The sequence below is a fragment of the Cryptomeria japonica genome, chromosome 9, assembly GCF_030272615.1.
Source record: "Cryptomeria japonica chromosome 9, Sugi_1.0, whole genome shotgun sequence".
NCBI classification, from domain to species: Eukaryota; Viridiplantae; Streptophyta; class Pinopsida; order Cupressales; family Cupressaceae; genus Cryptomeria; species Cryptomeria japonica.
The window spans coordinates 502,784,377-502,856,465 of record NC_081413.1 but is presented as its reverse complement, the minus strand read 5'-3'; the positions used below and the strand labels follow the sequence as shown (position 1 = coordinate 502,856,465).

Here is a 72,089-nt window from a genome sequence, read left to right as displayed (position 1 = left end):
TGATTAATTTGTTCACAAGAAGAGTTTTTAAAGCTGATTGCAATGGTTCACCAATGTTGGTAATTTTTTTGCGTATTTTGGGAAAGAATGATTTTGGTTTTAGCATTCTTGCCTTGATTGCTCATTGGTGTTCTACTTGAAAAATTTAAAATAGGTTGTTGTGGTTTAACATTATTGTCACCTACTCCATCATTCTTCAAATTTTTGTTTCTTATCCAAAAATTTGGTTTATCATTTTTGTTATTGTTGTTGTTGTTATTATGGAAGGAGTTGGAGGAATTATTTCCATCTTTATAGAGTTTCAATTCTCCTTTCTTAACCATAGCATCCTCAATTTTGAGGCTATTTTCAATCATCTTTGCAAAACTAGGAGGACATTGTAATTTGAGCCTATAACTCATTTCACTTGTGAGATTATCGATGAATATGTCCATATTTTCTTGATCAAGCACTGGTATAGGATATCTACTGAATAAACGTCTGCATCTCTGTAAGAAGGTCATGAAAGACTCTCCACTCTTTTGTTTAATATTGCACAAATCCAACATTGTTATCTCATGTTGTATGTTGTAAGAGTATTGTGAAATGAATTTGTTTACCAACTCTTCAAATGATCTAATCCCAAGTGGTAATTTAGAAAACCATTCCATCAATTGTCCACTCAAACTTCTAGGGAATAGCCGCATGAGATATGTTTCATTGTAAGTGAGTTCCATGCTCATTGTGCAAAATTCTCTGATGTGATCTTGTGGATTAGTTTTCCCATCGTATTTATCATATTTTGGTATCTCACAATGTTGTGGAAATGGTACCATGTTCAAACTCCTATCAAAAGGATATGGACAAATGTCTTCTAAAGAATATCTTTTGGCACTTGTTCCATTTTACATATCCTGAACCTGTTGTTGTAGAGTTTGCATTTGTTGAGTGATATTTAAAAGAGGATCATCAACACGATTTTTCCTCATATCATCATGAGTTATTCTTGTATCATCACAAATCTTTCTTGTGTCACCACTAGTTCTCTGTATGTCCTCATGAGTTCTTGTGTCATCATGAGTTCTTCATGTGTCCTCAGGAGTTCTTGTGTCATCCTTCATGTGATTGAGATTTTGCTCATTTTGCTCATTGTAATCGTAAGTGTCACTTGATCCTTCATTTTGTCTTAAGTTGTTTATGTCAAAATCTTGGGGAAGTTTAGCACCAAATTTTTCTAACATTAAGAAGTATTTTTCTTTTTCGCCCTCCAATATTTTCTCCATGAATTTATCAAATTTAGAATCTTGTTGGATTTCTCTGATGTATTGATCAGTTATCTCTTCTTCTATTTCATTTCCTTGTGCCATATCCTCGTGATCTTCTTCCATTTCAAGTGTTTCTATTTATGTGTCTTTGATTTTTCATCTCTGAGCCCTGGTTAAAATGGACATATACGTGTTTTGAATGCTTTGCGAGGTTTCAATTTTCTACAATGTGTCTCAATAAGTGATCAAGTGTTGAGGTAAATAGGATAAATTGATGCAACCACTTTTATTGAGCAATGAGACAATCTTGATCTTTGTTGTAAGGCTACAGTTCTCAGAGGTTCATTGTCAAACTCGTTTCCATGACCGCAGAGATAATCATGATAGCGGTGTAAGAATACGTGATGTTTCAATAAGAGTTTGTGATTGATGTAGAGAAATCTTCTCCTTTTCAAGATCGGTTTCTGACTAAGCTTCCTCTTTTTCAGATGACGTGAAATGGTCATTCAAGTATTTGCGAGTTTGCAAGTTTTTCGATCCTAGTTTGGAGTGCAAATTTTGTGGTTTTGATATGACCAAGTTCAATAGGAATGATATATCCTATGATAGAGATTGAGGTTAGTTTGATCAAGCGTTGTAGTTTCGTGATAAAGGATGATAGATCTTGATGAGAAACTATCTTTGAGAGATCAATTTATCAAAGAAAATGTGATGATGCACTTTGAGATGTTGGATCTTGAACTTGTTGGAGATGAATACTTGAAAACCTTAGTGTGTCTAGTTTTGAATCTGCTTTTACAGAAGATAACCTGACTGAGTACCCTGAGAAGATGACCTAATCACTATGTTTGACTATCTGAGAAATGGGTTGTTTTTGTTTTCTGATTTTGGTACAATTAACCAGAAACGCTGACAAAATGACTAGAAGTGTTGCTATACTAACCATGAACGCTTCTATACTAACCAAAAACGCTGAGGAATAAACCAAAAACACTAAGGAACAAACCAGGAATGTTGAGGAATAGACCAGGAACTCTGAGATAGAGACCAAAAATGCTATCAGACAGACCAGGAACTCTAAGATAGAGACCAAAAACACTATCAGACAGACCAAGAACTCTAAGACAGAGACCAAAAACGCTATCAAACAAAGACCAAAAATGCTATTCTACAATTTAGTGACTCTAACGTCCCAAAACAGTGAAGTTTAGACTCAAAAAATGGTTCTTTGAACTTAGAAAATTGTTGTTTTGACTCAGACAATTGATGTTTAGAACTAGCAAGTGCAACCTGGGAGATCTAGTTTTGAAACATGAGAAAGTTGACATTCAAACAAAGAGAGTTCTAGTTTAGACCAAGAGAGTTGTCATTTAGGCCAAGAGAGCTAACATTTGGACCAGAATTAGCTAACGTTTGAACCAAGAGAGCTTACGTTTGGACCAGAAGAGCTAAAGTTTGAACCAGGAACTCTGAAGTTTAAAATACTGATGTTGGAACTCAGACTATTGTTGTTTTGACTCCCAAAGTTGATGTGTAGACTCAAACAACTGATGCTTAGACTTAGAAGGCTCGACCTTGGAGATTTAATGTTGAAATATGAAAAAGCTATCTCCACACCAAGAGAGTTAAAGTTTAGACCAAAAGAGTTGACGTATGGACTGAGAGAGCTACCGTTTGGACTGAGAGATCTACTGTTTGGACCAAGAGAGCTAATGTTTAGACTACAAGAGATATTGTTTGGACCGAGAAAGCTACCATTTGGACCGAGAGAGATACTGTTTGGACCTAGAGTGGTACTGTTTAGACTGAGAGGGCTATTGTTTGGACTGAGAGAGCTACTGTTTAGACTGAGAGAGGTACTGTTTGGACCAAAAGAGCTACTGTTTAGACCGAGAGTGCTATTGTTTGGACCGAGAGAGCTATTGTTTGGACCGAAAGAGCTAATATGTTGTAAAATGTGTAAATATGACAGTTTGAAGTTTGAGTTTGCAATTTTTGTTGAGTTTCAATGGATGATATCTTGACGTGATTTACATCCACATAAGTCAGATTGTCTTTTGTCCCAAGGGACACATAAAGTGAATGTTCAAGAAGCTTTAAAGAAAGCCCAAGTTTTCACAGGTTTTGAACAATTGAAAACACACCATTTAGTCTATCCTAAGGAGATTGGCTTCATTATTAGTTCTCAGCCCACTTTTGGTACCCTGTCAGCTCACACAGCCTTGTCACCTCCTAAAGGTCACCCATGTTTTTTCCTTTGTGAGAGCTAGTGGAGTCTTGTTATGAGCCTAGCAATAAGGTCTCAAAAGGGGAGTTTGAACATACTCTCAAGAGGGACATATGGTGAGTGTCTTAAGGAGAGATTCTTCCCCCTCCTTGCACTAAGAATATAATAATATTCGGAGGTAAACCGGGTAGCTTCTAATTTTAATTGGAACTAGTAAGGGATTTTTTCGGCGCATCGAGGTATAAACTCAATTAAGAGGTCTCCCAGCCTTGAAAACCAAGGTTTGATATACCCGAAGGTACGAAAGAGAGCTATTCCTGAGCACTGTCATTGACTTTATTTTCATCAAATCATGTTTATTTTATAGTGGGTTGGAATACTTGGCATTAGCTGTTCCCACTTGGGTCATTCCCCTCTCACTGGCCTTATGGGCTTCTCGGGAGGGCAGGCCCGCTAAAGATATGCACTATTGAAAAGAAAAGATGAGTCTATCTTTCTGATCACCTAAGAAAGGTGAGAGCATACTTGCCTATCATCAAAAACACATAAGACATGTTTGTTCATTTCCATTGTAATTAGTCTAGGTGCCTAATTTATCAAAAACAAGTGCAAAATCTCGCAACTGCAAACAAACTTAGTAGTTATAATATTGCATTCTTTAGCGGCGAAAGGGTTTGTAACTCTAATCTTTTACAGCAAAATGAGTACCTGCGAAATCAAAAAACTACAAATTAGGTTCGGTAAAGTGACAGTCCATATGCAGAAATGAGAAATGCAGAATATTACATTAAATTTATCAATGAAAAACTAAGAACGTTGTCAAATTAACCAAAAACGCCATCAAAATAACCAAAAACACTGCTATGTTGACCAAGAACGCTGCTCTGCACTCTAGAAACGGTGCCAAAATGACAAGAAACACTGCCAAAATGACCAAGAATGCTACCAAAATGACCAGAAACGCTGCCAAAATGACCAGAAACGCTACCAAAATGACCAAGAGCGCTGCCAAAATGACTGTGAACGCTGCAAAACAAACTAAGAACACTAATACATAGACTGAAAATGCTAAAGTACAAAAAAACACAAAATTAGAGTTGAAAAATCTCCCATGAACGCCATTTGAGGTGACGGGACGCTAAAACGGAGACCGAGAACGCGAATCTGGAACCTGAAAGAGCTAATTTGTGTGTCGAAAGAGCTAATCAACCTGTCAATGAGATTTCCTACAAGCAAACTTGTTAAAAATCAAAGGGGCTAGGCCCCATGGTGGGTGCCAATTAATGTGCTCCTAAAATTAGGGTCAATTGTAATAAACATGCACATAGATGAGACAATATAAATGAAATTATGAAGCAAACTGAAAGCTAAATAAAAGCAAACCAAAAGCTCCTTTGAGATGTCCCATCTTCCTTTATTTTTTAGGACCTTGAAGGTGTTGGATTGTTGGCTCTCAGTGGAGCAATGACCACCAAAGTGACAATTCAAAAGTCGAGTAGCTACTTCATGATAATGCAAGTGATTTATTGCATGATTGATTGATGCATGATTTAGCTAAAATGATTATTTAAGCTACATGGTTGATAAATAGAAACTAAATTAACATGCTAAAATCTATTCTAAACATGTTAATATTGATCTAATTGTCAATTATGCTAGATGACTAGAATGTAAAATGCCTATAGTAATGATATTAAAATCTAGGATGCAAGGGATCTTTATTGCTCCAAAATGAGGGGTATTTATAAGAATTCCAAGGCCAGAGCTGAGGTGGTAGGAATCGACGGTCTAGATTCGATCTGAAGATATCAAGGGCCAAGATTATTCAACAATGGCCAAGATTAAGTAAGGTTATACATATTTAAGTAAGGTTATCATTAGTATAAAATAATTTAAGAAAATTATGTTACTTCAAATGGAAGAATTAGTTGGTTTATCAATAATGTGGATATTCTCAAGCTTGTTGATTTTAAAAAAACGCTCAATTTGTCATCAAAATTTTCGATAAAATGTTGTGGATATGAAAAATTGATTTAATATGAAAATTCGATATGAAGTTGGTGTCGATATGAAACTGATATGGAATTGATTTGGAGATTCGATATGATAATGCCCTAGCTATGAAGAATTGATTTCATATGAAAATTCGATATGAAGCTGGTGTCGATATGAAACTGATATGGAATTGATTTGGAGATTCGATATGATAATTCCCCCTTGGGAGATAAATTGAGAAAATTATAATTTTCAAGGCAGTGGCATGATGCGAGACGATTTTCGAAAGTTGGATGATTTGAATTGTTAAATTTTTTGATATTTATCTATCGATAAATTTTTAAAAGGAATATCGAAGAAATGAGGAAGACTAATGGGGGCATAGCGCGTACATGCCCCACACGTCCACCAACGATTGAAGAAATGAGGAAGACTAATGTGGGCATAGCACGTACATGCCCCACACGTCCACCAAATATTGAAGAAATGAGGAAGACTAATATGGGCATAGCACGTACATGCCCCACACGTCCACCAAAGATCGAAGAAATGAGGAAGACTAATGTGGGCATAGCGTGTACATGCCCCACACGTCCACCAAATATTGAAGAAATGAGGAAGACTAATATGGGCATAGCTCGTACATGCCCCACACGTCCACCAAATATTGAAGAAATGAGGAAGACTAATATGGTAATAGTGCGTACATGCCCCACATGTCCACCAAAGATTGAAGAAATGAGGAAGACTAATGTGGGCATAGCACGTACATTCGCCACACGTCCACCAAATATTGAAGAAATGAGGAAGACTAATGTGGGCATAGCATGTACATGCCCCACACATCCACCAAAGATTGAAGAAATGAGGAAGACTAATGTGGGCATAGTGCGTGCATGCCCCACACATCTACCAAAGTCGTGTTGGTATGAATCCTGATTGTCGATATGGGTCAAGTGTTGATATGGGTCTGGATTCGATATGGGTCTTGATTTGATATGGGACTGAATTTCGATATATTGCTTGATTTCGATATGGGACTTGGATTGATTGATTTTCGATATGGTATCCAGGGACTTTGGATATTTATTTGTTCTAACTGACGATTGGTTCTAACTTGTTTTATTGATTTTCCTTTGGATCAGCATGTGGTCACACATGTGCATGATGATATGATATGGATGTAGCTATTTTGATTTTGATGAGCTATATGATATGCTTTTAATCTATATGACTTTTGTAGATGATGATGCAAATGATGTGATGTGTGTGTATTTTTTTTGTTTTTGTTTTTTGTTTTTTTTAATTTGTTTTGTTTTTTGTTTTCTATGATTTGCATGCTTATATGATGTTTGTAATGATATTATATGTTTAGAAGGTGATATGCAGATGATGGTTGGATTTGATGAATGCAGATGTTTCTAACATGTTGTCGATATGATATGCTCATGCCCCCTCAGGAGATCATTTGTGCACTAAAGGCATAAATGATCTCTCGAAAGAAGAAGAATGTTATTTGAAAGATAGAGTGAATAGTTGATGACATGCATGGGTTTGACAAGATTGATTAGATTGATTGGATTGATAAGATTGATCAAATTGAGAATAAGTCTCATTTCAGGAATGACACTGCCTATATAAGACAAAGATGATCAAAGCATCTGGTTTCAGGAATGATATATCCTGAATAAGACTTGATCAAAACGTCTGGTTTTAGGAAAGATACATCTAGTATAAGACATGATATAATGGATCAGATGAAAAGGATAGATAGAATTGATAAGATTGGGATCAAGTCTGGTTTCAGGAATGACACCTACTGTATAAGACAAAGATGATCAAAGCATTTGGTTTCAGGAATGATATATCGTGTATAAGACTTGATCAAAACGTCTGGTTTCAGGAAAGATACATCCTGTATAAGACATGATAGATGAGATAATGTATGGTTTCAAGAAAGATATATCCTGTATAAGACATGATAGATGAGAGAACATCTGGTTTCAAGAAAGATATATCATGTATAAGACATGATAGATGAGAGTTGAATGAATGATGAAGATATGGAAGTAAAGAAAGATTCCATGATGATGTGATATATATGCATGTGATGGATGCAATGATGAATGTGACTAGATAATGATGATGTGATGTATCTTGAAAATGAGATGTATGATATGAGATGTTTATTGAAAATGAGATGTATGATATGAGATGTATGATAATGATAAGGATGACATGACGATGATAATGATAATGAATGATACTAATGCAAGATTAAAATGATATGCAACCTAATGCAAGATTAAGATGATAATGATGTGCAACTAATGCAAAGCTTAATATGCATTCTCATTCTCAATGTTTCCATTTGTTGTGATCAAAGTGTCAGTGCTTCCTTTGTTTTCATCATTGAGCCTTGATTTGTTGAAAGTTGATACAAGCCTTATGGTGTAATTTAACCATAATGACCTGAGTATAACGTACATGGTTTTTGATATTGCAAGATGACATAAGCATCGAGGTATCATTGAACCAAGATGACCTAAGTGTTGCTTGCGTAAACAAACAAGAGTTAACCTTTGTCTCATACAAATCCAAAATGTCTTCAATGATATGTTACCTGATCATGTCATAAGAAAAATTTGCATAATAGAAGGCCTCACTCCTAAACAACAGACAAAGAAAACATCACATTCCTTCCTTGCTTCTCTATTCGTTGAGACATCCTTGAGTCACTTAGGAGATATGATAAGAAAAAATTCACAACCATAAGTAAGCATGCATGCTATTTAGAATGTATTCTTGTCAAATAAAACATCTTGCAAATAGATCTTTTGTTCAGTTGAAATCAGTTCAAGTCTGCGATGTCTAGCCTTCTTGCATTATCGTTTGTCATTTGTTGGTTGTTCTGATCCTTGTTGTCTTGCTACGTGTTTGATCTGATGTTGAAAATCCTTAAGGAAAATGCCCCCAGCAAGGTCAGGATTTTGCCCCTTGTTGTTGATGCTACTTCGATATGGATATGTATATTGATCACCAAGCCATGGTGGGATACGATTTGGATAACTGATTCAAATAAACAAAGGACAGTGACTACGCTAAGTATGTCCTTATTTATAAGCATTTGTGAATTTATGGTGATGTCTCAAATGGGTGGATATGATATGTACAATATGATTTGTGAAACATGTACTGTCATCAATTGATAAAGATAAGGCTAACTAGAACAAAATCCAGCAGTCATACTGATCTATGCCATCATTTTGATTTGTTCAATGATTGATAAGAAAGACTGGTTTCAAAGAGTGAGTACCCCGTATAAGATCGATATGTCTGGTTCTGAGTGTACCTATCCCTGTATAAGACTTGTTGATGTTGATAGATTTTGAGTGATGACTTGATTAACAAGACATGTGATCAGTTTGATTGTAGACTTCGAGAGTTTTCTTCTTGTTGATTTGATTTGATGGATGGGTCATGCGTTCATGCTTTGATTTTTTATTTAATTTTGTCAATTTTATTTTTTTTGGAGCTTTTTGGATTAGAAGAAAGATGAATTTGGTTGCCCCAATGTATAGCAAGATAAGGAACATTATAAATGGATGACTAAACCGTTGAGGTAGAAATGGATAGGAGAAAGACAAAGGTAGCTTATGAGGAGACACGTCAAGAGATTTTTTTGAAATCATGTTTTTGTCCTTAGTTTTGATCAAGATCAAGGATGGAAAAGGGGATATGGATAGAGATAGGATATGGATAGAGATAGGATATGGATAGAACTGGATGATGGAAGCAATGAATAGATAGCACTGGATGATAGAAGCTATGAATAGAGAGGATAGATGGTATGGATAAAGTGAAGAAAGATCATAGATAGCACTGGATGATAGAAGCTATGAATAGATAGGATAGATGGTATGGATAAAGTGAAGCAAGATTGTGGATAGTACTGGATGATAGAAGCAATGAATAGGTAGGATAGGTTGTATGGATAAAGTGAAGCAAAATCATAGATAGCACTAGATGATAGAAGCAATGAATAGATAGGATAAAGGATATGGATGAGGTGTAGCAAGATCGTAGATAGGAGTGGATGATAGAAGCAATGAATAGATAGGATAGGTGGTATCGATAAAGTAATAAAGAATGGGAGCTCTATTTATAGGGAAAATAGGGCAATGGATGGTCAAGATTGGATAATCTTAACAAGGGCCGGGATTGAAAGTTAATCAATCCATGTTTACAATTCTCACCAATGAAATGGTGACAATTATCAACAAGAGACTGCTTGAGAGGAGATGTAAGAAACATTAAATGCTTGAGAAGACATGAAGGTTACCTTAGAAGGTAAGGGTTAAGGTTAGGTTAGGGTCATCCATTGGACAAAGCTTTTATCCAAAGGATAAACTCTTGTGCAAGGGTTAAAGGGATAACCAAGGCTAAAGCCATGAATGCTTGATGAGACCCTTAGGTTAGATGAAGGTTAAGTTAGAGAGAAAGTATCTAACCATGCAAGAAGATTGAGTTAACCATTAATAGTTAGGAAGACTTTGAGGGTTAACTTGTTGAAGACATAAAGCCTTTAATACATTTCAAACACTTTGGAGGCTTTGAGAAGTGACTTCCCTTTGCTTAGGATTGTGACAATAATTATGAGATGGATTAGGCTAAATTGGAAGGGATTGGAAGAATTTAGAAGGGGGTTTAGGAGGCAAGTGGGAGATGTAGAAAAATGCAAGTGGGTGAGGAAAATAGGCAATTTTTGGTAAATAAAAGATTTATTTTAGCCAAATAGGGGATGTAACTTGCATTTGTAGGATTTTGCAAGTGGGGGGATTTTTAAATAAATTTAGATTTAGTTAAATGCAAAGGAGATTTTAATTAAATGTAGATTTAATTAAAATGGGAAAGGGGATAAATTGATTTTTTTAATTAAATGTGAATTTAATTAAAATGGCTAGAGGGGGGTATTTAATTAAATGTGAATTTAATTAAATGGCTTAGATAGAAGAAGGGTATATTAATTAAATCTTAATTTAATTAATAGGTGATTAAAAGAATAGGGATATTAATTAAATCTTAATTTAATTAATAGGAAGAATTAAGAATAATTAAATGAATAAAATTCACTTAATTCATTGTGCAACTTTTAAGTGCCTACAAAGCTTATTATTAATAGTTTTTCCCTTCATCAAGTAAATGTTAAATTCTTTTCCAAAGTCTTGCTATTTAATCAATCAATTTTCTTTCAAGCAATTTAGTAACTTTCAAGTATTAGGATTTATACTTAAAGTATAATGGTCATTTTGATAAGCTATCTCCTATAAGTATCATAGTTTTCAAGCGATTAGTACTTTCATGTATTTAGTTCAAGTTTTAGAATTTCAATTATTATCATAGTTTTCTTCCAAGAAATTACTATTTCCAAAGTGGTTGATTTGTTAGTATGTAATACTTATATCTTAGTTTTTAATTTCAAGCACTAATTCCTTGCAAGTATTAGTTTCTTTTCATAGTTGTTTTAGTGTAATGTTTATTTATAAATTCATGAATTCATAGTTAAATTCTTAGATAGACAACTAAACAATAGGAGTTGAAACCAAAAACCTTAGTAGTGTTCAGTATCTATGATGCCTTTGGGTCATGCTTACGGGTAATGTCGTCGTGTTGAACTACTACACTTAATGCCTAATAAAGTTGCAACAACAGCGTCTATGGCATCGTCCCTCTAAATCGCCAAGGAGAAATAAGGGTCATTTGGAAGTTAAAATCCAAGGGGCGGGTAATCCCCCTTGGATCGATAATCTAAAAAGATTAATTTTAAAATGAATTTACATCCGATCAGTTAAACTTTAGAAAACCCCATTAGGGTTTGGATGTGTGTGATGATTTTGGAATTTATTTTATCTTGATGATTTCAGCGGATGATAATGGATTAAGGGTGGTGTACTTAATAGGAAATAGGACTTAGTTGTTTTAGGCCACAAGCAGAACATCACCTTAAGCATTTTTTTCTATAGAGCTACCATTGTGCGTAGCAACCATGGAGAAACTATCTGGGACAATGACCCTAGAAAGGGTTGCATACCCACCAAATAGTTTACATTAAACCATAGTTAGAAACCAAAACTACATACTTTACGCCTTGATCCCGTGCTGAAACGGGTATGTAGGCAGTCTAGGGACTGAGTTGTCCCTTTTTACTCGGGCATTTGGAGATGGGGATTAAGATTTGGTTAAGGGTGAGTTGTTGTTTTTCGAAGCTCCTTGGTCCTTCAATCAAAGGGTATAGATAATCTAAATGAAAGATTAAAATTAATTCAATGCACACTCGGAAGGAATCTCGTATGGATTCGCTTGACTTCTCGAGGCTTTAGGTCGAATTTCGAGACGAAACTCAAGCTTGTTTATATAATTTTTGGATATACACTCCTAAGGACGACGACTTCGATGCACTCCTAGTAGAGGAGTGTAGTCTTTAGAGAGTAAATTGGGACCTGGGTGGTCCCGATGAGTCTAAAGTCTTTGGCTAGAGAATTTCCTATTCTTATGAATAGATGCCTACTCTATTTGGGTAGACGCCTATCCCGAATTGGATAGATGAAACCTCTTGTCCCATATGGACAGATGCCTAACCCGTATGGTTATATGCCTAACCTATATGGTTAGATACCTAGTCATGTATGGATAGATGCCTAACCCGTATGGTTAGATGCACATCCCGGTTGGATGGATGCCTTTCCTGTTTGGATACATGTACCTGAGTATGTGATTGAATCAAACACAATTAAGAATAAGTTTGTTTTTTGTTTTTTAAATAGAGTCAAAAATTTTGGGTTCCATGGAGTGGGCTATTACATACTAAAAGTATGGCTATGCACATGCATGATCAATTTTACATAGAACTTGTGCTCTCAAACACTACTAACATGATCCAAGATAAGGATATTGCAAAAGCTATGGCAAAGAATTTCAATCAACAAAAATATAGAAAACATACCCTCACAACCATGAATAGTATGCTACCCATAATTAAGCTAGATATCAATGGACTCTATCCTATAGAGGTGATAGAGAAAAACTTTAAATTGTTGGTATAAGGTGACTAATCCTGCTGTCAAGCTTGAATTTTGGTGACTTTTTTAGGTGCATTTCATCCCCAAATCAATTTTGGGGGAGTGTAGGGGGGTACATCCCCTTTGTAGGCCCAGGGGGTTGAACCTCTTAACAAGGGCCCAAGGGTGGATCTCACAGTAGGGGTCTAGGGTATTTCCCACAACCGAAGGCTTGAGGACAACACCCCCAAAGAAAAAATTACCCATTATTTAAAAAGGAATTCAGTATTTTTTTAAACATAAACCACCAAAATCTATGCTTGGTAAGCCTCCCTATGCATGCACAAGGCTAGGTGGTATAGTGGTCAGTCGGTCCAATCATTCATCTCTCTTCTAATCCACCAACTAAAAGTTTTGATAAATAGGGGAGTGTATATTGTATAATATCACCAAATTATAATTTGCTCTTTGTTGGATAATAAAAAGAAAGTGGAGAGTTATTTCTCTGTGGATGTAGTTGATGTTGGCATATGTGCAAAGTTTGATGACATGATGATATTGTATGTTGTCATTCATGTCAATATGCTATAGTATGAACCAGTAGATTGAAGTAAGCAAACTGGCAAGAGAACCGGTATGATGGTATGAAGTGAACCGGTATATGCGAAAAGGTGAACCGGTATGTTGGAATGTGAACCGGTATATGAAAAGTTTGTATCAAGGTTTCATTTGATATGACTACCAGTTGGTAGTCTCAGCTTCAGGGTTTCTGGTTGATGCATTTCAAGTCTGTGTGATTCGACCGATGACAGCCTGTGATGAGTTAGCATTGAAATGAAGATCAGATCATGTTACCATGTCAGCCTTGTGCGCGTGAAGAATCTCCTTGAGGATCTTGCATGAAGAAGATTGATTCTATCTACCTCGGGAATGTGCGAAGTCTCAGTAAACAGGGAGAGCACGTGATGGGTTATCAGCTTCCAAAAGCAATGAAGAACAAACAATGGAGAACGTCTTGAGATTTGTTCAAGATTGTTTTACCATATGTAATGTGATTGAACGGTCAGGATTGGACCGACTGTATTGTTAACCTAGATGCTTAGGGTTTTAGGTTTTGGCTACCGACTTAATTGTTGTCTATAAGGTCGATGATGATTCTCATTTGAAGTTTTTGGCAAATGAATGTGTGTGAAGTGATTCTTGCCAGACCGGTGCAGTGAGGAGATCTGTAGAGTGTGATTGCAAATATAAAGAAACTAAAGTGGATCTACCTTGGCATTGAGTGTTGTTATCATATCAGTGTATTACCTATTGACTTCTAACCATTTCAGCGGTTGGAAAATCCCTTTACCGGGTAGCTTTAACAGGATTTTTGTAAATCCTTTAACAAGGTGACTCAAAATCATTGAGTTCTTTAAATCCTCTGACAAGGTAACCTTTAACAGGGTTTTAACCTCTAACCGAGTATTTAGCCATCCCTTAACCGGGTGATCCTTAGCAGGATTGGTTCCTAGCAGAACCTGTTGTAAAGTCTTTAACCAAACTAGGCTCCTAACGGAGCAGACTTCATAAGAGTTCAAGAACAACCTGTGGGTATTCATCCCCACCGTAGTTTTTCTCAGTTGGGTTTCCACGTGAAAAATTAGTGTGTTATGTGTGATGTTGTTTTCCAGTTAGAGCAGTCTTTGCAGTTTAAGTTGTTGAAGAAGTTTTTGTCTATACTGATTCACCACCCCCCCCCCCTCTCAGTATCTGTTGAATTTTTACTGTTCATCATTATTCATCAATTAACATTGGGTGAAACACATTAAATATATGTTATTGTGGATTATTTATTTTTGTCTTTTATTTTGCATTATATTTAATATTGTGTATTGCTTCAATCTGCTTAAACCCGAAAATTTGGTATTAGAGCTTGTAAAGTGGAAAATTGAACCCTAGTGATTCCCCACCTAGGAGAGAGAAAGGAAATCACTGGGATGGTTTTCACTTGGAAGATGCTTTACATTCAAAAGAGGGGTTGAATCCACTAGATCCAAATCCAAGGGAAACAAGGATGTGAATTCTAAGTGGATTGCAAGTGTTGAAATGTAATTTGCCCTCTTTTGTAAGTAGAAGAGTTGACTTGTTGACTATGCAGAAAAGAGAGATAAAATGGGTGAAATGAGGAGCTACTGATTCGGGATCATGTTGTAACTTCGGATCGGATATATTTAAACTGATACGGATCTGCCCTGCAAATTTGGAGAAAAGCCCTCGGGACCATGTTGAAAGTGCACACGGTCCTCCAAAAAATCCATGAAACGAAAAGGGTTCTTTCATCTCTATAAATGAAGCCCAAACCTGCAATTATAGCTGCGCACCTGCAACCTACACACAAAAAAGAAGAGAAGAAGGGTTGTGGATAGGGGTTTCCCTTAGTCAAACCCCGGTTGAGGAATCAACCTTGAAAGAAAGTAATTGCAAATGCTTAAATGTAAATGATGGATGTGTATACCTTGTAGATCTGCAATTTGTTGATGATGGTTTCTTTGCTTCTTGAATGCAATCACAAGTGTTTCATGAAATGGCATGTAACATGACAAAACCCTAACACACACATATGCTTGCAAAGGAATGTTGTAATGTTGCTCCAATGGATGAATGAAGAAGACACATGAAGAAGAAGACTTGATGGATGCTTGAAGACTTGAGTGCTTGATGAAGACCTTTCGCTTGAATTTTGTCTATCGTGTATTTCCTGTATATGCAAATGAGAGGACCAACTCCCCTTTTATACATGTATCAGAAGATTAATTCATCTCGCCAAAGGCCGACATCGAGGACATTTGGAATCCCGAAATGCAGATAGGACCAGAGGGACCTATCTTGGGGCCACCCTAAGAGGGGGGGATAGGGGCGCCACACCCCTGTCCCGCCCTATCTTAGGGTCCGAACAGGGTCCTGAGGCCATTTCAGGGCTTAAACAAGAAGAGGTTCAAGGTGAAAATACAGAGATAAGTCTCAGTCGGGAAGGAAGATGTTGTCGCCAAGGTGAGGACCTCAAAATGGTTAAAATTGCTAGGGTAGCAATTTTATGACACTACAGAGTTGTATATTTTTTGGTCATTTGGCAAGGGTCTTCATATTCGAGTGGGAGCAATAGTGGAAGAAGGCAAGTTTAAGGTTGAAAAAATCAATTGCCAAAACTATCCCCTGTGGAAGATGCACATGGAAGACTATCTATATCAAAAAGATCTTTTCTTACCATTGGGTGGAAAAGCGAAAAAGTTGACAAATATGATAGCCTAAATGGGAGGTTTTTGATAAAAAGGCACTACGAACAATACCGTTTTATATGGCAATGTTGATGGCTTTCATTATATCAAAAGAAACAACAAAGATGGAATTAATGTCAACATTAGACAAACTGCATGAAAAAGCTATGATTTCCAACAAGGTATTTCTTATGAAACATTTATTTATATTATGTAAGAAGGTGGGTTTGTTGTTGATCATTTAAATGAGTTTAATACGATCATTGTTTAGTTAAATTTTAGAAAAGTAAAATTTGATGATGAGGTTATAGGTCTCTTGATTTTGTGCTCATTCCTAAAAAGTTGGAATAGTTTGGTCGTGGTTGTAATTAATTCTCTCTCTTGTTCAAAAACTTCAAATTTTAATGATGTTGTTGATGTTATCCTTAGTGAGGATTTGCGAAGGAAAAGCACATGTGAGACATCAAGTAATGCTTTGATTGTGCAAAATAGAGGAAGACATAGGGGGAGAGGAAAGAGCCCAACAAATTATGGTAAATCTATGAAAGGAAGATCCAAATCTAGAGTAAGATTAGAGAGTTGGCATTATGGAAAGAAGTGACACTAGAAGAAAAATCATTGGTGATTTTGGACAAGTTTATTTGGGTGATAATAAACCATACAAAATTATTAGAAAGGGCAAGATACAATAAAAATTACCAAATGGGAATGAATGGTTGCTAAAAGAGGTGAGGCATGTTCCTAATTTGAGAAGAAATCTAACTTTAGTTGGACAATTGGAAAGTGAGGATTGCATAGTTATATTTACAAACAAATCATGGAAGGTCACTAAAGGCTCATTAATAATAGCAATAGGAGAAAAGGTAGACACATTGCATTTATGTACTAGTAACTTTACTTTTTATTTTCTTAACTTCCATAGAAATAGATAAATCATTATGGCACAATAGGTTTGGGCACATGAGTGAGAAGGGGATGAGATTTCTCCATTCTTTGAATTTATTGCAAAGTTTGAAGCAAGTTGATTTGGATAAACTATGAAAACTGTGTTTATGGAAAACAAAAGAGAGTCATATTTCTCGAAGTTGGGAAAAAAAGAATGAAAAGCTAGAGTTCATGCATTTTGTTGTTTGGGGAATATCTCAAGTATCATCTCTTAGTTTCTCTTATTATTATGTTACTTTTATTGATGATGCACCTAGTAAATTTGGGTTTATTTCATTCCCAAAAATATCTGATGTATTTGATATCTTTAATAGATAGAAATCTTTTCTTGAGATGAGATAGGAAATAAGTTGAATGTCTTAGATTAGATAATGGAGGTGAACACTACAACAAAGAGTTTGATAGTTACTATCCATACTATGGGATTCCTAGACAAAAGACAATTTCAAGAACACCACAAAAAAATGGTGTCTGAAAGTATGAATAGAACAATCATGGGGCATGCAAGGAGTATGAGATTGCATCAGGAATTGCCATTACAATTTTGGACAAATGTTATGGATACTATTATTTACTTAATAAATATGGGACCTTCAAGTTCCTTAGATGGTGGTATTTTTGAGGAGGCATAAATGAATAAAATGTTAAATTACTCATTTCTAAAAACTTTTGGTTGTGAAGCAATTGTCTATATTGACTTAGAAAATAAAACAAAACTTCAAACTAAATACAAGAAGTGTACTTTTATTGGATATGGAGTTAATGATTTTGGTTATCATTTAAAGGATTATGAAAATCATATAATTATTAGGAGTAAAGATGTCATATTCAATGAGAAGTTCATGTAAAAATATTAGTTGTAAGGAAAGAAATGGGAAAAGGAAAACACATATATACAATGATTGATGAAATCCCAAAAAAAGTAGTTCTAATAGTCCTAGAAAATCAAAATATTCAACAAGCAAAACAACTAGTACCTCAAACCCCTACAAGAATATCTATAGTGATAAGTAGACCACATGAACAATAATCTCCATTATATTATATATTACTGACTGAATCTGGTGAACCAAAAAGTTATGAAGAAGCAATGTAGGTGGAAACCAGAAAGATGAGGGAGTGAAGAATGAAAGAGGAGATGGATTCTTTGATACAAAAGTATACTCGGTAATAAGTTCAGTTTCTTGAAGGTAAAAGAGCATTTTCGAACAAATGGGTTTATAGGCTGAAGGAAGAACATGGAGGCAAGAAAAGGTGTAAGGCTAAACTTACAGTAAAAGGTTTTAGATGGAATAAAGGTATAGATTTTGATGAATTATTTTCTCCTATTATTAAAATGACTTCAATTAGAACTATTCTAAGTCTTGTGGCTACAAAAGTCTTGCATCTCGAACAATTAGATGTAGAAGCAACTTTTCTCCTTGGGGATTCAAAGGAAGAGATTTATATGCAACAACCACAAGGATGTGAGGTCAAAGGTAAGAAAGACTTGGAGTGTAGGTTAAAGAAGAGTTTGTATGGCCTAAAGAAAGCACCCTAGTAATGATATTTGAAATTTGATAGTTTTATGGTTGAACAAGGTTACAACAGATGTCATTTTAATCATTGTGCTTATTTAGAGAGGTTGGATAATGGTAGCTATATTATGCTATTATTATATATTGATGGCATGCTTGTAGCTTGACCTAATATGCACTATATAAATGAGATTAAATAGAAATTAGCAAAGTCATTTGCTTTGAAGGATTTGGGTGCAGCGTGACAAATCATTGGTATAATAATAATATGAAATAGGAAAAAATTGTTCATTAACATTGTCTCAAATTAAGTACATAGAGAAGGCATTGAAAAGATTTTAGATGCAAGATGCAAAATCGGTGAGTAAACATTTACCCAGACATTTTAAATTGACTAAGGAGGTATGTCATACAAATTCCATACTCTTCAACTATTGATAGTTTAATGTATGTTATGGTGTGCACACGACCAGATATTGAACATGTAGTGGGAGTTGTGAGCAAGTGTGTGAACAATCCTACAAAAGAGCATTGGAATGCAGTAAAATGGATTCTCGGGTATTTGAGAGGTACACTACTCAAACATAATGTTTTGGAGGTTCCAATTCTACTCTATAGGAATATGTTGATATAGATTTAGCAGGTGATATTGGCAGTAGGAGGAGCACATCATTGTATGTGTTTATTGTAGGTGGAACACTAATTAGTTGGATTTCACAATTGTAAAAGGTGGTTGTATTTTCAATAACAAAAGTAGAGCATGTTGTTATAGGGGCTAATAAATAGATTATTTGTTTAAAAAGGTTTAAAGCCGAATTGGGAAAACCATAGGAGAATAGCAAGTTGTACAGTGATAGTCAAAGTGTCATACATCTTGCAAATAACTCGGCCCTTCATTCTAAGACTAAACACATACAACTTGGGTACTATTTCATGTGATCTATTTTAAAGGATGGACAGTTGAAGCTAGAAAAGACGCACACTAGCTAGAATCTAGCAAATATCTTGATGAAGGTTGTAAGTCAAGATAAACTAATTTATTTCTCAGTTTTTTTGGGCTTCAAGAATGATAATAGTGGAAATGAGAAACAAGCCAAGTCCAGGTGCATCAATCTAGTGGGAGCTACAGGTGCAACAATATTATTATCGGATCAATCTCCAAGTGGGAGATTTTTGGTATGTGGTGTTTGATCATGTTGTCAAGCTTACATTTGGGTGGCTTTGTTAGCGTGTTTTTCCTCCAAATCAGTTATAGGGGAGTGTAGGGGGGTTTAGCCCCTCCTACAAGGCTCGAGGGCATAGCCCATAGAAGGGGTATAGGGACAACGCCCCTAGTGGGGCTTGATTGGAGCAACACCCCCAAAGAAAAAATTGCCCATTATTTAATAAAGGAGTCGACAATTGTTTTTTTATGTGAACTGACCTTTGTAAACCACCTAAAAGGCTTGAAAAATAAGTGGATGTAGAATGTGAAATATCATTACATTATAGTTTGTTTTTCACTAGATAATAAAAGAGAAGTGGAGAGTTGTCTATTACACAAGTAGACTAGTCCTTTTGTATCAATAATTGAAATCTCTAGTACACAGTGGTACTTTGCATGTACCTCTTTAGTTAACCTTGGACCATAACCTAGCATTCATGGTTTTTTTGTAAATTGTAGCCATACCCCTTTATTAAACTTGGACTATGTCAACAGTCTCAATCTTGCTCTCTTTCCCCATAAATAAGACTCCCAACAGCAAAGTACTAGCTTGGATAATTTAAGTGTTGTGTATGTTTTTTATTAAGAAAGCATCAAAACAAGGGTGTTGACCCTTAATACAACAGCTTGTAGGTGGCAAGAGACAACAAAATAGGAGTGCGAACCCCAAACAAAACAAGGTCAGACAGGCCAAAAGAAAAACCCATCAAACATGCAACAACCCAAAACCCAAATCAAGAATGGGGAGAAACACCCAAACCAAGACAAGGAGGGGTTTGGGAGAGGGGGGAAGACTTCCCCTTCCACTTGTGACAAACCACAGTCCAAGCAATACTGTCATTAGGACCATCGAAAGAAGGATCAAGCGAGGAGGACTTCGTAGGGATTCTATGAGCAATGGAAGCAAGTTGTTGCTGAAGCGGAACAACATTAGGAGCAGATTCATCCAGAATATATTGGAGCTACAAAACAAGAGGAACAAGAGTGGGAGCCTCAGGGACGGAAGAGGCCACAACAATAGCAACAAGAGGGTCGACAATAGCTTCAGCAGCAGTAAGAGGCACAACTTCATCTCAGGAGGAGACATCATCGACCTAAGAGGAACCAACAGAATCAAAATTAGAAGCATTGACGATCAAGTAGTTAGCTGTAGCATCCTTCCACCAAGTAGCAGCACCTTTGTGATGCGGAAAAGAGCAATCTAAAGCCAAATGACCCTTTGAGAAACATTTCCGGTAGCGAAAGGGGGGGCCCTCATAATCTAAAGGTTGAGTCCAAGGCCTATCCCCAACCATAAGAACCACATCCCTAGGGAGGGGTGAAGAGGTGTCAATATCAATTAAAATGCGAGCATAGGTGGAGTGATCCATGGAAAACGTGGCATCATCGACCTTCAAGAAACGGCCAACAAAGTTATCAATGGCCTCATAGCATGAATGCTCCCAGAAATGAAGGGGAAGATTAGGAAGGCAAACCCATACCGGACGCACATTAAGTGGTTCAAAAAAAAGTTTAAAAGAAGTTGTCCAAGGCTTAACAGAGAGAGAGTGAACTCCCCAAGCCCACAACTTGCCCAACACCAAGTCACGATCACAAGAACAAGCAAAGGAAGCAATGAAAAAGCCTTTAGCACAAGGAAAAAGCTCAATGCTATGAGCAACCAAAGGCTTCCAGCAATCACTCACCCAGCGATGGAGGTCTGAGACCAAAGGCCAAAATCCAATAAATTTGCACACCTACGCGCAATGTTGGTAGAAACCAATATTATCCACAACATCTTGTCCACAAACCACAACACGGGAGGACTTGGCACGAGGAATAGGATGAAACACCTTGGGAGGATGAGCAGCAAATCTGGACACACGAGCAAAGTTGCGTCTACCAGCAAAAGCAGAAGGTTCGGGAGGGATCTTAGCACCCACAACAGGGTCCCCATCAGCAGCAGCAGAGGCAAAAGCACCAGCCTAAGCAAGAGCATCACAGATAGGGCACCCACGAGGGCACCCAACCCATACACTGCAGCAGGACAAGAAGTAGCGCCATCCATAGCGGCGCCCACAAGAGGGGGGAGGGGAGCCCAAACCACCCGACATAGAGACTTCGACACCAAGAGCGGCCTGAGAATTCAAATTCTTGCAGGCGGGAGAGCCATTAGTCAAGCAGGCAGAGCGGCGGTCCATTTCAACCATCAGTGTTGTGTATATTATCTACTCAGCATTTATGAACTTTTTGACTATTTAACATGCCTCCGTTGTCAAATCGATTAATGCAATGCCTCGGCATTGATTTTTCTTTAGATATGATTTGAGCCACGTCAACACAACCAAGATAATGAGATTGAACGGATTTTGATGTTGAAAAAAGCTAGCATATTAATTCAGCAGATGCCTTCTGAAACTGTCGTTTCTAAACTTACATAACTACAAATACCTTATTACAGAGTGATTTGATTATCAACATTAAAAGAACAATAACTACTTAACTACAGATTCTTGCCACTCATTAGCTCTTTAAAACAGAGGTATAAACTATGCATTGTTTCCACAGATGAGGTATGCCAACACATCATGCGGTTATAAGCACTCAAGATGGCTAAAATTTTCCTGGCAAGTTATCTTCAACAGAAATCGTTACTTTCCCTGAAAGGTAAAGGAAAGAGCTCAACATCCATACTGAGTATCAAGAAGCAAGTTCTACAAATAACAAAAGGAATACCCTTCTAAAAAATGATATCTCCAAGCTGGTGTAACCATAAAACATTCTCCAATAAAGAATGAACCTGAGCCTCAAACAATTTCAATTTTTATAACAGAATTAATTCCCTCAAGGCCCCCGCATTCTATTCAAACATGAATTCTTCATGTTCTTGGAATTATGCTTGACAAGGGGATTACAAACTGTGGGAAGTGTAAAAATTTCTGAGTTATTCAATTGCAGAAGATGATAATCTATAAACATTTTTTTCACAGCAGGCAAAAGCTGGAAAACAGAAAATAAAAGATGGACCTAAATTACAATTCAGAAACTTGCAGGTTTTTATAGATCAGCAAAACTTGAATTGCTGGGTTAAGCTTCTCATATTGTCAACTCTCAAATAAGGGAATTGATATCACCAGTCTTGAACACAGATGAGATGCCCAATGGAATTCCTTCTTGAGGACTATTTGTATTGGGGTCCACAGGAGGCAGTGCACAAACCTCAGAAAATGTCCCACCATCAAAGGTATATGCGTAAGGCAAGGCAGTGAAGACCTGCACAGTGCAGGTTTATGCTTAAGTTTAGGTAAGAAAATGTATATCTTATACTAAAAATCAAAGTTGTCGGCTAAATTTCTGGCCAGAAAGAAATCAATCCCTAGGTAGCAGCAGAATCAACTATAAGAAGTGAAAATGATTATCTAATAATAGGAGAAACAAACCTGAAGTTGCAACATCTCCATTTCTGTAAGCCCAGCTAGATGAGCAATGATACAGCGTAAAACATTTCCATGTGCCACAACAAGCACATTCCGATGCTCCTCCAGCCTTGGGATCACCGTTGACTTGAAAAATCTAACAGTTCTTGATGCAGTATCCTGGGAGAAACAAATTTTAGTATATCCTGGCTATTGAAAAAGTATATACAAATTCTGTATATCACAAATCTTGGATGTATTTGCAGCCTAAGTAACCAACCTTCAGACTTTCTCCATGGGGAGGCCTTGTGTCATAGCTCCTCCTCCACATCTTCACAGTCTCTTCCCCAAACTCTTTGCTTGCAGCCTCCTTGCTCAAACCCTGCAGATAAAATTTGAAAATGTAATGTTGAGCTGAAACTTAATTCACATCCGGACAGCAAAAGGAATTCAAATGAAGGAAGACTTAGAGTTTGATGGGAAACATCTTCCTTCAGTTAGATCTTGGCTGCTCGGTAAAATTTTGAAAAGTGCTATGACTGGCAGAAGATGTTTAAATGAGATAAAAGACTAAACATGCATGCCATGGATGGGCAGTAGATGAATCTTTGACAATCAGAAAATATTAGGAAGTAATATCCTCACCCATTTCAACCTCATCTCAGAAACATAATAAAGAGTCATATACAGCTAAATGCTTGAAAAGTGAAGGATTAGAGCTAAACCTGGAGATCACCATAGCTACGTTCATTAAGAGCGGGATCTGCGTAAACTGGAACCATATGACAGGAAGCATGCTTTAAGGCCTTAGCAGCTGCATCCCGGAGCCTCAGCCTGTTGGCATCACCAGTCTTCCCTCTGCCATGAAAACCACCTCTTACTATAACTGGTACACGCTTGAATATATTCTGCCTCCAAAAATAAGAAAGAAAGGAACAGATCATCCAAATCCTCAATTACAGAGAAAAAGATACTTGTGCAGCATGACTCACAGTTCAAGTTTGTTTAACTATGGTGTGAACTGAGCCTTAAAGTCATGCATTTATGGCAAAAAAACTGAAAAGATATAGAAGTAGTTAAGACCTGTGTCATTGCAATGAGAGCTGTTTGTTTGGCTCGGACCAATCTGCTGGTGAAGATAATGTCAAAATCAATTTCACTGACAGCACGACCACAGGCTAGAGCATCCATGACTCCCTTTTCTGTAAGGGGTATATCCACATCTCTGAAATAAAGAGAATAAATAATGAACAATTAGCATATTTCAAATGGAGAAAAATGCATGCATATAATAACTTGATAGTGGAAAGCAACTAACCCTGTGAAAAGATTCAAGTGATTCCACATACTCTCCCCTACAGGATTAAAAACAAGTGTTTAGCTAGGCAGTAGAATATAAGCCTAGGATTTCAAAACGTATCCAAATCAATCACTGGAAATATATGTAAAAACTGATTTTTGTCTGAATATACAACAAAAAGAAAATAGTGCATATATATTCTGTGCACAATGCAACTTTCAAAACTCATGGAAATTTTCATGTTTATTTAGGGTATAGAGATATGAGAAACAAGTTGAACATTTCATATAGAGGATACAAGATTCTTGTAAGTATCAAAACAAGTGTGTCCTAAGTTCTAAGACTTAGTTCCAGACAGAGAAGATTGCCAAAGTTGAGGGTTTCTGCTAAGCAAAAAAGGAGAAACCTTATTAGTTTGGAATATTTTATGTTACGATTATTTCTACATTGTAAGGTTAGGCCAATATTGTGAAGATGTTCTAATATGATAGAAACAAATGATATATTAATGTTCCCTATGGACAAAAGCAGGTCAATGGGGCTTGAAAGTATATTCAGTTGCAATAGAAAAGTACTATAGTAAAACAAGGCATAGGAAATAGTATTAAGAAGTATACAGCAAAAAATATAGAAACAGGTCCAAACTGTATTAAAGAATTGAAAGCTTCAAAACGCATCTACACAGCCAACCACTGAGTAGGTATTTCAAACAAGGCTGGATCTCACTGTCTCTCGCATGAAATCCTCATTCACTGGAACAGTCTTTTTGTTGAACACTGAATCGTAGGTCTTCCAAAAGAGTGCCTTGATACTTCTTGTTGTAATGTATTTGAAATTCCAGAAAAACCTTTAGAAACTCTTCATTACCCTTCCTTGCCTCTGGCCAATAGCTAGCAAATTTTATTTCTAACCTGTTGACAATGGTGTGACCAATGCCTTTGAGCTCTTGGGACTTTTCCCTAGATATTTCAAGGGTAGTAGTAACCTGCAATGAAACTACATTGAATATAAAGCTTCCTCTTTCAGCCTTGAAACCATTCTTCATTCCTATACTTCCACAACAGCCAAAGAATTTCATCTAACAAAACAAGCCAGAACCACTGATTTAGCCCTAGAAAGTTTAGCACCTGAAGATTTGCAAAAAATCTCTAATCTGCCCAATAGGTTATCAATTTCTTTTCGTTCAAAGATGTAAACATTGCAGTATCATCTGCGAGTTGTACATGGAGCAGACTACCTTAATTTGGCAAATCAGTACATTGAATCCTAGGTCCCAAACTTGGGCTCCTAATAAAATAATGTATGGCATCAGAAGCTATAACAAAAGAGCAGAAACCAAGGGGCACCCCTGCCTGATGGACCTCTGAAAGGTGAAACGTTCAGATAGAATACCATTTACATCAACTTGGGCCACTACATCTTGGATGAGGGTTTTAACTATCTGACAAAACATAGGAGGAAATCCAAAAGCATCAAGGGTCGTGAGTACAAAGGACCACTCCACTCTATCATAGGCTTTATCAAAGTCTAACACAAACATACCTACTTCTTGATTAGAGTTTCTAGCCAACAACATTTCTTCCTAACTGGTAATTAAGTTTTCGAGTATGTATATTCCCTTAATGAATCCATTTTGGATAATTACTAATGAATGTGAGGAGGATATCAGTCAACCTCAGAGCTAGGACCTTGGCTAGAATTTTATATGAAACACTAAGAAGTGTGATAGGCCTCCAGTTTTTAATTAAGGATTTGTCAGCTTCTTTTGGCAGAAGTTTTAAAATGCCCCTGTTGATGTTGCTACCAAGTGATCCATTCTCAATACCCTCAATATAAAGTTGCAGACGATCCTCGCTAATCCATTCATAGTTCTTGTAGAATTCTGCAGGCAAACCATTTACACCAAGCGATTTCTCAATTTTTAAGGTCAAATAGCTTGGATAGTTTTCTCTTTGAAAATACTCTTATTAAGGTTTTCAGCATCTTCTCTTGTGAGTTTCCTTGGAATGACCCTTCTACAACAATTTCTAGCTTCTACCCACTCATGGCAATTCCCCTAGGAGGAGAAGAGGCCCTTATAGAACAGGAAAAACAGTTTCATGATGTCCTCTGGATCTTTAAACAGCTCAACATCATTCCAAATCCCATCAATTTTCTCCTTGACATTCCTCTATTTAATATAATTAAAGAAAAAACTAGAATCTTTGTCACCACAATTGATCCAGTTCACTCTGGATTTAATTCTTAAGCCTTGAGCTTTCTTGGACTGCAGTATACCCTAAGGCTATGTTTGGTAGAACCACGTCATCATTTAATAACTCATTATCAGGTTCATCATGAAGGGATTTTTCAAGTGAACACGATCTGATCTGCAAATCTAACTCTTTTTTCCTCCCATCCAAAGCCCTCTTCTTTCCAACGGTTTGAAAAATAGTAGTCCCTAACATTCTTTTTCCACCTCTCAACAGCAGAACAATCTTTTATGATAATTTTATTCAATTCCCTAAGTGTAAATAGCATCATTGCAGTCTTCCACATTCAGCAGAGAAGCATTTAACATAAAAAGATTATATTTCTTGACTCCCAATTGCTTGTCCTTAATGTTCAAGATTTTCACCACAATATGATGGTGATCAAGAAGGGGTGTGTGGCAGGACTTTTACTCTACTTCCTTCATCCACTAGGTCAAATGTAAATAGATCTCTATTAGCATAAAACCTATCAAGCCTACAATAGATCCCTTTAGGACCCTTTTGATAATCGCACCCTGTAAACCATATTCACTTACTGTCCTTTTTAAGACCCTCCAAAGGATCAAAAAGGTTAAATTGGTTTTTCATCTTGTACCAAAAGAACTTTTCATTGCCCTTCCACCCCAAATGTAATCCACCTACCTTGTCCTCATTACCCTTCTACCATATTGAAGTCTCCACCAATTTTCCAAGGGACATTAGGCAAAGTGCACATCCATTTCCATAGTTCTATCCCATCATGATAGTGATTAGGGGCATAAATTGAGCAAATTTCTATGTCCTCCTCCTCAACCACCAGGGTGATCCATTGGCTCTGTTACATGAGGAAGAACCAAAATTCCTAACAGAATGAGACCATCTGTTGTTTAGCAACAATGTAGTACCTCCTCTGCCTTTATCATGATTGGTATGTAAGTGTATTGAATCTTTCCATATAAGATTCAAGCTAGTATCAAGAGTTTTCAAGCTAGTATCAAGAGTGAAGCCAACCTTCAATTATTGAAGAAGAACATCAATCTTCCCAAACTGCTTAATCATTATTTTGATGATAAACTCCCTATCAGGGGACTCTAGGCCTCTGATGCTCTAGCTAATGCAGTTCAAGTTCATTTTCAGTTAGAATGGGTGGTCCTTCTTTGGTATTCCTAAACTTGTCAAAACAAATGGGAATTTTATCATCTTTGCCTTTCTATATGTTTTTTGGTTCACTATCACCTCTATTGAGATGTTTCCTCTTTTTCTTTTCCTCTTTCTTTTCAATAGAGGAAATAGTTTTGTCAATCTCTTTCATCATTTCATCTTCACTAGATAATGGAGAGTTATCTAGGGTGGAGTTTACCAACCCTACTATGCAATTCTTATTAACTAAAGAGTCTGAGACCCCTTCTGATTCAACTTGTTCTATTAAATCCTACAAAATTTTCTTTCTGGCCTCATTGATTCTGGATTTTATCTCGTCCAATACTAGTTCCTGGGCATTTTTTTGCTGTCCAATGCTGGAATTGGGCAAATTGTTGGAACAGGCTTGAGTATCATTGGATTTGCTTGTATGGAGCAGAAGAATTTGTATTTTTTTTCCACTAAAGTTTCTTTCTCTTCACTGACTAAGAGAAAACCATCTGTATCAAGGCACAATATGAGCCTTAACAGAAATGTCCATATAGCTCTTAGGGTTCAAAGTAGGATTCTTCAAGGGCCTTAGCTTAAATCTAGGGCATTTTTTCTTTTGGTAACCTTTTTTGCAAAGAAAGCATGAGTTTAGACCATCTAATAGATCAGTCGATCTTACTAGGTCAATACAAATTGCTCTGGAATGTCAATTCTAGGGGAGAGCGCAACCAAGAGCTCAGCATCCATATGAGGCAGGGTGCTTCTAGTCTCTTCCACCTGGAGCACATTGTCCATAGGGGAAAGAAGCTAGGGCAAAAAGGCCCATAAATGTGCAGGCACAGCTTTCACCCATATCCATCTAGGCACAAACACTGCTAAAATCTCTTCATTTACGACATCTAGAGACCACTTGACCACTCTAAATACATAGCTTCCCACATTCCGGAATTGTTTAGCTAGGGCAGGCTCTTGCATAGAGTGTGATTTAAAAATATAACAAAAAGCCCTCTTTGAATCATGCAAGAAACAAACACGAATTCCCAATTTTTTCTCCCAAACACCAGAAAGCCAATCATCTAAAAATCTCCTTGTAAGGAGTTTGCTATTATCCAAAGCAACAAAGAATATAGCAACATTCTAATTCTTTGTTCTTCCTTGCTTAAAGCATCACACATATCCTCATTAGGACTGACTACTATTGTGTTCAAACGGGAAGAGGGGAGCTTACCTTTGTCTCTAACTTCTCTATTACCTCTAAACTCTCCATCTTCCTTGACATTGAACTTTGTAGACTCTAGAACTTTATCCCTTTCTTCTCCCGAACATATCCCTGAATGACCTCCCTTCCATATTAATCCCTTCATTAGTTCTCTGTACCCAGGGGGGTGTCCCCGAGGTACTGTCTCCTGAAGGCATTAATTGTTTTGACCTGCCACCTAAATGAAGAGAATTAATTACCCATTCAAAAGGTTTTAAAAAGAACAAAAAATCACAGCGCCAACACAATAGCTAACAAAGGAATTGCAGATTCCTTCAAGGCTGACTAATGTGGTCAAAGAGAAATCGGCAGGCTAGAGAAAGCACAAATCAGGTCGGTAATGGCAGGTGACTCTTCACCTCCCCAAACCAGAGCACTCACTCCAACCCCTTGTCTGTAATGAGATTATTATGTGAATCCACATGGGAATGGCTATTGCTTATTTGGATTTTAATATGACTGATGTTTATGGATGTCATAATGTTTACAAGTGATTAGGTTATCATGCCTTATGATTTAATGTCAATTTATAGTGACTAATGTTGTGTGGAGGACCTAGACCAAGATTTCTCTTATAAGGGCCTTTCAATTGGTAAATTTATGTTCTAAGATGTATCACACAACTTAATTTTGATTGGAATTGTGTTTTTAGGGCAAAATTTAGGAATATCCCAATAAGGGACATTACAGCAAGAAAAAGTAGCGAGTTGGCCACAAAAGCAAGCTTCTTGTTTTCCAATGTTACAATTGCAATATAGGTTCCCAATGGCACAAATAGAAGTGACATGCAACAATTATTTTAACCATCCCTAATAAAAAGATATAAACTAAATCTAGATAAATCTATGCATGAGAAGAAAATACAACATTTTGGATCGCACTTTATGATCTATCAAGATAAACATATGCTAAGATTCAGAGGTCCTTTTATAAATAACTGAGCCAAAGTTCATTATAAGTTTATGTTACGTCAACTCAACCAAAGGTGAACATTAATTAGATTCAATTTAATTAAATTAAGTCAATATCAATTTGAAATTAACAAAATGAATGTGATATTGCACAGTATCCCATTATAAATTAGCCAGTGTACCACAATATTAAGTTTATTAATGATTAAATGTTCGTTCCAGAATCATTTATTAACTTGAAAACCATTGGTCACCGTGATTCCATGATTGACATTACTTTAGGCCATCATTTATGTTCAACTTGTTTCTATGCTTGAAGATTTTAACTGCTTCCCTCAACTTCCTCTTGTAAAAATGATCTTCCATGGCAATAATATCTAGCAATTCAATTCAAAATTTATGCTTACTACCGTCCAAATGCTCTATTAGAGCTGCATACTCAACCTTCGTCATATATCAGCTGTGCTTTTTGATCCTTGATTAAGTACATTTTTCTAAAGCTTAAGGATGAAGTCCAAGTTGTGGTGTAACCAAAATAGTGAGGCACTTGCAAAAGCATGAACAAACTTCAAATTTTCCCCACCATATTGTTGTGGTGTAACAATTATGGAAATTATTTTGTGGCCCAAGCTTACAAATCTTAAAATATGGTTGAAGCTTGCCCGATACAATGTTCAAGGAAACCCATCAACTCACTCAAAATTTACTAAGGGAACAAAATAGTCTAGCATATGAAATCTATGAAATTGAAGTTTTGAGATTTCCACAAGTAAAATGTTTTCATATTATATATTTGCAATGACCACTGCTTTATTGTCTTTTATTTAATCAACTGTGTTTGATCCTCTTTCATTTCAAAAATATAACCTGTGAAATGCAACAATGATCCTAAGTTTAGCTTTCCAATTCCCATTCTATTTAAAATTTAGGTTTCTTTCCCAAATCTTTTTTGGATCACAATCTGAATGTTTGTACAATTTTATCGAGCTTCTATTAATTTGGACGAATTTAAGCAGTAAATCAATAGGTTTTCATAGCAAACACCCAAGTTCAAATCCTCAAAAACACACTGGTGTAAATTGAGTAACATGATGCATTCAATTCTAGGTAAACATGATTGGGAGCACCTCATGAGTGCATTTTGAAAAAATAGATGTTCCAACCTGTGACCCATATTGGAAAATAATAAATTTATAGTGCTTTTGTCATAATAGGATTTTCCAGACATTGTGTTCTAGCTTCTTATAAATAATTATCTGTATAAAGAGTCATTAATTGTTATTTATTTTCACTATTCATCCTCACTGCAGATTACAAAGGGTGAAACAAAAGATTGTCTACAAATTTTTGGCATACAATTTTTTTTGGAACAGAGTTTTATTTTCAGTTATTATGAAATATAAAACATTAAATATTTTGACTTGGGACCCAGTTTAAATATTTGTCTTCCAGGTCGTTCCTCTTTGTATATCTCCTGTCATATCGAACACAATCTTTAACCTTCTTTCAAAAAAAAAACTTGGGCCCCAGTGTGAAAATAATTAATTCTATTTTAATTTAACTAGGGTTTCCCAAGCCTTGTTTGATTGTAGAGACTTATGATTCATCTATATAGGGAGCTCTTTGTTATGTGATATGATTTTTGGAGCTAAGTTGCATAATTTCAAGTCAGTTTACATTGACTCATGTTTCATGAATAGTGGTTAACAACTACATTAACAAATTAGCTAGATATAGCTGTTAGCGGCAATATTGTAAGCAAATAAAACTAGTTAATTAAGTTGTAAGTTGTAATTGTCTTGGTTAGTGGCAACCGAGGGATGGTAGTTGCGGTGCGACGGTTGGCGCTCGCACCCCTCGGTATCTTTATATACTTCTGAATGTAACTTGTGACACACAATTATGAATGGAATAGCATCTCTTATATTTTATCTGATATCTATGGCATTATTATTCTGCATTACGTGTTTTATCTGTGTACTTTAAGTTATTCACCCGAGAGGGGAAACAATAGCCCCGATTCTAGATATGTTTCTAGATATGCGTCGTACTAGAATCGGGTACCAATCAAAATCACCTATGCAATTGAGAAAGGTTCGGATTTTTTTAACTACTGATATTAACTCTAATCTAAGTCAAATCCAAGTCAGCATCAGCAGATTTTTTAATGTATTTTTTTAATTTGTGACAAACAAAACCCTTGTCCATAAATGAATTATTTTGCATTTGATGTGCTCGAAAATCGCAGGAAAATGCTTTCTCGTGATTTTCCTAGGACAGAATTTACCAAAAACTCATTTATCTTATAGTAACATGTATTGCCAATTTATTTATATACCATGCTAAGTTAAAATTCTCATTTATTTAGGGTAAACTCATGAATATTTGTATACCTACGATAGATATTTTATAGTAATGTGTAATGCCGATTCTAGCATCTCTACTCGTGCTGTAAATTACATTTTTAATATTCTAATTTGATATGGTAATATTTATATACTGTTTTCTATACATATTCTATTTTTTATTTTTTTTATTTATATATTATTTTCTAATATTTACAAAGAAATAAAAGTCTGATATAGATTAATATACTATAGACTTACAAATCTAATAATTGTATGTTATTAAAGTTTAATCATAATGTGCATTTATTATTCTGAATCTATGGTTTTAAAATTAGATATTCAAATGGATTCACTTTCCAAATATTGTTACACTTTTTGAACAATGTAAATTATAAATTTTTCAATTTTTGAATATCTTTCATGACATTTAATTTTGGCAGCTTGATAACGAATTAGTATATTATATTTAAATTTGTACTATGTATGGTAGTTTTGTTTATACTAATTCACATATCACACATCAAGTATATCATATATTAGTATATTATATACTCCATACGTAGTACTCATTCGATATGTGAATTATTATAGTATAAACATAATATTTTTATATCTATAGTATATTATATTTTAAGTTTGTACTAATTCACAGATATACTCCATAGTGTCAAACCCTGCAAATTGAGTTTACAAAGAGGATTACAAGAGCTAAGAAACATTGCATGTTTAAAAAGATCTATTATAGGCATCACATGACTATAGTGGCACTTAAACATGCTTGTCAATCCTTGAATGCTGAAATGAAACAATAAATTCCTTCGCATTCCATGCCCTTACTAGCATAAGATGAATTTGCCACTTTTGCTAAGGAGCATGTATGCTTTCACCACTTTTGCCAAAGTCATTTGTGTTTTTGCCATAATTATGATGCTTTCACTATGGCCAATGACACTTCCATCGCCTATGAAATGCCAAACAGAGAAATTGAAATATACCTCATTTTGATGCCTATCTACCTATCCTTTATCTTCCCCTAGATGCTCTAGATCATAAGTCCACATTTCACAGTTAGGCAAATTTCTTAACCTTTGAAAGCAACAAAAACTTATCTCCATATGAAGAAAAGTCCATATCAGTGACTAATGTCGTATACAAACAATCACTTAATCATGAACATTTTTCATGAATCATACCTCCTCAATAGGGAAAATTTTGGTTCCCAAAAGCCCAAGGACTCGATAAGTGTGGGAACTGCTTCCAAAAACCATTTTGCTTTTCTTGGGAGTTGACTGTTCAGGCTAATCAACCAAATTTCACGAACCCCTCTATGAATTTGTCTTTCCTTCTCTTGGAGAGCCATGTCCTCCTCTAGTTTTTCTATTAATTTAGGAGAAAGATCCTCAACTAGATTAAATCTTCACATATAGTGGCAATCAAGACAAAAAGCATTCTTTCCTATTCGCTCCAAAGCGAGAAATAGACCATAACTCAAAGGTTTCAACTTCCTTGCTTTCCTTTGGAGTCTTTCTTTGCCCAAGTACAACCACACAAAGTCACCTACCTTGAACTTGTCTTCTATTGGAGTTCAAATTTGTGTTGCCCTTTTTCGCTCTAGTTCCCTTCTTTGTGTATGCCTATGCAGCATGATTACTTGTTGATAATTGATCTAAGATAGTCTATGAAGGTCATCATGTTGAAGTCTGCCCTGGCTGTGTGTTCCCCTCCCTTAGCAAATTCCCCAAAACTCAAAAATCCATAAATTGGCTAAGTATAAGATTTGTATCTGCCCTCCACCTTGTAGAACAGCTTAATGGGTATTCGTTTTTCAATTTTGGCAAAGTTTGGAGTTGAAAGGTGCAATTTATGGCTGGTCAAAGGTTTTCCTAGTTTCAGAACCTCTGTCGGTGCTGACAATAGTTCACGGAACCATCGAAACAGTCGACGGGCTCTTGGTTCCTTCCCTATCGCTGATTGCCAACTTCCTCTTCGTGCCTTGGCATATTTAGTCAACATACCAATCGGGAATTTTGCTTGTTGTAGAACCATCAGAACCACCGATTGCTCTTGTTCCCATTCTTGGTGAAATTGCCAGTGGAAGAAGATAAAAAGTGCTAAGTGTTTGTGTCGAAGGTTCTAGTGATTCTAGGAACTTGTTCCCGACCTCCCTTTCCACACCAGTGTTCCTAAAGGGGCTTGAATCGTTGAATTGGGCAAATTGTGTGGCGCGTGCAGTTTTTGAAAGGCTCCATCTGGTAGATCTACTTGTTGGGTGGCCTTGGTTTCTTTTTGGCAATTTTTTGGACAACATCTAAAAATTGATGCTTTGAAGTCTTTGATTATTCCAAGAACCACTAGAATCTCTAACTTGGTTCCTAGTTCCTATGTTTTGCCAATAACCCATTTTTGTGAAGTGGTGAAGTTTTATGTGGGCAAAGTTATGTGTGGGAGTTTCCCATGGTTCTTAGAACCATGGGAACCTTTGATGAGTTCCAAGTTGCCCTTCAATGCCGAGGAAGTAATTAGAGGTTTTGAAGTGTTGCGAATGGCAAGCTTTCAATATTTGGCTTGTCTTCATTCCACTCTTTGGTATGTGTTTTGGAGTTGCTTGAGGGTCAATGCCTAGCAACAATGTATCTTTGCAACGTAGGCAATTCTTGTTTCCTTTTGGCTTGATAGGTATGGTGTTTGAGCTCTAGTTCAAAGCCTAATATCCAATGGAGATTTTGCTTCCTAAGGTTTTTGTGATGGATGTGTTTTCTCCAATGCCCGATATCCAATAGAGATTTTGCTTGTTGGGGATTTTGTGATGGGTGTGTTTTCTCCGATGTCGGATATTCGATGGTAGGTAGTTGGCCCTACATCTGGTCCCTTAGCAGGTTTTTGATGCTTTCCTTTTTGTCTACTGGCTTGACATGAGGTTGAGGGAAAGCCCAATGGTTGATGCCCAATTGTTTTCCTCCTATCATGGTCTTGTGTTGGTTCATGCCTTTGTCTGGGGCTTAATTGGCAAGCAATAGATGTCAGGCCTACGACTCAACCCTCGACAACTCCTCTTGCCAGGGGTCCAAAGATTTTAATGCCTATTATTGCTTTTGGGCCCATTTTGGTGCAATTCGTGTTTTAAGTGTTTTTTGGTGTTCTAGGTACATTGACTCTTTCTTCCCAGCCCATTGTGCCTACTTGCATTTGTGAAGTCCACCTTTCCAACTACCCAAATTTATGGTGGATGGTCCAATCTAATTGCAGATTGGTTTCCTTTGATCTAGAGCATCCTTTTGGGAGCAATTTGTTCCTTGCCATGGATTTGAGCGGTGCTACAGTGTTTCTATTTAGGTTTTGGCACAACATGTTGTGCAAATGTTATCATTTTGAGGAGGTTGGTTCAGCAATGGTTCTCCACATGCCAAGGAAGTTACAAGGCAACCATTGCTGCCAATTTAGTTCATTTTGTCGGTTCAAGCTGCCGAAACCAAAGAAGATTAGTATTGCAAGAGGATTTTATTGTTGAATGCCTCTAAGGCATTGTGTATTCAAGAAGATTTCTTGGTTGCAGCCATGCAATTTCCCTTGCCACATTTGCTGGCATGAGTGTATGATTAGGGTAGATGAATGTAACAGCATTCTGAAAATGTTGCAAGTATTGTAGCAATCTCTCTCATTGTATACATGAATATATGTAGTTGTGTTGTGGATAACTAAGTATGTTTTGTTACAAAATCTCATTATTTTTGTCGTATGCATATACAAGGCTGCATGTTCTTTTATTCCAGTTTGTTCTTTCTCAATGTGTTGTGACTCTATTGCCCAATAGATAGGCACTAGTCTAAGATCATTCGCCAATCTCAAATCATTTAAAATCGAAACACAAACAAGCAGCGTAGGATTACCAGTAGTTTTCTGTACATGCATAAACTAATGATATAACTAAGGATCTTCCTAGAATGAGCTTCAAATGAATGTATTCTATGTGGGTTATGTGTGTGTTCCTATATCAGCTATACAAGGGTTATAGGCAACCACTTGTTCTTAGTTCAGTGACACTCTCTGGGAATAAGACATCAAGTTGAGTTTGGTTGCAGATGTTTATTGATTGTATGTTTTGGTGTGAGTTTAATATTTGCTAAAGAATACCCTTGGGAGCACCCTCTCGAGTTTAAGTTGAACTCAAAGCATAGGTCTACCCTTGGGAGCACCCTCTTGAGTTTAAGTTGAACTCAAAGCATAGGAGATCTAACTCACTCTCATAAAGCTGGCCTTCGACTCTCCATGGTCTATTGTGAGTTGATTTCACTTGCATGACAATAACTGAAGTCTTGTGGGTGAGATTTGATTCTAGGAAGTGGAGCACCGATTTTGGGACCCAACATGTTCAACATGATGTTGATCATGCCTCTTCTTGTGCTTGTCTTGACTCTCCTTCAATCTCTCACTCAATGGGCTTTCCAACCCTTTGTACCCCTGAGTTCCAAGCCTCTTCTCCATGTGACTGCACCACAACAACATTTAAAGAGCGAGGCAGTAAGTAAGAGAAATATGTCTCAAATGATGATAAATTTGTGGAACTATGTACAGCCCTATTATAGGAATGTTGAAAGTAAGCAATGCTCTCATCCCATGTTCTTGGATGTTTTTAATTAGAAACTTTGAGCAGTTGCGCCAAAGTCCTATTAACAACCTCAGTTTCTCAGCCATTTATAAATGGAAAGTGGTGGACCTTTTCAACAAGCTACCCATCTTTTCCCACAAGGCACACTAAAACTTCTCTACAAATCCTGAATCTCTATCTAATACAATGCTTTTAAGCAAACCCAAACATGTACAAAGAATAGCTCAGTTGGATCCTTAACTGAGAGTCTCTTCTTGCATAGACTAAGAAAGCACATATTGCTAAAACAATCAACCACTACAAAAAGATAATCATGTTCCTTCTTTGACATGGGCAACCCACCTACAAAGTCCACAGAAAAAACCTCCCATGGATGAGAAGGCACAAGTATTGGCTGATACAATCCCAACTTCTGGTTGCTTATTTTGCTTCCACTACACAACTTAAAACTCCTAACAAATTTTGAGACATCTGCTGGTGTAAATGGCCAAACACATATCGTTGAAGATTCAAAACACACATACTGTCTCCAAAATGTCCCCCACCTTGAAGGCATGAACCTTCCTCAAGAACCATAACCCCCTTTCTATAGGTACACACAACATCCCTGGTTTGAAAACCAGCTGAATATTTCAAATCAAAATCATTTTACGAGCAAAATTGTCAACTTTATCCTGTTTTGCTTGATGTATAGCTCTCCGAAGTCTTCATCATGCTTACAATCCTCCAAATACATTTCTTTGGCAAAGGGTTCCTGAACAAAAAGTGTGTATCTGCTGTCATCAATAGCAATCTAGACAACACGTCTGCTAGCTTGTTCATAGCACACCTTTTGTACCTTATGACTAAGCTAAATTGCTGCAAAAAGCTCATCCAATTCTAATATGTGCTTGCTAAGTTTGAACTGTGCATGCAAGTATTGGAGTGGTTCATGGTTTATATGAACAATGATCTCTTTCTGCAAGAAGTAGTCTTCCACTTCACCACTCGCACCAATGCAAAAAGCTCCTTGTCATAAGTGTAATATCCAAGGATTGAAACTTGAACCATGGAAAAACTTAGAATGATAACATACAGGCTAAACTATTGCAGAAGGACAGCACCATAGCATTATGACATGCATCCATCACCTCAAATGGTGGTTGCAAAATAGGCAACACTAATATGGGCGCATGGATTATCTTGTGTTTCAACTCTTTAAATGTTTTTGCTGCACTATACCCCATTCGAATGCTTTACCATGGCCCATTATAGGGTTCCTGAAGTATTTAGTTTCCCCAACAAAGCTCATGCTTCGGTTACACTTCCAGATATGGGCCACTTCACTATGACCTTCACCTTTGCTAAATTTATTTTAACCACTCTATCTCCTACATGTCCAAGCTGTACCAATGATTGTTGTGCAAACTCACTTCTTACCATTTGAGAGCGACTTCTTCTCCCTTAAACTTTCCTGCACTTTTGGTCTCATTAAAACTCTCTCACATAAGAAATAAGAACCTCCAATGTAAGAGATGGGAATTTCTTGCATCTAGATAGCTTGTACTTCTTGCTGATCTTCACCACTCACCTAAGACCTTTTGGCATTCTCGTCTCCCAAGAAAAAACACCATTTCTGGCATCACCCCTAATGCATGGGCCTCCTATGCTAGTTCCCTCCATGATGTTCCTGGCCATCCTATTGTCTAACCTCACTCCTCTGCCATCATCCTCTATCTTCTCCACTTCTTCTATCAAGAGAGTTATTTTGAAGCCTTGCACTAGCAAGCAGCTGATTGTGAAAGTCTCCAAGCTGAAATCATAAAATATGGTGTGGATTCCCTTGCCTTTCCCATTGCCACACTCTTTAATGAGGTGATGTGTTCAATTTTTCCACAATCATGAGCCCAACACATCATTTACCCTATTCATAAGTCCAAGGATGTATCCATCCCTAGCAACTACATGACCATTATGATTAGGTATGTCAAACTTTATTGTGTTGGGCGAGCAAATGTCAAGGTAATTGGAATGGAATAATATCAAAGCTATGGGGCAGGCAGCATTCAAGAAGTGCCAGACTATTGACCACATCTTACACTTTGAGATATTATTGAGGACGCTCATCACATGGCTCCTAAAAACTTTTTTTCATCTGTTGACTTCAAAAAGATTTTTGAATCAATTTTGAGACACCTACTTTTCCAAAAGTTGAGAGATATCAGCATCCCAAACTCTCTATTATTACTATCATTTGCAGGCTTTATGAGACAGTTTTTGTGATTCTCATAGTATTTGACTTTGTGAAGAGTACCACAACGGTCAAGCAAGCGCATCGTCTTTCATCGACCCTATTCAGCATTTACATTGATGAGCTAGAGGAATTTATACAATAGCATAACCATTTACATGATAGTTGTATTCTACATGAGGTTGTTATAGCTATCCTTTTGTTTGCCAGCAATGTTGCCCTTCTCCCATACTCTAGTGAGGGGAAATACTACATCTTGATGCCCTTGCTCATTTCTATGAACTTCAATAGGTCGAAGTCAACCTTAGTAAAATTAAGGTCATGATTTGCAATATCTCCAAGCTCTCTCTCTCTCTAGATTATAGTTTTTCTACAAAAGGGAATTTATAGACTTCTAGTGAGCACACCAACCTACAAATACTTGGGGATCCAATTTTCTAGTCCATCCTTTAGTAAGTCTGCCTCTCACTCATGCCTTTACAAGGTGTATGCCTTTCTATCTTGTAAAGTCAATGTTTTTAGATCCACTTCCAAGACATCCCCTCCAAGTTGTGCCCTTTTGATACAATCATCAAGCTTACATTTTTATATGGTTTTTAAGAACTTGACTTGGGAGGCATTGGATGGACTTGTATTAAGCAAAATCTAGACTCTCGTGCTATGGTCCATGATCCATTGCAAACAGAGAATTCCTCAATGCATCATCCAAGCTAGATTTGTTGTGTGGCTATTATGCCTTGAGGTTGTCTTCAAGCTTACTTTCTACATCCACGAACTTTGATCTATAGAGGCATCTACTTCTAGGTGTAAGAGATATCCATTTTATACACCTTGCTCCTTTGAGAAGATGGCTTCATTTGTCCCCACTACTTCCCTAGCCCCTACTAGATGTTGATGTTGTTGTTACTTAGAGACCAAGTAGCTTCTCCTTTCTATTGCCATCTCCTTGGATGGCCCCCAACTCCTTCCCATGAAGGATTTCATCACTAGAACTACTGAAGAGGACATCTATCAATGATATATTCAAATCACCTAGGTCTCCCCTCTTGAGCTGCTCAACCCCAAGCTAACTTTCCATGTTGAGTATTTCTTATAGATGGTGGATGGCTTTATTCATTGCCCTCATATCTCAAGTGTCACTAGTCCTGCGTCTTGAGGTTTCCCCTTGGCTAATTTGGAGTGTGCTTTCACCAATTACGAGTTGAAACCGATTATCAAAACTCTGTCAAGACCAAATCTATCTTCTTTGCTTCCTCCAAGACGTGGAGTCCAAAGACACTTCATTTTCATATGCCCATTTACTATGAGATTCAATGAAGATTTTACTACCTCTACAAAAACTTACGCAACAATCTATCTACTTTCTTTGGATGTTCAAACCAATAGTACCTAGGTTTCTTTTTGTGAGGTCATCAATCATCACCTTCCTACGCAAATCCCTATAGGAAGAAGTCTAAAAGTTGTAGACCTCCCATGCTTATCATGTCTTTTTTTTCAACCCATCCAAGGAACAAGCAACATATAACAGCCTTTGGGTAACAAAACAAACTTCACATATCAAAGCTGACAAATTAGTTAGTCAAAACTTCTCTCAACACAACATTACTAGTACGCCGACTCCCTAGCCTACTCTCCTTCGACATCATGGCTTTACTCATTTCTCTTGGCATGACCCAACCCCATTGTAGCAATATGGATCTACTAATTACCAATCTCCCCTGACCACAAGAGAAAACTCATTATAAGCTTCTCTTCTACCACAAGAGCTACACATGAATTGGATATTAAGTGAGCTTCAAAAGGAAGAGCTTTGATTCCTCCTATACTATCCCAGCACAGCCTCTCAACGATGAATGCTCCCTAATGAACATTAAATCTCTCAATGATTAATTGGACTTTTCCTTGTTTCATGTATAGCTTCAGCTCATTGACTGTAGTTTAAGAAATATTAAGTTTGTTGTTGAACAAGTGTCAAATTGGGCTTCTATCTACTATCCCTTGAGCTGAAGCTATACATGAAACAACTTGGCCATTTTTTTCTCCTCTTGAGCATCGTTACTACCCACACATGCGCTTTTCCTCATAGTGGCATTATAAAAACAATCATCAAAAACAGATGTGCAGTCAATTTCCTTCACTTTCTTGCTACTACTAGCACCCTTATTCTTCTTGTACTTCTTGAAAGAGTGCAGTTCCAGATGTAGCTTCCAACAAAACCCTTCATTATATCCTTCTTTGTCACAATGTTTGCCAAAAAATTCTCTTTGTTGTCGTTGTATTTGGTTTTCATGGTAGTGTTCGCATTTTTATTACCCTATGCTTGAGTCTCCGCCTTGCTAGTCATCATTCTTCCCTTGATATTTTGCTTGACAGAGGAGTACTTCGTGTCTACTTCAATGTAGTGGACTTATGCACAAGTCTCATCCATGTTTTGAAATTTTTCCATCAAAACATCCCTTCTTAGATGTTGAAACGGTCCACTCACATATTTCATTGGCACTTCTCTATTTATCACATCTTTGCCAAGCTGAGCCACCTTCTTCTGGAACTCAAAGGTGTATACTTGCACACTTTGACCTTGTTTTTATGAGAGAATTGTCATTGGATGGACCTCTCCCTTTTATAACAAATGGAATAGAATTGCCTCTTCAACAAATCTCCAAACTCCTCCAATTTGGAGATCGGTGAGTCTCCTTTCATTTGCAAAGAGGTAGAATTAGCATTACAAAGTGAGTGCATGAGTGAAGAGCTTCAAATGAGGAAAAGAGATTGACTTTTGTGCATTCAACACGTGCAAGCTGAAATAGACTTCCCTTTGATCTCCTTAATGGTCTAATTTCTCTACATTAACCTCTCCATCACCTCAGCCTTGATAGGATTGAATCTATCTTCACATCAGCCTTGATAGGAACAATGCTACAATGCTTCCACTTGTATATGACTCTCCACGTTCATATTCAAACCTCTTGGGCTCCTGCTCACATTCCAGCTCTCTTTCAATACTCAACTTTTCAGTAACGGTATGTAGAACACTTTCAAATATTACAATCTTGCCGAAAAACCTGGAAATGAATGCAACATCCTCTTCCAACTTCCTAAATCACTCCTCTCCATCATCCATATCTCTCTTTCCCTGTCTGGCCTTTCTTCTTTGAGCTCTCACCCACTATCTAGTACCAATCTCAGATTTAAATGCACTTAGTACACCACTCCCACTTGTAACAGGCATAACATGTGAACTTCACTAACTAATATCAAGTAATTTTGACCTACTTTGATACCAACTTGCTCTGTGAACAGAGAGGATAGTCCTCACATCGGTCATCAACTAAGGATTCCTCCTAAAAGCTCTTCAAATAAACCTCTAAAATCATGTATTGTAGCATCATTTGCACTAAATTAACATCAGAAAAACATGAAACAGCAAAAGGAAACATACGCAAACACACACAGACCGAGAACACCAGTATTAACCTGAAAAAAACTCCCCAAGCCACTATGATGCTCCTCAAGCCACTATGATTACAGTCTAGTACATCATGATTCAGTCTAGTACATCGTGATTCAGTCTAGTACACTATGATTTCTAATTACAGTAAGAGTGAGCAAGATGCTCCCCAAGCCACTATGATTCAGTCTAGTACATCGTACTAAATAGACATCACATCTACACAAGCCATCAACATATTTACATGGCTTACAGATCGTACAATGGTGCCTTCTTCCGCTAAAACCTTGTTCCACAGTGTCAAACCTACAGATTAGACTTACAAGAAGATACATGAGCTAAAAAAAATTGCACATGTTGAACAAGCGTCTATTATAGTTTTCCATTATAATGGCACTCCAACACACTTCCCAATGCTTGGAAGCTGAAATGAATTAAAAAAATCCTTCACATTCCATGACCTATCTAGCATATGACAAATTTGCCATTTCTGCCAGGGTATGTTGGTGTTTCTGCCTCTTTTGTCACAGGGCATTTGTGTCTTTGTTGTAGGTATGGCACTTTCACTGCAAGTGATAAAGCTTTTGCTGCATATGGATGCCTGCACAATCTTTTGTCTTCCTCACGATGCTCTGGATCATCCTAAGTCCACATTTGACTTAAATGTGAGCTCCTTAACCTTTGAAATCTACAAATGTCAAAAACCAATCTCCATGTAAGTACTAAAACACTTCTCTCCAACTGATGTTGTCTATAATTGATCACTTGATTGTGAAATTGACCAACTTACAAAATGTGATGTCCCCAAACTGAACCTCATCAAGTATTGTTGACATTGAGAAAGCTCCTTGTATTGTCTTTATAGATGAAGTGGATGACTACATTAATCTAGATTGAGATTATATTAATATGAAAGACATGTTTGAGAGCAGTGATTCTACCAATAAAGGATTAATATATTACACAGTAATTACATCAATTATATTATAACAAAGACTATATTGAAGACATATAAAATGTCAAGGATATTAAATTCCTTTTGATCAGTGATTATGGAAATGGAAGGCTATTGACGATGTTGGTTATCTTCACCTAACTTAGTCAACTTGACTCCTATCTTGAACACATGGACAGCGGGTTGGAGAAGGATTGGCTGCCATTTCATGCTTCTCGTGCACAATGGACAAATCATGAGGAAATATTAGTATATCTCACCTGGGCCAACAAACATTGTGATGATGGACTGAACATATCATGAATTAGCATGGACTATTCAAACACGGTGGAAAGTGGTTCGGAGGGCCAGATACTTCTGCGATATAGGGAACATCAACCTTGAAGCAAACATGATCAGCGTTATGATCATTAGAGACAAGCAATTGTACAATAAGCAACAGCGATCAGGACTAATAGGAAACTGAAGTTAAAAATTACAAGAAATTAATATTATCAAAGAAATTGTTATACGCTTACTAAGAAATATAACATAAAGATGAATGTGATGATTCAAAATAAGCGATCAAGATAAATATAAAGAACTGCTATTTATGAAGGTAAAGGAATATATACCAAGAATCGATGAAGGTGACTCAGCAGTCAAAACCATAACCTTTGACTTATTAATTCATGGCAAGTAGAATGATCGCCAATCTTAATGCCCAATACAATATTTAATAAACATTTAGGTACCGATTAAGATAATCGAGTCAGCAAGGGATTAATTGAGTTACTTGCATAATTAAGTCAATAAATGCAATCTATTTGGAAGCATCGCTTCTCTTGGAGAGGGCATGTCTTTTAGGGAGAACCATATATATGAACATGAACATGCCGACTGGAAGAAATATAAAGGGATAATATTCAGACATCTATGGAAAAGCAAGTAATCGGAAGAAAGCAATCACTACAGGTAGCAAAGTAGTGGCCAGCAATATTGCTCAGCAATAAAAGGAGATAAAAGTCAAAATAAAGCAATGGCATCGGCATTAATAAGAGCAGCGATTATATTAACCTAGCAGTGATAAAGGCTTATGGTATGGACGGCAAAAAAGAAAGAAATTAATTAAGCTTATGCTTTGTTGATAAGACAAACAACTATATTAATAATAGTGGTGACTTGTTAACAAGCAGTGGTGATGACAAAGACAGGCGGGATTTAAGTTAGTATAATGAATTAAGGAAAAGGACCATATTCATAATGATACGTTTGTTAAACATTAGACAAACCATTCACCGTTAAGAATGAGATAGGATTTGTTTTAAAAGTTTATTTGTAAGGATGCTGTGTATTAAGGGGATTATTTGCAGATCTATAAATAATTTGGAGAAGACATATGAGGTATATGTAAGTAGTCTCTTCAAGGATTGAACAAGCTAATACAACAATTCTTGAAGAGTAGATGTGTGTAGAAGAAATACAGATATGTAAGTTAAGTATGTTGAATAAGGAATAAAATCATCATATACCAGCATTAAATTGGTTTGAAGAAGAATGTATAAGAAATAGAAGTGAATTATATATATAAAGAATATTTTGCATTCAAGGAAATATTTAAAATGAAGAAGTCATAAAAGGTAGATTTGAGTAAAAAAATGTATATGGGTGAAAGAAGATCTTGAGCAAAAATCAAAGGGAGTATGTGATCAGAATTAAAGAGGAAGTATGAGCAGACTTTGGAAATATTTACAGAAGGATTATAAAGAAGAATGTTGGAGTATAGCAGAATTCATCAATACATAGTCCCATTGCCAAATTAGAGAAGGCCATCAAGATAAGTTCTATTTTCAGAACTAGTCTTAGAACTTTAAATGAAATGTCTTCAGATTTAATGAAATTATATAATTACAATTCTCATTTTGATTCGGAATTGTTGTCTCAGGACTAAATTAGGTAAACCTCCAAACGGGACATTACACAAAAAGCAGGGCAAAAACTGGTTGCAGTATCATGTCAAATGTGCAAGATAGATATAGGAGGAACAAAGTATTCATCTTCCATGTCACATCCAATGATGGCACAATCTTTCTAAATATAAGGATGCAGCAAATATCGTGAAATCAATGTGTATACTATTTGAACTATTTGATAAAGTGATCATTGAGGTAAGGTCACAAAATGGAGTCCAATTGATTATGGACAATGTTGTTGCTAGTGTTACTGTTAGGAGAATTCTTCTGGAGAGGTATCCCACCATGTTTTGCAGTCCATGTCCATCACACTATCTTGGTCTAATCCTAGAAGACATTGGCAAACTTGAATAAATTTAAGCACATATTGGAGAGGGACCACATAATTACCAAAGTTATATACAATCGCACAAGAGTGTTGAGCATGATGTGCAGCTTCACAGAGGGCAAGGAACTTGTTCAACTAAGAGTGACAAGATTTTCCACCCAATTCCTTGCATTTCAAACCCTTTGTTAGTAAACGTAAAACAAATGTTTGTTTCAAATCAATGTGTTGAGTTTTGCAATGTCAGCCATATGAGTGGTAGAACCATGGCGAACTACTTTTTTTGAAGTGTTTTTGGACAAAGACATTCCAAATTGTCAAGTTTTCAAAGACTCCAGTCAAAGTTTAGGGACTAGTTGATGGGTATAAATGCCTTGTGGGCTATTTGTATGAGGCCATGGACAGGGACAAGAAGCCTATCAAGAGCACGATGGAGAATTAAAACAACAGTTATGTGCTGTTATAGGAAGTCATTAATCACAGATGGAATTGATAGATGCATTCCTCCCTCCACATCATTGGGTACTATCTAAATCCGTCATTGTTCCATTGTGCCTCATTCCGAGACAATGAAAGGTCATAAAGGGCCTCTTCAAATGCATGGAGGAAATGTTCCCTAGTTCAAACAATTTACATGCTGCTATGGCAGAGTTGCCCATATATAAGTAATCCAAGGGTTTTTCCTCTAATGTTTCTATCATATAAGACAAGGCTACCTTCAAACTAGGTAATTGCAAATACTTTTGATGATTTCTCTTGACTAAATCATACATTATATTATCTTGATAAAATTTGTGTTTTTTCAGTGTAGTGGTGGGATTTGTTTGGCAAGGAAGCCAAAGATCTTCCTTAGCTGACAATCCGTATTTTCAGATAGCCATGCAGTTTGTTCACTCTTGAGCATACTTGGAGTGTGTTTGAACACACACATTCTAAGAAACAGTCATTTGACTCAATAGTGTATGAACGATTTGGTGTTTTCTCACCACAACCTCTACCTTAAGCTGAAGAAAATTCAAAGTTAAAAGAAAAACATGCAATTGTAATTCAAAGTTCTAATTAGTGTTTTGTTTCATTTTCCAAAGCTAATTTATATTTTCTAAAACTTATTTCATCTACTTCAGTAACTTATACATTCAATTTGAAAATATCAAATATTGACAATAAAGACCAGCCAAACCTTGATGAAATTGAGCTAGATTTTGAATGGAACACAAATGATGAGGATCCACTTTTTTTATGAGGACGAGATTTTTATCTTAGGGGACATCGAGAATGCTGCTAACGAAATTGATCAAATTAGGAAAGGCATGGACCCTTGAGTTTCATCATCACAATCTGCCCCCTAGTATGGTGTGTACTTTGTAGCAAGATGTTATTGGCTCCCTCCAGTTTTTGTTACTTTGTACTTCGTAGGTTGGCTTTGTATAGAGTAGATTGTAATTGATTCAGGCTCTCAAAGACAAACTATGTAGTAATGTATTATGCTGTGTGCAAAGTAGTCACTTATCTGAAAATTAATGAAACCCATATTCCAAAATTCGTGCTGTAAACTCTCATTTATGTTCACTCTATCTATCTCTATGCAATTAAATTGCATCTAAATGTAAAAAGCGGCTGTAATTTTTTTCTCTTTTTTTCCAAGTTATTCTACATGTTTTTGAATTCCAATTGAATGATTACTTGAAAAATCTTATCTTTTGGTTTGCCAGTTTATTGCCTAGAAAGATTTTGCTACTATGGATTGTTACACGCTGCAGCTGTGGTTAAAAAGGGATATTTTGCCTTAATGGTGATCATAAAAGTATAACCCAAAACTTTGTTAGATAAAATATAATAGGCACAGAATTTAATCAAAGAAAATTATTACACAAAAAATGGTAATTCATTAAAACAAAACATAAGGAGATCCAAACCGGTGATCATTTCACATATTCATCTTGATGACAGATGGCGGTCTACTTTTAAACAGATACATCCAAAAATATTTGTGTGTATCATAGACTGCAGAAACCTCAAATCTCCTGACTAAAAAATTTCCTTGAAATTAAGAGACAAGAATATTAAACAAAAGCGGTATTTGGCATTTGCCAATACTTGTTACTAAAGAATATCTAAATTAAATTAAAAAAAAAAATCTCTCTTTGTAGTTTTTCAGAAAACCTATGGGGGCTTGAGGTGTATAAGTAGCAATCTCTATCCATATTGGGGAAGGTCCTCAATTTGATCCCCATGGTGACCTCCTTCTACACAGATTGTTCGAAACATAAGTAAGCACTCAGTTACAGTGCAGAGAAAGCACTCGGATACACTCTTAACCGGCGGAAGAAGTGAAAGGATTGTAATGCTACTCTATAACAGTAAGTTTAACTCCCTCCTCTTCACCAATATCAAAAAATTCTGGAGAGCTTTCTCTACGCATTATGGATCGCAGAAGCCTGAAGTCTCAAATACAATAAATGAATTTTGCAATCCTTTCTAAGTAATTTTTCCGGAAGCCCTTTTATAAAAATTATTGATTGGAAATGTTTTTTAAGTCTTAAATCCAAAAATCGAAAATTATCTCTACTTAATTTTCTCAGAAACCTTTCTCTAAAAATTTTGGAAAATAGAAACTTAAATTCTCAAATAAAATAAACTAATAATAATTGCATGCAACTTTTCCAGAAACAATAAATTAATGAAATTTTAAAAAATTCAAATTATGCACTTTTCCAAAATCCCTCGAATTTCCATACATATGCTTGTTTTCCTATGACTCGTCAAATTGGGATTTGATTTTTGAAGTTCTAAAATAAAAATCAGCTTCCATTAAGTAACAAGCATACCGTGGCGCAGGAGAACAAGGTGGTTTTTTGTGTTCTGCGCAGATATTTTGGAAGTAGAGGTCCCGTGTTCGATTCTGGTGGAGGCCAATGTCAAATGTACAGACCTCTTTGCTGATTGCTTTAACTTAGAGGGAGGACTGAAAAACCATTTTGGCAAAAATGAGGAAGATAATTCCATAGTCGTTAGAAAAAGTTTTTAGGGACTCAGAATGAATCGCTGAATATTGCTGCAATCAGATGTCTTTTCAAAACAAACTTATGGTTTGGAATTTCCTTTTCCCCGTTATCTACGGGTAAAACAATTTGACATGTTATATTAGGTCTTGTTTTGAAAAGCGGGTGCCCTTGATATCGAAAGCGACTTTTTTAGAAGGTGAAATCTTCGAGGCAGGATTTCTGTTTTCCTTTGGGGATTGACACCATTATTCCGAACAGGTTAGAAGTATGGATAATTCCCCTTGGTTTTGTAGCTTTCGCAATGAGGTCGAAAGATTCTAACTGTGTCGTGAATCGGTTGAGATTAATCAATGGCGGCTTTCAGGAGGAGGTCAACTTATCCATCGAAAACCTACCTTTCGAGTGGGCTTAATCTAGATTATATTCTTATATAATATCAAAACAATTTGAATTTGAAGGTTCGTAGTCTAAAGAAGAAGAAATTATTTTAACATTTAGGCTAAATGTAGTCTATGGGACAGACCCCTTCACAAACCAACTTCTGCATTTCAATTTTTTTCTTGTGTAGCGTGATGATGAGTACCCCTAACTTCTCCACAAACCCCTTGCTGAATAAATTATCCCAAGAGCTTGATGCTAGGATGTTTTCATATTTGTCCATGTTGGCCTTGAAAGCGTCACATTCGAGAATGAAGTGTTTTTCAGTTTCAACTTTACCTGAAGTGCAAAAAATGCACACCCTTTCCTCCCAAGCTTCTTTGGGTCTTTTCCAACATCCGGTTTCGCAACAGAGTTGATGGGAATTAGTTCTTAATTAAGCATTGAGGATTTTGGCTTTCCACGATATATTGGCCCCTATGTACGCTTTTTGATGATGGTTGCAAGAGGGGTTAAACTCTTCAATATAGTATTTCTTCTTTCTCCCTAGCTCTTTATCCCAAGTAAGCTTGTGGAATTTATCCATAACACATGCCTTGATCCCCTTATTATTCATGGGGCACATGTTCAAGTATATATACCATTTTCTAAACCATTTGCTATTTTGGCACATCCAAGACTTCTTTCTTATCCATAATGTGTCATTGAAGGCAACCTTAGGCCATCAACCCTCTTCCATTTGCCCATTGTTTTTCAAATAACTTATGAGTCTCGCCAAAGCAATTGCTTCTATAGGCGTTGCCCCCACGTCACTCAACATGATATCATAGGGGACTGAACTTTTGAGTTTGAACTTGTTTGAAATCAAGCGTTTTTTAATTTGCTCAATTTGTTTCCACTATACGTTAGAGGTGCTTCTAGCCCACACTTCGCAACCATAAAGTACAACGAGAAGCACTAAAAGCCTAAAGAGAGTTTGGGTAGTCTTCTAGTCCCATAATTCTACCTCTCTGCACCTATTTTGAAAAGCATAAAATGTTTTCCAACCTCCCAGCATTCTCTTCTTTCTACATCTTTCCCAGCTTAGATTTTGGTTGAAATCAGTACCGAGGTACTTGTAATCTGCCACTTCTTCAAGAACACTACCTTCGAAAAATAATTTATGCTAGTTATGCTTTCTTTTGTTTGAGAAAGTCATCACTTTCGTCTTGCTAATGTTGACTTGCATCCCCACTATTCTACAAGCTCAAGAGTGTGTAAGTGCTCTTCCAAGCCAAGAGCAAACCTAGCAATCAAAATAAGATCATCCACATACAAAAGGAGCCTTATAACAAACTCACCAAAATGAACATTGTCACCTTCTTGTAGGTTTAACCATTCTTCAAATTTTCCAATGTATAAACCAAAGAGTGTAGGGGACAAAGAGCACCCTTTCTTGACCCCGACATCACTCCTAAAACTTTCGGAGATGTCAGTCAAAGTTTTGATTTTACTTTAACCTCTTCATACAACCTATGAACAACTGCCCTAAGATGTATAGGAACCCCTATTTCCTCCATTCTTTGCCAAAGCTTATCTTTAAGGATCATGTCAAAAGCCTTTTTGAAATCCACAAAGCAACAAAAAACTTCCTCTTTTTGCTCCCAAACTTTTTCAATAGTGTGCCTTAGAGTAATACCATGATCAACTGTGGAATGCTTAGGTTTGAACCATGCCTACCATTTAGCACGTTTATCACTTTCTTCCGCCCACTTGCTGATTTTGTTTTCAATCATACTACCAAATAACTTTGCAAACAAAGGATTTATCATAATGGTTCTATAATTAGAGCGATTATTAATATCCCTTCTTGAAACAAGGTATTGCTAAGCTAGTTGTCCTATTAGCAGGGAACCCTTGTTGAATAATGTTATTGAAATTATTTGTGATGTGAGGTGCAAGAATTTATGTACCCCACTTTAAATACTATCCCTCAAGTTCAACTAAGTCTTTTGCTTTACCAATAGCCAACTTCTTAATACCCATCTTGATCTCTTGAATGGTGAAAAGCTTAGTGGTAGTATTGACCAAAGGGGGGGAGGCAACTTGAGAATCCTGCTCATAAAGTTGCTTTGCATAATCGAACCATTGAGATGTTGTAATAGTGTTTTCAGTTTGCTTCTTTCTTGACTGAAGTTCCTTCCAAAATAGCTTGGGGTTCTTTTTTCCAAGGAAGATTAACTCTTCCCTCCTTATGACCATGAATTCAACTTTTTTCTTTTTTAAAATCTACTTGTAAACTTTGAGATTAATTTGTTTATTATTTGTCTATTTCAAAGTTCTCCTTGCCTTTTTGCTTTCTTCATCAAACCAAGCATTGACTAGAAAAGATTTTGTTTCAGCTTTTCTATTTTTGGCTCTTTTGCATTCAGCAAGTGCCCTATGAATTATATTAATAAGCTCAAGACTACAAAGCCCAAGGATAGGAATTATCTCCTTAAAAAGCCTTTCAAGTGCTATTTGAAAGGTATTACAAAAAATTTTGAGTTAACAAAATTCTGCCCTTTGAAGGAGATTGTGGAATACCCATGGATTTCCTTCCAAGTTGTTCCTTTTCAGTCCAAGAGAAACTTAAATAAATTGGTTTATGATTAGAATTTAAATCCCAAAGTTGTTCACCAATCAAGACTTTCTCCATTTTTTCACACAAACCATATGAGCATATGGAATAATCCACTACACTTGCACCATTATAAGTATTACAAGTAAAATTGTCAGACCTCGGCCATCTAGCCAAACCATTGCAGATGACTAAGTTTAAAGACCCACATAAAGTAAGCAGTTGCTCCCCAAAAGTATTCCAACCTTTGTCTTTTGAAACCCTAGCCCACTGATGAATACTTTCTTTTGTAAGCCAAATAGGATTGCAATCTTCCTTACAACACAGAATCTTGGCTTGTTCACTTGTTGTCCTAGCATTAAAATCCCTCACCAAAAGTACTTCACCAAGCTGAGATTACATTGCAATATCCTTTTTTAAAGCTGCAAAAGGATCTTTGTGGTCAATGCCTCTATTCTTGTAAGTTTTTGAAACTTGTGGAGCAAAGTAACATGTTGCATTTCGAATGAGATTACCATTTTAGAACTACGATTTTAAACCAAATGAATTGTTTATTCAAGTTTTCTCCTTTTAGCTGAATCAAATGCCCTTCTTTTTCCTTCACTAAGATCATAAAACCCCTTGTGGCCTTTGCGATTCCCTACATTGCCTTGTTCCACACTACCAACTTCAAATACCCTTCAAACAAAGGTGTCTTCCACCCTTCATGCTCATGAGTTCCTACGAAACAAATAATGTCTCTATCCTCCACAATAGGCCCTAACCTAGGTCCACGTCTCCATGGGTAACTTCTACAATTCCAACAAACTAGACTTAGAGAAACCTGGGTAGGTCTTGATTACTATTTGTGTTGGCACGTAAGACTCAAAGTTGAGTCTACCTCCCCATCAGCCCATACTGACTTTGCTGGTAAGTTTTATACTAAAGAATTTGCTGCCACTTCTTTGCTACAAACTTGTTCTATTTTGAAATGAGGCCTAAAAGAGGCAATAACCACTTTGCCTTTGTATAACCATGTTATTTTTCCTTCATCCCTAGTTACTCTAACTATTGGCAATGCCTCCCTCCTTTCCTCTTGTTTCCTAATAGTTAAATCTTCATCCAGAGAGAAGCAAGAACCTCTTAGGAGTTTCTTTTTACCTAGAAGAGCTTGCTTGTCCTATATGTTTGACATGATGATTTTAATGGGTCTTTCTCTTTCGTCACTAAGCTTACCCACCCCCCATACTTGGCAAATTCGTCCTTGCCAACTCAACTTGTCTTTTAAAAATTAACTAACTAGATCGAGAGTACGTTCATTTCTCCCATGATCCTTCACACCCTTAATGATTATGTTTGTTGCTTTAACTTGCCTTTCTTTGGCTTCTTTGTCTTGCATAATATCAACCTGGGTGTTTGCTTCTTCTACTTTATTAGAAGAATTGTTGATAACTTGAGTCCAAGACTTGGGATTTTTAGAAGAACCTCCTTCCTTACCTTCTCTTTCCACTCCATGATTGTTTGTTTGGTCAACTACTTTACCTACATCCTGAGGTGATTCAAAATTCATCACCTTTACTTTCCACTACAAATTCTTTCATGGCTTGCCAAGCAACCTTCATGTCTTGCCATGTGTTCTTCCCAACCAAAAGAGCCTCTTGCAACAATGGTAATTGCTCTTTTAAGAACAGTGCTAATTGCTCTTTTAGAAATTTATTACTTTCTGTCAAAGTTTGATTTGCCACTGTTAAATCATGGATTTTGTGGTCCCTTTCTTGCTCTTGGCATTCCAAAATCTCCAACCTCCTCTTGGCCAGTAATAATCCTTGCACATACAAATCAGATGACCAAGTGAGAGGTGTGGAGGAGGGACTATAAAAGGCAGAATCATCAATGTCTTTGTTGCCTTTGGACCTGTTGATATGACCTCTTTGCCTAGGAGACTGACCTGAAAATTATTTATTACAAAGGGCCAAAATGTTTTGCCTTTGGTACTGCTTTTTCTTTGATTGCTCCCATTTTAAACGAGCATGTCTACATTTTAAAATACCTTGAAACTGCTTGACATTGTCCCAAACCCACTTCCCTGCCTTGATTGAAGAAGCAAATTTCACTCGACCTAAAAGGTTTGTTTCAATACAACTGGAAAGATCTTGTTCGTTTACCATGTGTGAAGGTGGATGTGTTTCCATTACCATGAAGAAAGAGTAAAGAAACGATATAAGAATAAAGACCAAACCTAAATACTTGTCTGTCTATTGGAGATAGCCAAAATATTATGAATTTTTTTTAAAAAATGTTGGAGTCCACTACAAGATATATACCTATATGCCTGTATATTTCATATCCCTATTTCTTGTCGGGATAAGTGTAGAGCCCACCAAATTGGAAAAGCTCCACAATTTTCTTTTAACTCACTCACAGTGACCCCCTTCGTTGCTCTTCAGAAACAAACGTTGTTTGCCTACTCGCGAACCCCGACCAAGTGCCTTGAAGGCTTCCCTCCACACCTTCAAACATTGCACCTCTAAACCTTGTGTGCCCTTAAATGAACTACAATAGACAATTCACATTGAAAGGAAGGTGAGAAATCAAAATAAATTATTTAAGGAGGTAAGCCTTCACAAATCGCGAGTTTCTTGATCATAATCTGTAACAAAGAACCAACATTGAAAGGAACTTGAATTTTTTTAATAATGATACTCTTGATGCCATAGACTGATGGGCTTGTGGACATTATTAAAACTCGTCCATTTAATCATTCATTCTAAGAATGGTTTTAACATTCTACTCTACCAAAATTCATTTTTCTTAGTATTTTATTTTATTTTTTATGGATAAATGTTTTTTATTGAAATAATGAGTAGGTGAGGTCACATACAAGACGTTTGGCAATAACATTCCAATAGAGGCTTGAGTCTTGGTGGCAAGAATCGTAACACCACAATTTAATCATCACATTGTATCATTATTGAAAGTGTTAATTATTAATCATTGAAAAAATTATTTTGATTTTCTATTTAGAAAAAAAATTGGTGTGATAAGCCTCATACATATCTTAGAATTAGTCATCAAGTTCTATATTAAAAAATTTATCAATTTTTCATCAATAATTTTAGATCTAATTATATAGTTATAGGTTTAACTTGTAGATTTAGCATTTTTTGTTGTTAAAAAATGATTATGAGACCATCAACTTGAAATTTTGGAGCTTAAAGTTTTAAGTTTCCCCAATATTATAAATCTATGAGTCTACTTACTTTTAAAAGCTCCTAAAAATTCTCAACAACACTAACTAAAATATTCAAGAAACCCCCTACCCAAGAAGAAAATTGAATATGGTTGTAAATAAAAGATACATAAATTAAAAAGTTACACATCAAGTTTGAATCTTGGTCTTTTAGTATTGAGATCCTAAAGTTTCTACTTCACCAAAACCTTTTTTATTTTATGCTTGAAAAGGAAAGTGGACATGGTTAGCTCACCCTCGCAAGCAAGTTATGCATATTTGTAGAGCTCGAATCTCAACTTCTTTATAGCAAGTTTCTTAACTTTCCACTCCATGAAAATCCTTTGGATTTATATTTGAGAAGGAAATCAATTGGCTTTAATTTGATTGCACTCATTAGTAGAGCATATAAACACCTAACAGTTACTCATTGTATTTGAATATTTGCATCCTTATGGTAAACACCTTATATGTGCCTAAATCTACATAGGCCTACCTCTTGAGTCCTATGATGGTTATTCACCAATAAAATGCTTTTATAGTGCATAATCATGCAAGGAAGAATCCACTTCTCGTGACCTTTTTTTGGCCTTTATACACCTTCTAGTCATTGTTAATGCTTTTATACTACATCAACATGCAAGAAAGAATCCACTTTCAGTGGCTTTTTTTTCCATTCATACACCTTCTAGTCATTCTTACCATGTATTTGAATTGTCATTCACATTGTTTTTTTCTTTCCTTATTTATCAAATTTTGATTTGCTCCCAAATTTGACAAAATCACCATTTTTGTGTATCTAGAGGTTGTAAAACAATAATGGTAATTTCACGAGTGGCGTGACAACTTGATTTTCATATCAATAGTTTCAAAATTACATGACTACAAAAAGTAGTGGTTTCACATGGCTTATTGACACACCTTATACCACCTCAAAAATATGATCCCCTTATAATATTGCTTCTTGCAATACTTTTTTCTCTAACACAAAACCCCAATTTGCACCTTGTTTCTCATTTTTAATGATTTCAAAGAAGCCCATCTCCTAGTTTTGAGCATTCCATACTATATTCCTTACAACTAGTACTTTGGAAATTTATTTGTCGATATAAGTTGTATCATTTCCATTTATTCTTATTTGTAAGTAACCCTAGGAGCATGATGAATAAATTGAATGTGAAAGGAGTGCAAATGATGGCGATCTTTTGAAGGCAAATCCATTTCCAATGTTTCTTCACAATTATGACATATTTTTTTATGCGTGGATAGGTTAATTTAGTTTATTTTCACTTTAATGTTTTGTTATCATTATGTTTATTGATGTTAGATTTCATTAAAATTTGTTTGAGTGTGTTTGAAATAGTCTAGAATCGAATTTGGTTATATTAGATTAGTTTTTCCTTAACTTTCTTTGGATTTTTTCTATGTTTTCTATGTTTGTTCATATTTCATCATGTTGTTTGCCTTAAATTTTTTGTAACATATCCCAAACTCAAGTGCCTTTCTTTTAGGTTTACTATCAAGGAATCAATTCTTATTTGTTTTTAAAAATAATTCCAACCTCTGTCAAGCTTAGGATTATGTTCATTTATTGACGTATTTATGCATTCCAATTTATTATGTTTGTGAATCTATATCACATACATTGTTGAAGAAGTTGAGCAATATAACTTCAGAGATCCCAAGAACACCTGCAAGCAAAATACCTGTCACAAGAGAAGAATGGAGGCAAAAAGCAATAATGGCTCTGAAGAAAAAGATTATCATTTAGAGAGAGAATAAATGAAAAAGTACAATACAATCCTTATAAAAGGAGAATATGCAACCCTAGAGGGATAAAGTGTATTTAATAATTAGAATAATTATTAAATACCTATCATATTATTAAATGCCTAAGTTTAGCTTAAGCACAGAATATAATAGACTAATAATTAAATAAATAATTATTAGCTAATACAAGATAACTCTAACACCCCCTTACAATGAACTTAGGGAGTAGCTAAAAAAAGGAAATACATGAAGCAAAAAAAAATGCAACTACATGATGAAGGCAAATTTGGGTCCCGACAATAAGGCCTTATGAGGTACCCAATCACAACCAAATCTCTATGAATCGGAGAAATAGAGAAAAACACGTGGGAAAAAACTCGACTCCAAAAAGAGATGGAATAAAAGTGAAGGACTGAAGAAGCCTCCAAACAAGAATGTTCCAAAAGATAGGAACAAAAGAAAAGTCGAAGAATCATTGAAGCATGAAGAACCTGCAAACATTGTCGAAGAATAACTATTGATCTAAAAAACCTCCATTGAAATAGAAGATGATAAGGTAGAGAAGATTGTAATCTGCACGAGTGTCCTCAAATAACACTTCTCGAATCAAATGGCAAACAAAAGCAAACAACTGAACTCGAAGATACAGATGGCTAAAACACCAAAGTCTGAAGGGTTGATCACTCAAAGATGGAAGGTTGCCTCTAAAAATAGGAATGAAAGAGTGTGCTCCAACTAACCAAGGAAGCATTAGAACCAACAACCAACAGACAAGTACACTGAAACTAAATGCCAAGAAAAATTGCATGACGAAGAACCAGGAACAACGAGAGTGCAGCAGAAAGTACAAACACATATAAAGGCTAGTGTTGTGGAAGGAACACTCACTTGACAAAGGTAGATGGCAAACAAAGGAAAACATCAAACCCCCCCCCCCCCCCCCCCCGTGGCACTTTATAATGGAATGCAAGTACAATAAGGCACAAGATGTGCAAGATCCCAAGCATGTAAGGCATAGTGGCACTTTATCTCAATGCGTTTGCAAAAAAAGAAATGCTTACAAAATGATGTATACAATGCTCAAAAAGGACAAAAAGCTAGAAATACAGAAATAATAGCCAAATATGAGTCATCCCACACAAAGAAAAGGATCCTAGGAGTTGAAAACATCCAAGATATTCACCAGAGTGCATAAATGCAAAACACTGAATAAAATGTACCTGGAGCAAAATTTGGAAAGAACATCCATACCACTAGAAAGTGCACAAAACCAGCTTTCCAACAATATTTTGTGTACCAAAAATGGAGTCTGAATGCTCAAGATATGCCTCTCGGAGTGCAAAAAAGAACTTCTAGCTTTGACGTCAAAAAAGACATCAAAACAGAAAAAAAATAGAAGAACAAACCTCCATATCTGAAGAGATCTCAAAAAGATCTTTCGATGCCTATTCCTTTTCAAAAATCTGACTTCGTTTGCCCAAGTTATGACAAAAAAACCATCTATCTATCAAAAAGCCTTCAAAGAAAAAAAACCTCCATGGTGGTGTCTGGGCAAAGCGACGGCCGAAAGGTCGACAAGTGGCCGACCAACAGGGTGGCCAAGAGCAGCAGGCGGCCAAGAGGGCGGGCGGGCGGTTGCCGGAAGGGCAGTCAAAGGGTGACAATGGCCAAAGGCACAACAGGGGGGCGCCTGAAAGGCGGTAGCGAGCTCCTGCAGCAGCTGCTACTGGGTGGCGGGGTCGCTGATGGCCGACGGTTTAAAGACTGTTGAGTGCTTGCAAACCCCGACGATGACCGCTAAGGCTCCCGTGGCAGTCTTGGAGACTGTCGGCAACTCCAAGGCCGTTGCGGTGACTATATCAACTTGGGAAAAGCGATTAAATTGCCCTATATATATATTAATTTTTTCATCTCGAAAAACGTGCACAAGAAAGAAAAAAATAAAATAAAAATATTCCATAGCCACAGTTGTTCAAATTGGACAAATTTTATATGAAAATGGGGGCTTTTGGAGTGTTCTGAGCTCAACGGTGAGGTCTTTTTGAGCCCAAAATGCCCAGAAACAAAAATCTCTCTAGATGCAAATAAAAAAACTCTAAAAAAGCTTGAAACCCTCCAAAAAATCTTCTGAAAAATCAGGAACAAGCAGCAATAGATGTAGGCTCTGATACCATGAAGAAGCTGAGAAATACAATTTCAAAGATCCCAAGAATACCTGCAAGCAAAATACCTATCACAAGAGAAGAATGGAGACAAAAAGTAATAATGGCTCTGAAGAAAATTATTATCATTCGAAGAGGGAATAAATGAAAAAGTACAATACAATCCTTATAAAAGGAGAATATGCAACCCTAAAGAAATCCTAAAAGGATAAATTGTATTTAATAATTAGAATAATTATTAAATACCTACCATATTATTAAATGCCTAAGTTTAGCTTAAGCGTAGAGTATAATAGACTAATAATTAAATAAATAATTATTAGCTAATACAAGATAACTCTAACAATTGGCATACACTATTAGTGCTCAAATTACTAACTATCATCTTAGGTGTTCTTCTCTCTATCTCTATTACTTTTCTCAACTTCTTACTTGCATCATAAGATTATTTACTCATTCAAGTGAAAATACTACAAAATATTGTCATCAACATTCAAGAATATTTAGTATTGTCAAAATAGTTAATTAAACTTCTATCACAAACATTTGAAGTATCAAATCATTACTTTAATGATAGATTCAGGCATGTGAATGAGAAACATTATAATGATGAATACTAAGAGGGGGGGTGAATTAGTATGCCTAAAAACTTAACCAAACTCTTAAACAAATTTTTAGCAGACCAGTGTAGTAGTTTAAACAACAAACTGGTTAAAACATAAACAAGCCAAATAGTAAATAGAGCATTCACCCACAGAAGCACAATCACCATAACACAAGATATTTTGACGTGGAAACCCAAATGGGAAAAACCACGGTGAGTAAAACTCACAAGCCAACTATCTGCAGAATAGTAACCAGACCAGTTAAGGCCTTACAATGTTCTTCACCAGAACAGATCATGTTAGGAATCCAGATCTCTATTAGGAGATAAGTCCTGTTAAAGACTACCCTGTTAAAGGATTTCAGATCCACAACTATAAACCACCTTGTTAGAGGATTTACAATAGGATTGGCTAGGCCTACGCGATTAAGGGTTTCAAACTTGTTGAAGAGATTAGTAATCAACAAGTGAATGATCTAGAAAGTAGCACAAAAAGATTGATTAGATCCTTGACAGTTCTCTGTTAATGCATTGCAGCATTACTTCAGTCTTCTATCCTTTGCACTCACAATATCTATAGTGAGATACCTATTTCGCACAGACCTAATATGCTCTAGAATACTCGCACATATCAACTTCTCCAAAACCCTAAACATGATGTCCTCATATAGGAATCTGATTTCATGTCGGTCCAATAAGATTAGACTACAATTTTCTAGGTACAGTGCATCTAGACATATTTGGTAACACGACATAGAAACACCGTTGAAGTGTCAGTGGATGATAACTCATCACACTTTACAATTATACCAATTTAACACAATATACCGATTGTCGATGAACGAATAAAGACTGGAAGACTGGAACATAATGTTCTGATTAAAAATATTAACCGCCACTAGGGGTCCTCGTTTCGCTTGACATCTTCATACCGCTTTGAGGTCTTCATACTGCTATGACTGGTAAGCATCTTCTGCAAAACACCGATAGTCTTCTACAAACAAAGACTATACATACAATGGCATATAATACCGTTGTGAACAACACAACACATATTATCGATGGAGAGTAACTCATACAAAAAATAAGTGTGTGTCCATCAATGACAATCACAACTTAAACATTATCACTGATGGAGAGTAACTCATACAAAAAATAAGTGTGTGTCCATCAATGACAATCACAACTTAAACATTATCAAAATACCAACAATCTCCCCCTTTGACATTGATGGCAACACTTAGGAATTTTTTGACATCTAAGTGCTTACAAAATAAAAACAGATGTCATAATCAAAATTACTCCCCCTAAGCATATACACTACTCCCTTTGCAAAAATTACAAGTATGTGCATAAAATTTTCAATACTACTCCCCCTTTGCCAACAATGACAAAGTAATGCAAACACTCCCCTTTTTTTCTATGAAATTTTCCAAAGTTATATTGCATAACATAAAAACAGAGTATATGTTCATGACAATAAAGAGTAAAACTTCTCAAAAAAGAAATTTAAAGTTTTTCAGAAAATTCTTCATGTCTGAAGACCATGAATCAAGAAGTGAGGTAGCAATTTCACTCTCAGTCTTCATCTGGAAGGCTAATTCTTCCATTGCATCGATAGTGCTCATCTCCTGTGTTACAGTAATAGCCTCCAAGTTCAGGAAGCACTTCTGAAGAACCTGCAATTTTGGTAATAGAAGAAAATGGAGCTCCTGTAGATCTTGAGTTTGCTTGCAGATCTCTGATTCAATCTTTGCAATCTGATGCTGGTGAGTGTGAACAATCTGTCCATACACTGTGAACAAATCATATGGCAATTTGAAGTTGTCGATAAACTTCTTTAACTTTGATTGGAGTTGACTCTTCTTTTTCAGAGCATCATCACAAAATAGGTGAGGTTGGTAGATTTTTCTCAAGAGTAAGTTACCTTCACCCATAGCTAAACTTATACCATCCTTCTGCTTAAGCAGTTTTTCTCTATCTACATCCATTTGCTTTACTAATGAAACTTTCAGAGCTTTTTCATGCTTCTTCTTTGCAGAATCCTGGGCAGCATCTTCTAAAGATTGCACTTGATCATCTACTACTGTGCAAAGAAGTTTTCACTTGGCCAACGAGGAATCGGTACTGGGAAGGTTAGTACTGGGGATTAGATTGGAAAGAGTGTCAATAGAAAATTGAATGACATCCTGTTCTTTCTTTTTCCTCAGTTCTTCCAATCTAACCTAAGCTAGTTGAATGCTCCTCAGTAGCTCACTTTCATCAACTGATTGAGTAAGACAGGCAAGAGTCAAATTAGTGGGACCGGTGGGATCAACCTACTTAGCTTGATCTCTGGTTGCCTTAGGAGTCTGTCCTCCTTCCTTTGCCTTGATCTCCTCTTGTCTTTTCTTCTCCTCTTCTTCTTTTTCCTGGGCTACCTTGGCAGCCTTCTCTTTCTCCTCTTCCACTCTCTTCTTCTCTTCTTCTTTCTTCCTCTCTTCTTCCTTCTTTTTCTCTTCTTCCTTCTTCTTCTCTTCTTCCTTCTTCTTCTCATCTTCCTTCTTCTTCTCATCTTCCTTCTCTGCTCTCTCTTTCTCTTGTCTTGCTCTTTCTCTTGTTTTTCTTTCTTCGCTTTCTCTTTTGCCAAATTCTCTTTCTCTGCTTTTTCTTTTTCTAGTTTCTCTTTTTCCTGTTTCTCTTTTGCCGCTTTCTCATCTTTTTCTTTCTCCACTATCTCCTCTTCAGCTTTCTCCTTCTCTGGAGTGGTGTCCTCAACATCTAGTGCATCAACATCAATGGGGTCATTTTGTTCTGCTATTCCTTCACCCAGACTGTCGAAGATTTCATCTAATTTGGCTGTGGATAGGTTAGGCTCTTGCTCAACCAACCAATTAGCTTCTGATACTTTCTGCATTTTGACATCTGCTTTAACCTACAGATGGGTGTATTTTTCCACTTCAAAGGTTTTGCCTCTGAGTAGCTGAAGTCTTCTTTTTCGCATGGAAAATATGCCTTTGTACCGATTAAGAATCTCAAACAATTATGAATTAGAGGCATCAGGAAAAAATTGGGCAAAAATTTCTTCCCTAATTTCTTGCTCATTTTTAATGACAATGCACCTTTTATTATCCAAATAATTATATAAAGAATTAGGGACAACATATTTAATGTCAATCGGAGACCGATCATTATCACACAAATATTTAATGACCTCTAGCTCTACTTCATCATTTTCACTATTGCTAAGATCATCAAAATAATCTTTTAGATCATCAAGTACTTTCCTTTTAACATTCTTCATAATTCTTTTAAAATGTGTCATAGGCTGGTAAGAAGCAACATGTATATTTATCGATGTAGAGGTTGTTGGTACATTATCAGTTGACTTTGTCTTCTTGCTTGATTGCCTTGTCTTCTTGATTTCTACCTTTGGTTCAGTGTCTTTTGAATCCGGTGAGTTATTCCTGGTTTTTCTCTTCCTTCCGAATACCTTTGGTGGAATAGCCTCCAGTTTCTTTTTGGCTGGTGACCTCTTGGTCACTTTAGGACTGGTAGCAGATGTAATCGGTGTTGATGTTGATGGCACTACTTTCCTCTTTTTCTACTTCGGTACTTCAACAGATTTGATCCTCTCAGAATAAGTATCAGTCCTCTTCTTCTTTGGATCCTGTGGTGAAGCAAGTAGGGTAGAGGCATACCCTGTGAGTATATCATTTACCACTTCATAGCCCATAGGCTCAACTTCATCTTCTCTGGGCTCAACCACTTGCATTATGCAATGATCTATTTTGACTGTGAAACAAATATCATCTTCATATTTTTTAACTAGATCACCTAATATTCTCATTCTCTGGTTCATCTTTAGTCTGAACTCATCAAAATACATGTTCAGAGTCTCTGGATACGCAGATCCCACTACTTACAAATTCTCCTTTATTTGTCTGGAAACCAGTAGGTCACTTGACCATTGAACATCACCAACTCCTGGAAAATATCCTTGAAAATAGAAAAACAAACCGACAAGCAATTGACTGAACTTAAACCTCAGTGTTTTGTCCACTTTGATGGACTTTAGGTTCTTCATGAGTTGTTTTTGCATGTAGGTACATAAGTCACATTCTGCATTCTCCTTGATCATCCTATAAGCGACATGCATTGTAGTTGTAGGAACATGATTCATTCTGCTAGCATAAAATACTCTATACCCGATTACCATGCACACATATTTGACCAAGTCATCTCTTATGGTGTTTATAGTCATTGCCCGTTGGTCGCTCACAGAATTGGTGAACTCTGTCACTTTAGTTTTGGTGATCTTGCGAAGAACGGGGACTTCCCCAACATTGCAGAAACTGGTCACGACATGAATTGCCTCCGGTGTAATATCATGGGTTCGCTCAAGGTACATCTTGTCACCATGAACCCTACTTAGAATAATCCTAATGTGTTCTTCTGTAAATTCCTCGAGAAAATATATTGCATCGTGAAATTTCTTCTTCTCAATTACGTTGTACTCAGGTTTAATCTTCTTATCATCTCCACAAAACAGGCTCAACTGGGAGTGAATCGCTAGAGACCCTAGGTCTTCCATTTTGCAATCAATATATCTTGAAACATCCCCTTCGACAATGACTCCGACGAGAATTTGAGATAGGGCATTATATTTCACCTTCTTCCTAAGAAACTTAGATGATTCCTTAGGTTCGATAGAACTAGAAGGGATTTTAGATGTAGAAGCCATATCTAGATAATTCCAAATGATGAGAGTGATTCGATGAAAAATACCTTTTTATTCCAAACTAGGGTTCGTCGATGTCGAATTAGAACACACTCCTCCAAAAGCTTGTTTTACCACTCTGACCTCCACTCTGAATGACTGCAAAATCTTGTGCAAGATATCTTCCTGAATTCTTTTGAATGCAAGATGAATCGCTCTTGTTGCTCTATTCAAGCTAGAAAAATTCTTCTTTGAAAATAGGTAAGTAAAAATAATGACGTAAGTCACTTTTAAATATGCTCCTACCTACCATAATAAATGCATCACCATTAGGGCACAAACCCTAACTTTTCCTTTTACCACTTCATTTCTTCTGTTGGTCGAAATGTAACCAATACCGATAAAGGCACCTTACCAATATACTCTGGGGGATCGAAACATTGTTACCGATATGTTCCCCCTAAGCTTTTCGAAGCTCAGTTTGCTGGTTCAGGGGTCTCCACACTGGGTGTGGAAACTGGTACATCTTGTGGCTTCTCTTTAGATTTCTTTTTCCAAGTTTTATCCATATCTGCCTGAATGGTTTCAACATCGATCTTTCCTTCTGGGTCGACTGGTATGTCTCTCGATGGATTCTTTCTTAGTCTGCATGCTCTAGCAGTGTGTCCCAGTTTGTTGCAATGATAGCAAACCATACTAGGTGTTCTCCATGGTTCGGTGTTCACATTTCCATTCTTCCTTCTACATGTTGTAGCAGTGTGACCGCTACCACAACATATCAAACAAGTTGCTCTCCAACTCTTTGCCACTCCATAACCATTTGACCAGTGGTCATAGGTTTTGTAACGGTTTGGGTTCCGGTTCATAGGAGGTTCCGGGACAACTCCTTTAGATCTTGGTGAATAACTTCCAGAGTTGTTCATAATCGACCTGCACTCAAAAGCTCTATACCCAAACTTGTTGCATGCATAACGGTGGCTATTAAATCTACCAGTTCTAGCTACATTGTTTTGCATGTAAGGAAAATTATTGTAAGCCTTGCTCCTACATACATTGGCAATATGTCCTTCCTTATGACAGTTGAAGCATACAGGTTTAAACTTTGGCTTACCTTTGCTCTTGCTGTTGTTCTTAGCTATCGGTTGCTCTTTTGGTGCATTACTCTTGGCTTCAAAGGTTTCACCTTCCTCATATGCAGAGAAACCAAGTCTGGTGGTATCCTTTAATGGCTTCACTGATTCCAACTTTTGTTCCAATTTAGCAGCACTCCGATTGAACTTTGCAAGTATCTCCTTTGACTCAGCAAGTTCCTTGGAAAGAGCATCATTGGTTTTCATCAAGGTTTCATTTTGAGAGATAGCAGCATTGAGGTCTGCTTGTATTTCTTCTTTTTCTTCATTACCCTCTTGCAGATGAGTGGTGATGGTACCAATCTCTTGTTTCAACTTAGAGATCTCATGCTCCTTGTCCTTCACTAAATCTTCAGCTTTTCTTCTATTTTCTATCTCCTGACTCATCCTGATAGTCAATCCTTCCAAATCCCTCCTTAGGTTAGTTTTGGATTCATTTAGTTTCTTCACTTCTCTGACTAGGGCCTCCATGTCTACTTCATCAAAAGAGCTATTTTCAGTAAATTCCATCAATTGCTCAACAAGTTCTCTTCTCTTGGCTAAAGAGGCTTTATACTTGGTCTTGAGTTCATCATAGGCTCTCTCAAACTCAGTCAGACTGTGAGTGAGCTCCCTCATACTATATTCCCCCATATCTCCTTCCAAGTGGTTAGACTTATAGAAAGGTTGGCTCTGATACCAATTGATGAATACTAAGAGTGGGGGGGGGGGGGGGGGGTGAATTAGTATGCCTAAACACTTAACCAAACTCTTAAACAATTTTTCAGCAGACCGATGTAGTAGTTTAAACAACAAACTGGTTAAAACATAAACAAGCCAAATAGAAAATAGAGCATTCACCCACAAAAGCACAATCACCATAACACACGATATTTTGATGTGGAAACCCAAATGGGAAAAACCATGGTGAGTAAAAATCACAAGTCAACTATCTGCAGAATGGTAACTAGACCGGTTAAGGCCTTACAATGTTCTTCACCTGAACAGATCCTGTTAGGAATCTAGATCTCTGTTAGGAGATAAGTCCTGTTAAAGACTACCTATTAAAGGATTTTAGATCCACAACTATGAACCACCTTGTTAGAGGATTTACAATAGGCTTTGCTAGGCCTACCTAGTTAAGGGTTTCAGACTTGTCGAAGAGATTAGTAATCAACAAGTGAGTGATCTAAAAAGTAGCACAAAATGCTTGATTAGATCCTTGACAATTCTTTGTTAATGCATTGCAACATTACTTCAGTCTTCTATCTTTTGCACTCACAACCTCTGTAGTGAGATACATATTTCGCACAAACCTAATCTTCTCTGCAATACTCGCACAAATCAACTTCTCCAAAACCCTAGACATGATGTCCTCATATAGGAATCTGATTTCATGTCGGTCCAATAAGATTAGACTACAATTTCCTAGGTACAGTGCATCTAGACATATTTGGTAACACGAAACAGAAACACCGCTAAAGGGTTCATGGATGATAACTCATCACACTTTACAATTATACCGATTTAACACAGTATACCAATTATCGGTTAATGAATAAAGACTGAAAAACTGGAACATAATGTTTTGATCAAAAAGATTAACTATTGCTAGGGGTCCTCGTTCCGCTTGAGGTCTTCATACCACTACGACCGATAAGCATCTTTTGCAAAACACCGATAGTCTTCTACAAACAAAGACTATACATACAATGGCATATAATATCGGTGTGAACAACACAACACATATTACCGGTGGAGAATAACTCATACAAAAAATAAGTGTATCCATCAATGACAATCACAACTTAAACAATATCAAAATATCAACATATAATTGATGCATTTCAATTAATTAATACTCCTAGATTAATCTTAGGCAACTATATACATAGTTGACCCCTTAATTATATCGGGATATGTGTAGCTAAATTTTGGCTACCAAAACCATTAATTAAGTTATATGGTTAGTTATTTAGTCTTGTATAGGTAGTTAAGTCCTATTGAATGGCATCAAATGCATAAGTATGGCATATATATATATATATATATAAAGAGTTAATGGTTGATTTATCATCATATTGTAAATTATGTTCAAACTGAAGAATCGTGGAGGTTTACCTCTTGAAGTGACTAATTAGTCTCAATTATTTGTAGCATATTTCTTATTATATTCTTTATGCAATTTATTTCATTACAAGTGATATCAAAGAATGATCTATTATCTAGGAGAAAAGAAATAGCGCCATTTTTTAATTTGAAAGGTCAAATTATAAAGTGCATCTCTCTCAATTTGGAAAAAAAATCTAATTTTTTTAGGGTTGATCAAGGAAATATTGAAGCTATTAAAGTCTAAATTTGAGGTGATACAAAGAAAATTCAAGCAGTTATTGTAAAATTAGGGTTTCTAACAAATTTGCTTCTAAGGCTACAAGTCAACAAATTTCTTGGAGATTTTTTTAAAGGTGATATCTAGGCACAAGTAAGTTATGTTAAATTTTTTAGATTATTTTAAGTTGTTTTGACTAAATTATTGTGAAAACTATGATACTGACATCATGATGGGTGTGTCAACAAGAGGCAAAGGAAGGAATATAGTCACTCCTATAAAGATTCCTAAAAAAGATCCATTAGTAGAGAAAATGGATACTATCGTGCTTGTGAAGTGTGATACCTACAGCTACAACACAGACACTCAATAAATCATTACAAGCATGGTTAGAAAATAAGAGAAAAATGAAAGATAGACCATGACAAAGCAACCTATCACCTCCTAAGAGATGCAAGTATGGATTTGCTCTCAGATCTGGATAAGCAATCCCAGTGACTTGACTACACCTAGACAGAGGACTTGAAATGATAATGATATGCAAGCTAGATGAGATTGATTATGCTAGATTGATCCAAGAGTCTAATTAAGCTAATGATATGCATGATTAAGCCTTGATGATGATGCAATTAAGCTAGAAAAGAGATAGATTAAGCTACATGATTCAACAATTATGCTAGGAAATGATCAAATTAAGCTAATGTAATTGCCTATAATAACAATGCTCAAATGGTATGCCTATAGTAACAATGCCTAAGATGAAAATGAGATGGGATCCTTTGTGATCCAAAATGGGGGATATTTATAGGATTTCCAAGGCCAGGGGTGAGGTGACAAGAATCAATGGTCAAGATTGAGTCTGAAGATATCAAGGGTGAAATTGGAGGAGGTTGGAGAAGAGGTTGGAGGAAGGGACACTTGTCATCTATGTGGTGACAAGTGTCAAGGAGCCTTGCTCATAACAGAGAAAGTGTCCAAGAGAGGAGACATGTGGCCAAAGTGCCATGTGTCTCAAGGGGAGAATATCCACACCATAGGAGGTTAGGATAAGGAGGTTAGAATGTGCAAGATAGGATAGGGTTAGGCAAACCCAAGGTTAGGTGAAATGAGTTAGGTTAGGGGGATGGTTAGGTTAGGCGGTTAGAAGTTAGGAGGCATGTGGGTAATTTGAATTTAAAAGTTCAAATAATAGGAAAAGACTAATTAATTTTCAACAACTCATAAATTGATTTGTTTTAATTAATTAGGGGATTAGAAGAATTGATTTAAATGGGGGGAGGATTAATTAATTTGAATTAATTATTCAAAGGGGACTATTGAAATGAACCTATTAGATAAATCCTTAGATTTATTAATAAGTAGATGAAAGAGAGAATTTAATCAAATTGCTAATGAATTCAATTAAATTTGGAAGGGGGATTAATTAAATAATTGCTTATTTAATTAATTATCTTCAGACCATTTTTAGGTGTATACATTTTCCTCCTCTTTGAAGAGAGGTGTGATGACACGTTGATTCAAAGAATAATCTCATTTTGGTGATGATATTGGTTCGATGGGATGCCCCAGACATTGATTGATAAATTGCGGTACAATGATGCCCCCTTGGGAGATCAATTGAGATAATTGACCTTTGGGGTGTATGATTTATTGCGAAATTGATTTCTCAATTAGAAATGATTCGATTTCTGCAATGTTGATTGATGAAAGTGTGAGTTCTACGATCACGGTGATGTGATTCTTGATGTGATGATTGATAAAGCTTGATTGATTAGATTGATAAGATCGAGATTCAGTCTGGTTTCAGGAATGACACCTCCTGTATAAGACAAAGATGATCAAAGCATTTGGTTTTAGGAATGATATATCCTGTATAAGACTTGATCAAAACGTCTGGTTCCAGGAAAGATACATCCTGTATAAGACATGATAGGATATATTTAGATGCGATCGATTGATAGAATTGATAAGGTTGATTGGGTAAAGAACTGACAGTTTGTTGATATCAGGTTGTAGGAAGATTCAAATATGCTGATGTTGGTTCTGTTGAGGGGGTAACATAAAATTTGCGCTAGGTCGACAATATCTTGAGAGAGATGAGTCATCATTCTAATTGTGTATACACTTATGATGACGCCTTGATGACTCATGTGATTAATTTAACCTTGGATATAATGAGCTTGTGGGATCCCATGCAAGAATGAGATGCAAGCTAAATGCAAAGCTACGACCGGACCAGTCACTAGGTTATTGCATTTTGTCATCATTGAGCTTTTGCTTTTAAAATGTGGAAAGTGAGTGCAAACATTGATGGTATAATTAAACCATGATAACCTAAGCACTATTTTCCTGGATTTTGATATTGCAAGTTAGCATAAGCATCGAGGTATAATTGAACCAAGATGACCTGAGTGTTGCTTGCATAAAACAAGCAATATTAACCATTTCTATATGCAAATCAGAAATGTCTTCGATGATACTCCGATGATCATGTCCTGAGACAAATTTGCACATATTAATGATTAATTTATAGACAACAGACAAGAAAAATATCACGTTCCTTCCTTGTTCCTCTAGTCAGAGACATCCTGGAGTCACTCAAAAATCATGATAGCGAAAATCAAGATAGAAAAGATGAACAAGCATGTTAAAATCATTATCCAAAAGATATCATTCATTGAAAAGTGTGTGATGTGCTTAGACTGACATACGATATTTTGATGGTTGACAATTTGATCTCGTGTTCAACGTTGGATGTGTCTTAGTTTTCACTTGATAAGAGTTGTCTGACTATTGTTCTTCTTGTTTGATTAAGCTCAAAATGATCAAAATAATTGCCCCCAACTAGGTGTAGGATTTTGCCCCAAACCTAGAAACAAAGTCATCATGATATACCCAATGATCCAAACCATGGTGAGAAATCACCCGGGATGCCTGCCTATGTACAAAGGCTTTATTATGGATATGAGCAACGCTGTAAGAAAATGAATGCAAGCAAAAGAATGCATGAACCAATAGATGAAAGAGCTAGCGGATAGATAGCGCCTGTTTGCCAAGTTTTCACCATCTATTTTTATTGCACTTTTTCTCATATTTTGCTTTTTCACTATTTTGGGATTTTTTGTTTTTTCAGTGTTTTTAGATTTTTCTGCTTTTTCACTATTTTTGGATTTTTTTGCTTTTCTCAAACATAAAATTCTTCAAATGCATGCTATTTATGGGTTCCTCAAGCTGATCATCGTCTTGTGTTGACAGCTGATATGCTCCTAACCTAAATATTGTTGTGACTACAAACGGACCTAACTAGTTTGGTTCAAACTTCCCTTTCTTTTCTCGATCTACCTGGTTGCATGGATTTTCTTTTAGTACTAGTTCCCCAACTTGAAATGTTCTCGGTTTTACCTTGTGATTATAACCGCGACACATTATTTGCTGATATACCTTTAAATGATCAAAGGCATGTTGTTTGTGTTCATGGATTAATTCTAACTCCTGCAATCTAGATACTCGTTGCTCTTCATTTGAGATAAGGCCTTTTAATGATACTCATATAGAAGGTATCTCTAATTCTATTAGTAGTATTGCTTCTGATCCATAGATAAGAGAAAAAGGTGTGGCACCTGTTGGTGTGCGGATATTGGTACGGTAGGCCCATAGAGTAGGGTTCAATTGAATATGCCAATCTCTTCCAGCATCATTCACTATCTTTTTGAGGATTTTCATAATGAAGGTTCATATTCTGTTGTATTCTTGGTGCATGGAAAGCTTAATTTGTATGCTTTTGGAATTGTATGACCTTGTGGTATGATGAATAGAATACTTGCTCCTGATCCATGTTGTGTTCCATTATTGATGTCTACTCCTTGACTGATATTCAGGTGATGTATTATAAGATATGGATCTAACCCTGGAATGTCTGCATATTACTAGGTAAAATTCATTTGCCATCTTTTGAAGGGTTCAAAATATTGCTGCACTTCGTGTTTTGATAGAGAGATTGCTGGATGTAGATCAATTGTGCCAATGATAACTGCCTTTGTTGGTTCTATCAGGATAGATGACCTCTCTTGATAGTGCTCAAGTAAAGTGTCAAGTCTCCCATCTTCCTGCACCTCGAGGAGGTTTTCACCATTAGATACGTCCTTTCTTTTTACTTTTTCTCGGTCTAATGTTACCAATAGATGGTTTTCAGCATTAGACCTAATATTGTTTTCTTTATTTTAATTTTTGCGAATAGGAGATTCGACATCCTCTTGACTCGAAGATACGTTAGCGAAATCCCCGATGAAAGTTGTTGCGAGTTCGATTGCATTAAGGTATAAAGATATGGCATGGTCATTAGGAAAGGTATCAATGGCAGTATGTTTTTCATTTTCCTAGTTCATAGGTTCAGGATGGATTAAGGGTAAAGGATCCTTAGGTTGAATTATTTCAAAGATATTAGGGATCATGATAGAGATGTCAAAGCTTTCAATATGCATTTCCATGTCTAGAACGATACTCTCGTCAGAATGACCTCGCGCAAGTAGCTCCTAATCGTCCTTGATTAAGTCCAAGTCAGCTGAATGTGATTCTGATTCAAGTATTCTAGTTCCTAACTTTTGCCACACATACACATGAACTACATCAATTCCTACATCTTCTTCTTCCTCTTCAATTTCAAGTTGCTCTTGTCTGTTTTTCCATGAT

General features: G+C 36.4%; 1 protein-coding gene across 1 annotated transcript; it reads right to left on the bottom strand.

Moving 5' to 3' along the window:
- Positions 1-22,227: 22,227 nt before the first annotated feature.
- On the bottom strand, positions 22,228-48,935 carry LOC131055114 (uncharacterized). The gene is made up of 7 exons (XM_057989761.2): positions 48,366-48,935; positions 24,161-24,197; positions 23,926-24,067; positions 23,568-23,750; positions 23,123-23,224; positions 22,867-23,022; positions 22,228-22,699 (listed from the first exon to the last, which is right to left on the bottom strand). Exons 1-7 carry the CDS (start codon positions 48,541-48,543, stop codon positions 22,538-22,540), a joined length of 960 nt encoding a protein of 319 aa, XP_057845744.1. The 5' UTR covers positions 48,544-48,935; the 3' UTR covers positions 22,228-22,537.
- Between the last annotated feature and the right edge of the window lie 23,154 nt (positions 48,936-72,089).

Coding starts and splice junctions, on each gene's coding strand:
- LOC131055114 (XM_057989761.2), bottom strand. CDS start 48,543: ATGGAATTATCTTCCTCATTTTTGCCAAAATGGTTTTTCAGTCCTCCC. Junction 24,068..24,160: donor CACTTGAATCTTTTCACAGG/GTTAGTTGCTTT, acceptor TCTTTATTTCAG/AGATGTGGATATACCCCTTA. Junction 23,023..23,122: donor CCCATGGAGAAAGTCTGAAG/GTTGGTTACTTA, acceptor TGTTTCTCCCAG/GATACTGCATCAAGAACTGT.